Source organism: Manihot esculenta, chromosome 16, assembly GCF_001659605.2.
Source record: "Manihot esculenta cultivar AM560-2 chromosome 16, M.esculenta_v8, whole genome shotgun sequence".
NCBI classification, from domain to species: domain Eukaryota; kingdom Viridiplantae; phylum Streptophyta; class Magnoliopsida; order Malpighiales; family Euphorbiaceae; genus Manihot; species Manihot esculenta.
Genome location: NC_035176.2, coordinates 27,147,813 through 27,219,689, shown reverse-complemented (window position 1 = coordinate 27,219,689; position 71,877 = coordinate 27,147,813). Strand labels below are relative to the sequence as shown.

General features: G+C 40.9%; 4 protein-coding genes and 1 pseudogene across 4 annotated transcripts; 2 read left to right on the top strand and 3 right to left on the bottom strand.

Annotated features, from left to right (window-relative positions):
* The first annotated feature begins 21,705 nt into the window (after nucleotides 1–21,705).
* On the top strand, nucleotides 21,706–25,734 carry LOC110619457 (eukaryotic translation initiation factor 3 subunit L). Its single transcript, XM_021762915.2, has 8 exons — nucleotides 21,706–22,202; nucleotides 22,297–22,455; nucleotides 22,707–23,038; nucleotides 23,550–23,889; nucleotides 24,572–24,720; nucleotides 24,795–24,888; nucleotides 25,156–25,227; nucleotides 25,340–25,734. The coding sequence occupies exons 1-8, from the start codon at nucleotides 21,819–21,821 to the stop codon at nucleotides 25,382–25,384; spliced, it is 1,575 nt and encodes a 524-aa protein (XP_021618607.1). The 5' UTR covers nucleotides 21,706–21,818; the 3' UTR covers nucleotides 25,385–25,734.
* An 802-nt stretch (nucleotides 25,735–26,536) lies between these two features.
* Nucleotides 26,537–33,934, bottom strand: LOC110619425 (transcription factor MYB3R-1). Its single transcript, XM_021762864.2, has 12 exons — nucleotides 33,769–33,934; nucleotides 32,901–33,115; nucleotides 32,426–32,480; nucleotides 31,993–32,050; nucleotides 30,916–31,010; nucleotides 30,684–30,787; nucleotides 30,346–30,474; nucleotides 28,311–30,117; nucleotides 27,727–28,046; nucleotides 27,484–27,598; nucleotides 27,172–27,399; nucleotides 26,537–26,901 (listed from the first exon to the last, which is right to left on the bottom strand). Exons 2-12 carry the CDS (start codon nucleotides 32,975–32,977, stop codon nucleotides 26,776–26,778), a joined length of 3,114 nt encoding a protein of 1,037 aa, XP_021618556.1. The 5' UTR covers nucleotides 32,978–33,115; nucleotides 33,769–33,934; the 3' UTR covers nucleotides 26,537–26,775.
* A 1,703-nt stretch (nucleotides 33,935–35,637) lies between these two features.
* Nucleotides 35,638–39,197, bottom strand: LOC110619790 (annotated as a pseudogene).
* Nucleotides 39,198–41,278: 2,081 nt separating this feature from the next.
* LOC110618412 (ent-kaurene synthase, chloroplastic) lies at nucleotides 41,279–47,046 on the bottom strand. The gene is made up of 13 exons (XM_043951754.1): nucleotides 46,891–47,046; nucleotides 46,344–46,543; nucleotides 44,660–44,823; nucleotides 43,758–44,552; nucleotides 43,550–43,670; nucleotides 43,377–43,474; nucleotides 43,084–43,292; nucleotides 42,795–42,904; nucleotides 42,599–42,697; nucleotides 42,306–42,521; nucleotides 42,080–42,221; nucleotides 41,737–41,982; nucleotides 41,279–41,664 (listed from the first exon to the last, which is right to left on the bottom strand). The coding sequence occupies exons 1-13, from the start codon at nucleotides 47,044–47,046 to the stop codon at nucleotides 41,320–41,322; spliced, it is 2,901 nt and encodes a 966-aa protein (XP_043807689.1). The 3' UTR covers nucleotides 41,279–41,319.
* Nucleotides 47,047–48,209: 1,163 nt separating this feature from the next.
* Nucleotides 48,210–49,046, top strand: LOC110619046. Its single transcript, XM_021762304.1, has one exon. The coding sequence runs from the start codon at nucleotides 48,210–48,212 to the stop codon at nucleotides 49,044–49,046; it is 837 nt and encodes a 278-aa protein (XP_021617996.1).
* The last annotated feature ends 22,831 nt before the right edge of the window (nucleotides 49,047–71,877 follow it).

The window sequence follows — 71,877 nt, the reverse complement described above, 5'->3', positions numbered from 1 at the left end:
ACATTCCGTACCGTACATATCACATCGTCATATCATAGATCGAGGGCTATGGATCATCCAACATTCATCCACATCAACAATAAAATGTGCAATGCAACATATTCGTGAATTCTAATGCAAACAACCTAGTACATCTCATGGCATTCATGATGTGTGAATCATGCTAAAAAGTCCATCATTTGCTTTAAAACATAATGAGTTATTCCACTCACCTCTGGGTAGCTCTGACCAGATACTGGAGCAGCTGACTCACTGCTGGGGTCCTCGGTTCCTCGGGTCCGAACCTACACAGGTGGACTCAAATGAGGGACCAAACAAACATGAACATAACTCTAAACTACTCCCCAAAAACCCCCTAAAACATCATAAAATAATCATAGAAAAACATGCAAGAGAGGGCTGGACAGGGCACTTTCGGCGGCAGGTTCGGCGGCCGAAAGTCCCTCCAGAGCTGAAAGTCAGGCAGGTTCGGCGGCACCTTCGGCGGCCGAAACTCCCAGACAGAGGCGAAACTCATGCATGTTCGGCGGCACTTTCGGCGGCCGAAACTCCCAGACAGAGACGAAAGTCTCCTTTCGGGGGCAAGCTTCGGCAGCCGAAGGCTGCCTCCACAAGCATGTTCGGCGGCCGAAAGTTCCTTCGGCTGCCGAACCTGGTTTCTCCCTTAGTGGCAGAAACTCAGCTCTCCTATGCACATTGCCTCCAAAACTACCCAAATCATGCATAACTTATTCTACAACATTCCTAATCACACACAAACAAGCATACAAGTTCCTAGGGGCATCAAACCAACAAAAACCCCAACTACAACACAACAAGCAACTCACATTATTCATAATCACATATAAAACCCATAAACCTAACCATGAGCTAAACATGCATTCTACCCCATAGATCGACTTAAAACTTACTTAAAACATGAAATGAGCTTAAGATCGGCTCTTACCTCGTGGAGATCGAGAGAGACGACCTAAACTCGGAGGTGGGAGGGGTTGAGTTCCTTTGAACCTCAAAGCTCCAAAACTTTGCTCAAAGCTTGAAAATCTTCAAAACAACGTAAAAACTCATGAAAATCGAGTAGGATTGGAAGGAAAGAACTCAAGATCGGTGAGGGACGGCGGAGAGCTCACCTTGGCCGAAAATGGGGAAAAAGCTCGCCCGTTTTCGGCTAAGGGACCCTTTTATAGTGGCTGGCCAGGCCACGTTCGGAGGCCGAACGTGCCTCCGCATGCATGCCATGTTCGACGGTCGAACTTGAGGTTCGGCGGCCAAACCTGGACTTTCCTCACTTATGCTTTCGGGGGCCTAAAGGCGCTCCCGAAGGCACGCATGTTCGGCGGCCGAACTTGAGGTTCGGCGGCCGAACCTGAGTTTTCCTCCAAGGTTGTTTTTATGCAAAAACTCATTTCCATTTTACTTAAAACCATGAAATACCTTAAAACATTTTATGAAGACATGTTTCTACCCTACTAGAGGCATCCGACATCCGAGGTTCCACCGGATGGTAGGAATTCCGATACCGGAGTCTAGCCGGGTATTACAATCATCATCACAAGATACCTCCTTTCTAGGAGCAAAGGGATTAGATTCATCAAAAACAACATGCATTGACTCTTCAACTATCAAGGTTCTTTTATTGAATACTCTATAAGATTTACTAGATATAGAGTATCCTAAGAAGATGCCTTCATCGGTTTTGGAGTCAAATTTGCCTAGATTATCCTTATTGTTTAAAATGAAGCATTTACAGCCAAAAACTCTAAAATAACTAACTCTAGGTTTCCTTTCATTCCAAAGCTCATAAGGAGTCTTATTTAAGAGAGGTCTAATTAAAACTCTATTTGAAACATAACAAGCCGTATTTATGGCTTCTGCCCAAAAATAAGTAGGTAAATTATACTCTCTTAACATAGTCCTCCCCATATCTAAAAGAGTTCTATTTTTTCTTTCAACAACACCATTTTGTTGGGGAGTCCTAGGAGATGAAAAATTATGAGTGATCCCTAACTTATTACAAAAGACTTCAAATTTTTCATTTTTAAATTCTCTACCATGATCACTCCTTATTGAAGAAATTTGAAAACCCTTTTCATTTTGAACTTTCTTTTAAAACTTTTAAAAGCATCAAAACAATCATCCTTATGAGCAAGGAACACAACCCAAGTATACCTAGAGTAGTCATCAACTATAACAAACCCATAATGCATGCCACCAAGACTAGCTACTCTAGTTGGACCAAATAAATCCATATGCAAGAGTTGCAAAGGTCTAGAAGAGATTACCTTATTAATAGTTTTAAAAGAACTCTTAACTTGCTTACCCATTTGACATGCATCACATACTTTGTCCTTTTCATATTTGATCTTTGGAAGGCCATCAACTAGCTCATCTTTGCTCAAATTTTTTAGGAGATCCATGCTAGCATGAGAAAGCCTTCTATGCCAAATCCAAGAGTTATCACTAATAGACACAAAGCACTTCATATCTAGGTTAGTCATAGCTTGTAAATCAATAAGATAAATATTTTCAACTCTTTCACCAACAAACAATATTTTGTTATCCGACATTCTAGAAACAAAACATGATTTTGGTTCAAAGATAACTCTACAACCTTTATCACATAATTGACTTACACTTAATAAATTATGCTTCAAACCATCAACTAAGAGAACTTTATTAAGAATAGGAGAGTTTTCCTTACCGACTTTACCTATGCCAACAATTTTACCTTTTCCATTGTCTCCAAAAGTTACTTGTCCACTTCCGTCTTTCTTTTCAATAGAGATGAAGTGACTTGAATTTCCGGTCATGTGCCTTGAACATCCACTATCTAGATACCATTTGCTTTCAATTTTTGAGGATTTCAAGCACACCTAAAAAAAAGAATTCAAACACTTTTAGGTACCCAAATGTACTTGGGTCCTTGGGGGTTAGTCATTCCACTATCCAATTTCCATATGCTACCATATCCAAGATGCAATTTTCTAATAGTGCACTTATAATTGGTATGACCAAACTTGCCACAATAGTGACAATGACCATTGAACCTTCTTATTCTAGGTCCATAGGTGAGTAAGTGTGTTTGAGTTCTCATGTGGCCATTTCTCCTTTGTTTATTAAAAGCATGTGAGAAAGAGATATGATTAGAGTGGTAATTTTGTGAACTAGAAGTGTGTGTTCTATAATGATCATTTCTCTTATATGCAAATTGCCTAGGTGTGTGTAACGACCCGAAAATCGGACCGCCCGAAAATCGGACCGCTATCGGCGCTAGGATCCGGGTCGACTTAAGGCCGTCGGGACCCGTAGCAAGCCTGACATGCATCCTGAAAACCTGCTTAATCCCATACATGATCAACAACATACATAAAAATTAAAACTTTTCTTTCCATTCATACGCCAACTCAACCTGTGCATGCACTATAACATAATCATAACATTGATCCCTCGGTGGGATCTCATCAGTGCTCCCAATGGGTGACATATCATATGCTGAGTTGGTTTACAAAAACATCATAAAAAAAATCTCTAAGATCATGTAATTAACAAGGGATAACAACAGTCTATGGTCAAGCACACTCTAACATCCATAAACATCATCTCATTACATATCTATACTGATTGAGACATTACATTACGATTTGATCATGTCCATTGCTAGCTATTACATAAGCATGACTTCTTTACTCTATCCGGACTCCCGCACTATACTGTACCTGCAAGCCTGGGGGTAAAGGGAGAGGGGTGAGCTAAAAGCCCAGTGAGTAGAACTATAAAACATATTAATACTATGCTCCAATGAAATGCATCATAACACAGACAATTCACATAAGGGTTGGGTGAACTTGTCATCAATTAGTCCAAGCTAACTCTATGCCAGGCCGTAGCATAGGGTCCTGGTCTTCCTGTCATACATACATTACTTACCATTATCCCAGGGCCTCCTCTGGGCTCCTGGTCGTCGAGTCCCATTACCGTGCCAGGCCGTAGAATGGGGTCCTGGTATTTCCTTACTCTGTGCCAGGCCGTAGAATGGGGTCCTGGTCTTCCTGTCATGGACTAATTGGGTCATCCAACATTCACCCACATCAACAACAATCGATGCAATGCGGCATATTCGTGAAACTAATGCAATCATCCTATTGCATAATCATGATGCATGAAACATGATAAAACATTTAATTTAAAAGATTAAGTTTAGTTCCACTCATCTCTGGCTGACTCTGACAACACCGAAGCAGCTGAACTCACTGCTGGGGTCCTCGGTTCCTCGGGTCCGAACCTACACAGGTGGACTCAAATGAGGGACCAAACACACCTGAACATAACTATAAACTACTCCCCAAAAACCCCCTAAAACATCATGAAACAACCATACAAAATCATGCAAAGGAGGCCTGGACAGGGCACTTTCGGCGGCAGGTTCGGCGGCCGAAAGTCCCTCCAGAGCCGAAAGTCAGGCAGGTTCGGCGGCACCTTCGGCGGCCGAAACTCCCAGACAGAGACGAAACTCATGTATGTTCGGCGGCACTTTCGGCGGCCGAAACTGCCAGACAGAGACAAAAGTCTCCCTTCGGGGGCAAGCTTCGGCAGCCGAAAGGCTGCCTCCCCAGCCATGTTCGGCGGCCGAAAGTCCTTCGGCTGCCGAACCTGGTTTCTGCCAAAGGGCAGAAACTTGGCTCCCTATACACATTTCGCCTCCAAACCTTTCCAACATGCATCAAACCTATTCTACAACACACAAACACAAGCATACATGTTCCTAGGGGCCTCAAACCAACATAAACCCCATCTACAACACATCAAGAAACTCACATTGTTCATGAACATACATTTATACCCATCAATTCCAAAAACATAACCATAACCTAAACATGCATTCTATCCCATAGATCTACTTAAAACTTACTTAAAACGTGCAATGAGCTTAAGATCGGCTCTTACCTCTTGAAGATCGAGAGAGAGACGACCTAAACTCGAAGTTGGGAGAGATTGGGTTCTTGAACCTCCAAGCTCCAAAACTTTGCTCAAAAGCTCAAATCTTCTAAACAAAGTTAAAACCAATGAAAATCTTGAAAGATCTAGAGGAAAGACGCCAAAGATGGGTGAGGGGCGACGGAGACTCACCTTGGCCGAAAATGGGGAAAAAGCTTGCCCGTTTTCGGCTAAGGGACCCTTTTATAGTGGCTGGCCAGACCACGTTCGGGGGCCGAATGTGCCTTCGCATGCATGCCATGTTCGGCGGCCGAACTTGAGGTTCGGCAGCCGAACCTGGACTTCCCTCACTTTTGCTTTCGGGGGCCTAAAGCGCACCCGCAACGCATGCATGTTCGGCGGCCGAACTTGAGGTTCGGCGGCCGAACCTGAGTTTTCCTCCAATGCTATTTTCATGCAAAAACTCATTTTCTTTCATGCTTAAAACATAAAACACATTAAAACATTTTATAAAAACATGGTTTTACCCTACTAGAGGCTTTCGACATCCGAGATTCCACCGGACGGTAGGAATTCCGATACCGGAGTCTAGCCGGGTATTACATTCTCCCCTCCTTAAGAACATTCGTCCCCGAATGTTCCTCAACTAGCACATGCAAGGCATACAACATAAAACACATAGAGACTAACCTTAAAAGAGATGAGGATATTGCCGGAGCATGGACTCCCGTGTCTCCCAAGTGCATTCTTCCATATTGTGGTGGTTCCACAGGACTTTGACCATCGGGATTTCCTTATTTCTCAGTTTTCTGATCTGGGTGTCTATGATCCGCACTGGCTGCTCAACATAGGTGAGATCCTCTTGGATCTCCACATCAGGCTCACTAAGAACCTTGCCCGGATCTGACACGAACTTTCTCAATATAGAAACATGGAAAACCGGATGGATTCTCTCCATTGAAGCAGGTAAATCCAGCTTGTACGATACATTCCCAATCTTTTGCAAGACTTCAAAGGGTCCGATGTACCGCGGAGCCAGCTTACCCTTCTTCTCAAACCGAACCACTCCTTTCATTGGATACACCTTGAGCAATACCAGATCCCCCTCCTGGAACTCTACTTGCCTTCTGCGGATGTCTGCATAACTCTTCTGTCTGCTTGCAGCCATCTTGATTCTTTCTCTGATTAAGGGTACCACCCTGCTGGTGATCTCTACTAACTCAGGTCCTGCCAAGGCCTTTTCTCCAACTTCTTCCCAGCAAACAGGTGACCTGCACTTCCTTCCATATAAGGCTTCATATGGAGCCATCCCGATGCTAGCATGATGGCTGTTGTTGTAAGCAAACTCCACCAAAGGTAGATGCTGCCTCCAAGAACCGCCAAAGTCCAGCACACACATTCTAAGCATATCCTCGATAGTCTGGATGGTCCTTTCTGACTGTCCGTCAGTCTGTGGATGGAAGGCAGTACTGAAATCCAACCTGGTACCCATGGCATCCTGCAGACTCCGCCAAAACCTGGAGGTGAACTGGGGTCCTCTATCTGACACTATAGAAACAGGAACCCCATGCAGTCTGACGATCTCCTCAACGTACACCTGCGCCAACTTGTCCACAGAATAGCCACTCCTGACAGGGATGAAGTGAGCAGATTTGGTGAGTCTGTCCACAACCACCCATATGGAGTCCAATCTGTTGGACGCCGCCGGTAACCCCACTACGAAGTCCATAGCTATATTCTCCCATTTCCACTCTGGAATAGGTAGCGGGTTAAGCATTCCAGCCGGCTTCTGATGTTCCAGCTTCACCCTCTGACACACTTCGCAGGCTGACACAAACTGTGCCACTTCTCTCTTCATAGCTGGCCACCAATAAACTTTCTTCAGATCCTGATACATTTTGGTGGCTCTGGGGTGAATGCTGTATCTTGCATTATGAGCCTCTCTCATAATGTCTCCTTTTAGCCTTATGTCATCTGGTACACATAAACGACTCCCATAGCGGAGGATCCCCTTGTTGTCGAATCTGAACTCGCTGTCTTTGCCTGACTGAACAGTCCTGGCAATCTTCACTAACTCTGGGTCCTCATGCTGTTTCTGAGCCACTTGCTCCAAAAACACAGGTGTCACTTTCATCTGAGCAACTAAAGCACATGTACCAGACAACTCCAGCTGTAGACCTTCATCAATGAGCTTGTAAAACTCCTTCACCACTGGTCTCCTCTCTGCCGTGATGTGGGATAGATTGCCTAGTGACTTCCGGCTTAGGGCGTCTGCCACGACATTCGCCTTACCCGGATGATACTGAATCTTGCAATCATAGTCACTCAGCAGCTCTACCCATCTCCTCTGTCTCAAGTTCAAATCTCTTTGACTCAGGATGTACTGCAGGCTCTTATGATTTGTAAAGATCTCACATTTTACCCCATAGAGGTAGTGCCTCCACATCTTGAGTGCAAAGATTACTGCTGCCATCTCAAGGTCATGTGTGGGGTAATTCAACTCATGCTTCTTTAGCTGCCTCGAAGCATAAGCAATCACCCTCTCATTTTGCATCAGTACACAACCCAGTCCCACACGGGACGCATCACAAAAGACTGTAAAGTCCTCATCACTAGATGGCAGAGCTAAAACTGGTGCTGAAGTCAACCTCTTCTTAAGCTCTTCAAAACTCTCTTCGCACTGGTCAGTCCACAGAAACTTCTGATTCTTCCTGGTTAGCCTGGTCAGAGGAGCTGCTATTTTCGAGAAGTCCTGAACGAACCTCCTGTAGTAACCTGCCAAACCCAAGAAACTCCTGATCTCCGTCACTGAAGTGGGTCTAGGCCAGTTAGCCACAGTTTCTGTCTTCTTGGGGTCCACCTCTATCCCATTCTCTGACACTACATGCCCCAAGAACGAAATGCTCCTCAGCCAGAACTCACACTTAGAGAACTTGGCATACAAGCCATGTTCCCTCAAGGTCTGTAGAACCAACCTCAGATGATGGGCATGCTCCTCTGCATTCCTGGAATACACTAAGATATCATCTATGAAGACAATAACAAAGTGATCCAGGTATTGACTAAACACCCTATTCATGAGATCCATGAATGCTGCAGGGGCGTTGGTTAACCCGAACGGCATTACAAGGAACTCAAAATGCCCATATCTGGTCCTGAAAGCTGTCTTTGGCACGTCCTCTTCCCTGATCCTCAACTGATGATACCCGGACCTCAGATCTATTTTGGAGAAACAACCTGCTCCTGCTAGCTGGTCGAATAGATCGTCGATCCTTGGCAATGGGTACTTGTTCTTGGTAGTGACTTTGTTCAACTGCCTGTAGTCGATACAAAGCCTAAGGGATCCATCCTTCTTTCTCACAAACAAAACTGGAGCACCCTAGGGTGAGGTACTCGGTCGGATGAAGCCCTTGTCTACCAACTCCTGTAACTGCTCCTTCAACTCTTTCAATTCTGCTGGCGCCATCCTGTAGGGAGGGATAGAGATTGGTCGGGTTCCAGGCATCAGTTCTATCTCGAACTCTATCTCCCTAGCAGGTGGTAAACCTGGCAGCTCGTCTGAGAACACATCTAAGAACTCTCTAACCACTGGCACCGAGGCGGGCTCTCTAACCTGACTGCTAAGCTCTCTCACATGAGCCAAATACCCCTGACATCCCCTCCTGAGCAACCTACGAGCCTGAAGAGCTGATATCAGACCTCTAGGTGTACCCCTCTTGTCTCCTCTGAAGACAACCTCAGACCCATCCTGACCTCTGAACCTGACTACCTTGTCCCTGCAGTCCAAAGTAGCACCATGGGTAGATAACCAGTCCATCCCTAGAATGACGTCAAAATCTGTCAAATCTAGAACCACTAGGTCGGCGGACAAGCATCTTCCCTCAACAAACACAGGACTACACTGGCAGACTGACTCTGCCACTGATGGATCACACTTGGGTCCACTGACCCAGAGAGGACACTCTAACCCAGAAGTCATCAGACCTAACCTCCCCACGGCTCTCGGAGCAATAAAAGAATGAGATGCACCAGGGTCCATCAAGGCATACACATCTGAACAACCAATGATTAAGTTACCTGCCACCACGGTGTTAGATGCATCTGCCTCCTGCTGTGTCATTGTGAAGATCCGTGCTGGAGCTGATGGACCTTCACCTCTGAAACCCGCTGAAGAAGAGGCTGCCCCTCTCCCTCTGCCTCTGCCACTGGCCTGAGTCATGGCTGGAGCTGCTGGCTGCGCTACACTGCCTGAGGCTGTCTGCTGGGACTGAGCCATCGGGACTGTTCTTGGACATTCTCGAGCCATATGCCCCTCCTGACCACATCTGAAACAGGCGTTTGTCCCAAACCGACATACTCCCTTGTGTGGCCTACCACACCTTGCACAAACTGCATTATCCGCACCAGAGCTTGAGCCACTCCCAAATCCCAGACTGGGCTTGACTTTACTCCAGAACTTATTCTTCTTACCCTTGGGTTTACCCCATCTCTTACTGCCTGAAGCTGCTGCACTCAAGGTAGAGGGATCTAACCTTCCCCCACCCGGAGTTTTTGAACCAGAAGATGGTGCCACTGTCTGCTTAACTGTCCCCTGAATGATGGCACTGGCCTCCATTTTCCTGGCCATATCTACTATGGCATGGAAGCTCTCCCTGTCCACGGACTGAATCAAGGAGGAATACCTGGAATGAAGTTTCATGACATACCTCCTTGACCTCTTCGAATCTGTGTCCAGACTCTGCCCAGCAAAAGGCAACAGCTCCAAGAATTTGTCGATGTACTCCTCTACACTCATTTCATCCGTCTGCCTCAACTGCTCGAACTCTATCATCTTCAGCTCTCTTGAACTATCGGGAAAAACCCAACCTGCAAACTCATTTGCAAACTCTTCCCAAGACATGCTGTCCACTCTCGGGTTCACATAATTCTTGAACCACTCTCGTGCCTTCTTGCATTTAAGCGTGAACCCAGCCATCTGAATGGCTCTACTGTCATCAGCCCCAATCTCCTCTGTGATCACTTTAACCCTTTCAAGATACACAAATGGGTCATCCCCTTTTTCATACTGAGGAGCACCCAGTTTCATGTAATCTGTCATCCTGACCTTGCTCCCACTGGCTGAGCTAGGTCTCGAAGGTTGAGTAACGGGGGCTGCTGGTTCTGTAGGTGGTGGAGGTGGTGCAACATTTTCTGAGGTAGGGTTTGTTGGATTTGGATAGTAAGGTGGGGGTGGATACATTGGGTATTATGAATATGGTGGGTAGTATGGTGGGTATGACATCTGTGTGGGATAAGGAGTGAAGCTAGGGTAATCCGATGTGCCTCCCATCGAATACCCGGGGTTTTGTGAGAAGGGTGGGTAGTAAGGTGGCTGAACAAATCCCGAGGCCTGAGTGCCTCCTTGGGATTCTCCCATACCTTCCTCCAACATGTTAACTCCCAGACTGCCATCCCTCCTCTGCTCTACATCCATATCATCCCCCATGTCCTCTGACGCTCCTCCCTGAACTGTTCCTCTGACTGATCTGCTTCTACCCAGATCCAAAGACCTTCTAGGGTCTCTTGCTACTCTTTCTCTGCTAGACCTACTAGACATTGCCCTCAGCAATGCTGGAGGACGGGCGCTCGTGCCCTCATCCTCAGGTGGTACTCTAGTCAATCGTGCAGATTGACGAGTTCCTCTCATCCTGTTTTCTGAAAAACAGCACACATCACATAAACATTAGCATCATATGGTTCATGTGGGCACACATGAACCCGCATCACATACGTATCATATCATAGCATATCATTAATGCACATGCATATTATTATGGCATTTCACATCATCAAACAAGACAGGACTCCACATCCTATCCTAGTGGACATGATCTTTCCTATTGTGCTTGACCTTCTATAACATCTATGAACCCAACACTCTAGGTCCGACCATATGAACCTAGGGCTCTGATACCATTCTGTAACGACCCAAAAATCGGACCGCTACCGGCACTAGGATCCGGGTCGACTTAAGGCCGCCGGGACCCGTAGCAAGCCTGACATGCATCCTGAAAACCTGCTTAATCCCATACATGATCAACAACATACATAAAAATTAAAACTTTTCTTTCCATTCATACGCCAACTCAACCTGTGCATGCACTATAACATAATCATAACATTGATCCCTCGGTGGGATCTCATCAGTGCTCCCAATGGGTGATGTAATACCCGGCTAGACTCCGGTATCGGAATTCCTACCGTCCGGTGGAATCTCGGATGTCGGAAGCCCCTAGTAGGGTAGAAACCATTTTTTCATGAAATGTTTTAATGTTTTTGATGATTTTAAGTAAAGAGGAAAATGAGTTTTTGAATAAAAACACCCTTGGAGGAAACTCAGGTTCGGCCGCCGAAACTCAAAGTTCGGCAGCCGAACATGCATGCACTTCGGGAGTGCCTTAGGCCCCCGAAGGCATAAGTGAGGGAAGTCCAGGTTCGGCCGCCGAACCTCAAGTTCGGCCGCCGAACATGGCATGCATGCGGAGGCACTTTCGGCCCCCGAACGTGGCCTGGCCAGCCACTATAAAAGGGTCCCTTAGCCGAAAACGGGCGAGCTTTCTCCCCATTTTCGGCCAAGGTGAGTCCTTCCGCCATTCCTCACCATCTTTGAGTTATTTCCTTCAAATCTTACAAGTTTTTCACAAGCTTTTGCTTTGTTTTGAAGATTTTCGAGTTTAAAGCAAGTTTTGGAGCTTTGAGGTTCAAGAACTCAAAATCTCCCACCTTCGAGTTTAGGACGTCTCTCTCTCGATCTTCAAGAGGTAAGAGCCGATCTTAAGCTCATTTCATGTTTAAAGTAAGTTTTATGCTAGATCTATGGGGTAGAATGCATGTTTAGCTCACAGTTAGGTTTTTGAGTTAATGTTATGTTCATGAACAATGTGGCTTGTAATGTGTGTTTGATGTGTTGTAGTTGGGGTTTAAGGTAGTTTGAGACCCCTAGGAGCTTGTATGCATGTTTTGGTTGAGCTAAATGCATGATGGTTTGAGTTTGGAGGCGTTTGTGCATGTTTGAACCAAGTTTCTGCCCTTTGGGAGAAACCAGGTTCGGCAGCCGAAGGGACTTTCGGCCGTCGAACCCCCTTGTGGAGGCAGCCTTCGGCTGCCGAAGCTTGCCCCCGAAAGGAGACTTTCGTCTCTGTCTGGGAGTTTCGGCCGCCGAAAGTGCCGCCGAACATGCATGAGTTTCGTCTCTGTCTCGGAGTTTCGGCCGCCGAAGGTGCCGCCGAACCTGCCTGACTTTCGGCTCTGGAGGGACTTTCGGCCGCCGAATCTGCCGCCGAAAGTGCCCTGTCCAGCCTTTCTTTGCATGTTTTGCATGGATGTTTTGAGGTGTTTTAGGGGGTTTTTGGGGGATGTTTTCAGAGTCATGTTATAGTATGTTGGTCCCTCATTTGAGTCCACCTGTGTAGGTTTGGACCCGAGGAACCGAGGACCTCAGCAGTGAGTCAGCTGCTTCAGTCAGTGTCAGAGCTAGCCAGAGGTGAGTGGAATTACTCTTATGCTTTTAAATAAATAAATCAGTTTTGAGCATGTTCATGCATCACGGATGCCATGTGATATCTTAGGTTGCTTGCATTAGAAATCACGAATATGTTGCATTGCATAAAATGTTGTTGATGTGGATGAATGTTGAATGATCCATTAGCCCTCATATGTTATGACATGATGATATGATATGGAAGTCCAGATGTGGCCTGCACTACGCCCCTGGCACTATGTAAGAGAAAGACCGGAAGTGGCCTGGACTACGCCCCCGGCACCATGGAATATGTATGTTATGTTATGTTATGTATAAGAGAAAGACTAGGTGTGGCCTGCACTACGCCCCTGGCATGATTGGATTATGTAGAGGGCTAAATGGTGACAAGTTCATCCTTGATATGATTAGTTGTGATGTGATGCATTCCATGATAGCATGTGTTTTAAATGCTTTATGATTCTGCTCACTGGGCTCTAGTAGCTCACCCCTCTCCCAAATTCCCCAGGTTTGCAGTTACGGGTTAGACAGAGAAGTCAAGAAGAGTAATGAAGTCATATGTATGTGATAGTTAGAATGTGGACATGACAAATTGTATAATGATGTATAGATATGTAATGTAATGATATTGAGATTAGAAGTGTGCTTGACCATAGTATGATGTAATCCCTTTTGAATGATGATCTTAATGTTATTGATGTCTATGTTTAGCCAACTCAGCACATGTATATCGCCCATTGGGGGCATTAATGAGATCCCACAGAGGGGTTAGGTTTATGATTATGTATAAGTTCAGTGCATGCACAGGTTGAGTTTGGCATATGATAGAATGTATGAAAGAAAATTTTTAAATTTTTATGTATGGTTGTTGATCATGTATGGGATTAAACAGGTTTACAGGTTACATGTCAGGCTTGTTACGGGTCCCGGCGGCCTTAAGCCGATCTGGATCCTAGCGCCGGTAGCGGTCCGATTTTTGGGTCGTTACAGGTGACATATCATATGCTGAGTTGGTTTACAAAAACATCATAAAAAAAATCTCTAAGATCATGTAATTAACAAGGGATAACAACAGTCTATGGTCAAGCACACTCTAACATCCATAAACATCATCTCATTACATATCTATACTGATTGAGACATTACATTACGATTTGATCATGTCCATTGCTAGCTATTACATAAGCATGACTTCTTTACTCTATCCGGACTCCCGCACTATACTGTACCTGCAAGCCTGGGGGTAAAGGGAGAGGGGTGAGCTAAAAGCCCAGTGAGTAGAACTATAAAACATATTAATACTATGCTCCAATGAAATGCATCATAACACAGACAATTCACATAAGGGTTGGGTGAACTTGTCATCAATTAGTCCAAGCTAACTCTGTGCCAGGCCGTAGCATGGGGTCCTGGTCTTCCTGTCATACATACATTACTTACCATTATCCCAGGGCCTCCTCTGGGCTCCTGGTCTTCGAGTCCCATTACCGTGCCAGGCTGTAGAATGGGATCCTGGTCTTTCCTTACTCTGTGCCAGGCCGTAGAATGGGGTCCTGGTCTTCCTGTCATGGACTAATTGGGTCATCCAACATTCACCCACATCAACAACAATCGATGCAATGCGGCATATTCGTGAAACTAATGCAATCATCCTATTGCATAATCATGATGCATGAAACATGATAAAACATTTAATTTAAAAGATTAAGTTTAGTTCCACTCACCTCTGGCTGACTCTGACAACACCGAAGCAGCTGAACTCACTGCTGGGGTCCTCGGTTCCTCGGGTCCGAACCTACACAGGTGGACTCAAATGAGGGACCAAACACACCTGAACATAACTATAAACTACTCCTCAAAAACCCCCCTAAAACATCATGAAACAACCATACAAAATCATGCAAAGGAGGCCTGGACAGGGCACTTTCGGCGGCAGGTTCGGCGGCCGAAAGTCCCTCCAGAGCCGAAAGTCAGGCAGGTTCGGCGGCACCTTCGGCGGCCGAAACTCCCAGACAGAGACGAAACTCATGCATGTTCGGCGGTACTTTTGGCGGTCGAAACTGCCAGACAGAGACGAAAGTCTCCCTTCGGGGGCAAGCTTCGCCAGCCGAAAGGCTGCCTCCCCAGCCATGTTCGGCGGCCGAAAGTCCTTCGGCTGCCGAACCTGGTTTCTGCCAAAGGGCAGAAACTTGGCTCCCTATGCACATTTCACCTCCAAACCTTTACAACATGCATCAAACCTATTCTACAACACACAAACACAAGCATACATGTTCCTAGGGGCCTCAAACCAACATAAACCCCATCTACAACACATCAAGAAACTCACATTGTTCATGAACATACATTTATACCCATAAACTCCAAAAACATAACCATAACCTAAACATGCATTCTATCCCATAGATCTACTTAAAACTTACTTAAAACATGCAATGAGCTTAAGATCGGCTCTTACCTCTTGAAGATCGAGAGAGAGACGACCTAAACTCGAAGTTGGGAGAGATTGGGTTCTTGAACCTCTAAGCTCCAAAACTTTGCTCAAAAGCTCAAATCTTCTAAACAAAGTTAAAACCAATGAAAATCTTGAAAGATCTAGAGGAAAGACGCCAAAGATGGGTGAGGGGCGACGGAGACTCACCTTGGCCGAAAATGGGAAAAAAGCTCGCCCGTTTTCGGCTAAGGGACCCTTTTATAGTGGCTGGCCAGACCACGTTCGGGGGCCGAATGTGCCTCCGCATGCATGCCATGTTCGACGGCCGAACTTGAGGTTCGGCGGCCGAACCTGGACTTCCCTCACTTATGCTTTCGGGGGCCTAAAGCGCACCCGCAACGCATGCATGTTCGGCGGCCGAACTTGAGGTTCGGCGGCCGAACCTGAGTTTTCCTCCAATGCTATTTTCATGCAAAAACTCATTTTCTTTCATGCTTAAAACATAAAACACATTAAAACATTTTATAAAAACATGGTTTTACCCTACTAGAGGCTTCCGACATCCGAGATTCTACCGGACGGTAGGAATTCTGATACCGGAGTCTAGCCGGGTATTACAGTGTGTGTCTTATATGAGTGTTGTAACTAGTGGATTGGTGTACATGTGCATTTCTCATAGACATATTACTAGTAGAGGCTTTAGACACATTTCCATTTGAGCTAGAAACCTTAGGTTCATGTGAGTTAGTAGCTTTAACAAAAACGGTTTTAGAAAAGTTTGCTTGAGTTGATTTATCATAGCCAAGGCCATACTTGATGCTAGGAGACCTTTGAGAGTCTAAAATTTCATCAAGTTTGTCCTTGCCTTTTAAAAATTTTGAAAGAAAATTTTTCAACTCAAGGACTTCATTTTTCAACTTTTTATTTTCTAATGAGAGCTCATCTAAGGATTTTTGTAAAGGATCATTTAAGGGTAAAGGTTCCTTAGGTGAGTTCTCACTTTCCTTTTTCAAGCTAGCTAACTCACATTTCAAAAACTTGTTTTTCTTATGACTCTTTTCAAGCTCATCATTCATCAATTTTAAAGCACCTACAAGTTCATCATATGAAAACTCAACAACATCATCACATAAAGTAGAGTCATCAAGTATAGTTACCTCATCGGAGTTTTCCCCTAGAGCCATGAAGCATATGTTAGCAATTTTATCACCAACCTCCTCCTCTTCGGTATCACTCGACTCATCCCATGTTGCTTTGAAGGCCTTCTTCTTGAACTTTTTGATAGGCTTCTTCAACTTGGGACAATCCACTTTGTAGTGACCCGGCTTATTGCACTCATAGCAAATGACTACTTCCTTTTTGCTTGATTCACCCTTTTCCTTTCTAAAATTCTTCCTTGGGATGAACTTTTTATTTTGGAGAAGCAACTTCCTTATTCTCCTAGTTACCAAGGCCAATTCTTCCTCACTTATCTCTTCTTCTTCCTCACTAGTATCTTCGAAGGCTACCCTTAGAGCAATGTTCTTTTTCATCTTGCTAGGTTCCTCCACTTGTTCTCTCTTTAGAGTCATCTCATAGTCAATGAGATTCCCCAAGAGTTCATCCAATTGCACTTTGCTCAAGTCTTTGGCATCCTTTAAAAAAGTTACCTTTGGTAGCCATTCTTTAGGTAGACATCTAAGGATTTTCTTCACCAACTCTTCATTTGTGAATGTCTTCCCAAGAGATTTCATCCCTCCAATGATCTCAATGAACCTATCATACATTTGGCTAATAGTTTCATCGGATTTCATTTTGAACAACTTATATTGGTAAATGAGGGATTCCATCTTGTTTTCTTTGACTTGATTAGTTCCTTCATGAGTGACAACCAAAGCATCCCAAATTTCCTTTGCGGTAGACTTCATGCACACTTTGTTGTACTCACTTCTACTAAGAGCACAAAATAAGATGTGAATGGCTTTGTCATTTAGGGCTACCCTTCTCTTCTCTAGTTCACTCCATTCACTCTTAGGTTTTTGCTCTTGATTTCCATCTATCACTCTTGTGGGAAAGAAAGGACCATTTTCTACAATATCCCACAAATCAACTCCTTCCAATTTGAGGAAATAATACATTCTATTTTTCCAATATAGAAAGTCATTTCCATCAAAGAAAGGTGGTCTCACAACCGATTGACCTTCTTGAGAATTAAGGGCTGCCATTTGATCTTTACTCCAAGATAATTATATCTTCAAGATAGGGAGACTTAGCTCTGATACCACTTGTTGTCCCTTGAAGCAACCCAAGAGGGGGGGTGAATTGGGTTTATAAAAAATTTAAGGCAAAAGAACAAATTAGAAGGCAATAAGGAAGAAGATAATCAACACAAGAATTTATAGAGGTTCAGCTATCTCAAGTCTACGTCCTCTCCTCAAGGTCCACCTTGAGAGTTCAACTCCACTATCAAATCTTCTTTGGGTGAAAATTAAAACCCTTACAATCTTAGAGCAAGCCTTTGCTCTTTACAAATCTCTTTTTCACTCAAGAGCAATTCTTTGCTCAATGCCACACTCACAACAACAGAATCTCTCAACAACCTTTACTCACTCTGAAAACCCAACCAATTACAACTCAAAACAAACTTTCAAGAAATCAATGCTTTGGTTCAAGGTTTTGAGAGAGAGAGAATGAAAAATGCTGTAATCTCAATAAATATTTGCTTAGATAGTTGTTGTAACCTTTTCATATCAAAAACTCATTGTATTTATAGTTCAGTCATAAATATGGCCGTTGGGGGTGCATTAAATACAAATAGAGTCGTTTATGTTCAGAAATAACCGTTATATCTTTCTCAGAAAAATTCAGGTTCGGCGGCCTAAGCTAAAGTTCGGCGGCCGAACCAATTGAGGTGAAGAACATCACTCTTTAAAAAAGGACTTTCGGCGGCCTAAAGTCATAGTTCGGCGGCCGAACTTGTGGGACTTTCGTCTCTGTCCCTCTCTTTCGGAAGCCGAACATTAGGCTTCGGAGGCAGACTTAAAAGCACACTTTCGGCGGCCGAAGGTAATGTTCGGCGGCCGAACATAGGTGACTTTTGCCTCTGCCCTTCACTTTCGGAAGCCAAACATTTTGCTTAGGGAGCAAACCACCTTCGGCGGCCGAAAGCCAATGTTCGACGGCCGAACATACAGGACTTTCGTCTCTGTTCCTCACTTTCGGAGGCCGAAGGATGCACTTTAGGGGGCAGGCTGAAAACACACTTTCGGCGGCCGAAAGTCAATGTTCGGCGGCCGAACATGTTGGACTTTCGTCTCTATCCCTGACTTTCGGAAGCCGAAAGTTGGCTTTAGGGGGCAAAAAAATATTTCATTAAATTCTTTGAAAAATCATAACTTAGGCTATAAAAATCCATTTTTCAAACCGTTTGAATTTTTGCAACCTATATTTTTGAATCTATTATTTTGATAAAGAATAATTTCAAAATCACTTCTTTTGAAAAATTTCATTTTAGTCCCTGAAAGTCAATTACTTAAAGTTTGGCCATATCTAAAAGAACTTTTTAGAAATGAAAGAAACCTTGAGCCATCACAATTAATTAATTGAAATTCACAATGAATAAAATTTAACAAAGCATAAACCAAAATACTTTCTTATCCCTTTCTTGTGGTATGCTTCCAAAATAGGCATTTTTCTCTTTTGAGATTGAAGCAATTTCATTCTTGTTAGTAAGGGACCTACAAGCTCATCACAAACCCTTTGAAGATAATTAGTAGCACACCAATTGTTTATTAATCATCAAAACAAGGATTAGAACATTTAGGTTCAACAAGAATAATAATATTGTGTTTAAAGACTCAATTACTACCAATAAAGAAGTTTGGATGAAATCAAAAGTAGGCCAAATAACATGAGCAGAAAGGGGAAGGAAGTGGAGATTGCTAAGACACAAGTGCCTATTTCGATGACCTAGGCCCAGTATCTGACAAAAAAGAATTTAGCTGGTCATTCTAAACATGCTACTGCAGAAATGGACCACACTGTGGTAAGTGGTAGCCAAGAGAATCCAATGGGTAACAGATGGATTGTGTCAAGGATGGATGAGAATATGGATTCGGTGAGGATAGAAAGTGCGAATGGGATACTAGTACCATTGAATTTTAATATCTTGCATCCTCCTACTCATGGAATGTATATTGAAAAGAATGACTTGGATCCTAGACAAAAAAGTGAGGATGATGCTATCTTTTTTGTAGCAAAGACTTTGGTTGAAACGTATGGGAAATATGATGAGCAGGTGAGGAACCTGGAGGATGCTCCTATGGAGCATTGAGTGTCTTTCTAGCTGTAACATCCTCTAAGCCCACACCAGTGAATATTGTCACAAGATCGATCATGAAAAGGCTTACGATCGATTTAATTGGGTTTTTATTAAGTGGGTTTTAGTAACGGCTAGACTTTCTAGTAGATGGGTGGAGAATATTATGAAGTGTATTAGTACTGCTTTTATGTCTGTTTTGTTGATGGAGAAGTTTTGGAGGAATTTTTTCCAACTAGGGGAATTAGATAGGATGATTCGTTATCACCATATCTCTTTGTAATATGCATTGAACAACTTAGCCTATTCCGCTTTTAAGCTAAGGTCCTCACATTTAACACCTTATGTTTGTTGATGATATGGTGTTATTTTGTGAAGAGTCGCAAGACCAACATAAGGTGGTACTGACAATCTCAGACATGTTTTGTAGGGTATTTAGTCAAAAGGTGAATGTTTTGAAATCTTGTGTGTATGTATCACCGAATGTTGATAGAGAAGGTGCAGCAAGTTTGGCAAATCAATCTGAGATGCGTTTGGTGACTGATTTAAGCCGACACTTGGGAGTTCCTTCAATACATGCAAGAATTAATCAATCAACTTATGGCTATTTGCTTCACAATATGAAACAGAGACTTGAGGGATGGAAGGCAAAGACATTATTGATTACGGAAAGGATAACTCTTGTTCAGTTAGGATTGAGTACAATCCATATTTATTCGATGCAGACATCGATATCACTGGTTTTTTTATGCCAAGAGATGTAGCAAATCTGCAGAAATTTTATTTGGCATGGAGCTTCGGATGAGAGGAGAGTCCATTTAATTGTGTGGGAGAGAATTATTAAACCTAAAGAGTATAGGGGGCTGGGGATTAGAGATATAAAATTGATAAATAATGCCCTTGTTGGTAAGATGTTTTGGAGGTTACATAGCGAATCTGAATCCTTTTAGGCTCAATGTATCATTCAGAAATATATAGGGGGTACTGCACAATGGAACCTGCAATCAAAGGCTAGGTCTTCAGGTGTTTGGACCAGTGTTTGTAAAGGGGCAGGGGTGGTAAAGCTGGGTTTGGTTAAAGATGTCAAAGATGGAAGAGATACGTCTTTTTGGCTTGATGAGTGGACATCTTTTGGTTCGCTTTTGGAGCTTGCCATTGCTGATGTTGATTCGACAAATTTGCAGGCAACGGTTTGGAGCTTTTGGGAGGAAGGATCTGGATGGAAGCTGGATAAACTTCGTCATTTCTTATCTATATATATTGTTGAGATGAATAGCCTTTATGTCTAGTTGATAATATTGAAAATGAAAATGGTTTCAACTGGCAATTATCTAAATCAGGTTCGTATTTTGTCAAAACGGGATATGAAATTTTGTTGGGATTAGATGGCAATCAAGCTAGTAGTCCGTGGAAGAGAATTTGGAGCCTACCTACTACCCAATGCATTCAGTTATTTTTATGAAAAGTAGCCCATGGGAAGTTGATGTATAACGAAGAAAGAAAGAAGATGTATTTTACTACTGCTAATGCCTGCATATAAATACCAAGTTGAAATAGTGATTCATGTTTTAAGGGATTGCTCTATGATGAAGAAACTTTGGTAGGAACTTAGTGCAAATACAGTGATTGATAACTTCTTTGCCGCTTCTGAAATTGGAGATTGGTTAGAGGCTAATGTACAGGTGGATACACAACAAATGCAGAGGGTTACATAGGTTGCTTTTTTCGATTGCAAGCTGGTGGATTTGGCGGTATAAAAACGGTAAAATTTTTCGTAGTAATGAAATTTTGCCTTTATTAATAAGGAGTTTTTGGTATCACATACTATTCAAATTGATAAAGTTTTGAGGAATCAATTGGAGGTAATTAATAAATGTTCTCATTCTTTACAATTTATTTCATGGCAATCTCCATTAGAGAATTGGGTGGTTATCAATACTGATGGTGCTTCTAAGGGCAATCCGAGATAGGCATTTTATATAGGAGTTGCATAGAATACATGTGGCACTTAGTTGGTGGGCTTTTGGAGTAATATTGGCAGAATTGTGGGGTGTTGTCTATGCCCTTAAACTTGCTTGACGTAAGGGGTGGAAGCATGTGGTGATTCAATATGATTCTAAGGTGGTAGTTTCTCTATTGCAGAAAAAAACGGTAGGTACTTGCAAAGTTAAGAATCTTTTGGCAAATTGCAAAAGAATGATGAGTCGGAATGGAGAGTGCAGGTACACCATATTTATAGAGAATCAAATTCAATGGCAAATGGTTTAGCCAATTTGACATTTGGAAATGACTTAATTTTAAGTTGATAGTTTCTCCTCCGACAGCGGTGTGTCATTTGCTAGATGCATATAGAATTGAGATTGTCTGACCTTGAATGCTGTCTTAGGACTCTATCCCTCCATCGGAATTAAAAAAAAATTCAAACCCTTCTCACATTTAAATTTCAGTAGGAAATTGTAAGAAAAAAAAAAACTTAACGGGCCATGTTATCCCAGCAACCTTTATATGTTGAAGCCCAAACCTCGAAAAATCCAACAGATTTGCTGTGTCCTTCACTAAACCCTAACCTCTCTTCGCACACTCGTCTCGCTCAACTCACACTTCCCATCTGCCCTTTGCTCCTCTGTTCTACCATGGCAACCGGCTACGACTACGACGACGCCACTGCCGTCAATTACGATGACCAGGGGGGTCCTCAACGTCAAGACCTAGGCTACGACCCCAATTTCGTCCCAGATTCGGTGAAATCCTTCGTCGTGCATCTTTACCGCCACATTAGGGAGAAGAATGTGTACGAGATCCACCAGATGTATGAGACCTCGTTCCAGACCTTATCGGAGCGTCTCTTCAAGGAAACTCCATGGCCTTCTGTTGACGCCGTCGCGCACTACGTCGACAATGATCACGTTTTCTGCCTCCTCTACCGCGAGATGTGGTTCCGCCACTTATACGCTCGCCTCTCGCCTACTCTTAAGCAGAGGATCGATAGCTGGGATAACTATTGCAGCCTTTTCCAGGTATTATCCTTTTTTTTTTTTTTATCTCTTTGTATGTTTTCCATGTGTCTCACTCTCGTATGAGTAATATTTATGTGTCTGTTACTGGGAACAGGTAGTGTTGCACGGCGTAGTCAATATGCAGTTACCGAACCAGTGGCTGTGGGATATGGTGGATGAATTTGTTTACCAGTTTCAGAGCTTTTGTCAGTATAGAGCTAAGATGAAGAACAAGACTGAGCAAGAAATTGCGCTTTTAAGACAACATGATCAGGTATCTTTTTAGTAGATGTTTTCTTATAAGTTTAAGTATGTTGTTGATTTGATTGAATATGTTCTTTGGGAAGGAAAATAAACTGAATCCTTATCTTTAGTGAGGGTTGTTGTAGTATGATAAACAACCACACACACTATGGCATACATGGTATGCCTGTGTTCGCACCTACTTTCTCTCTTTTTGTGTATCATATCATTGTTTCATGTATTAAAGTTAGGTAATAGCAATACAGAATTGGTTTATGACAGGCTTGGAATGTATATGGAGTGCTCAACTTCTTGCAAGCACTTGTAGAGAAGTCGATGATCATTCAGATTTTGGAGCACGAAAAGCAAGGACTTGAACAGTTTACTGCCACAGATGGTTATGATTATAATGGTGGGAGTAATGTCTTGAAGGTGCTAGGGTATTTCAGCATGGTTGGTTTGCTGCGAGTTCATTGCCTTTTGGGTGACTATCATACTGGCCTGAAGTGCTTACTTCCCATTGACATTAGTCAACAAGGTGTTTACACCAGTGTTATTGGAAGCCACATAACTACCATATATCATTATGGATTTGCCAATCTTATGTTGCGCAGGTAGTTACTTACTATGATTTGTTTAGTGGAAGATATTTCCTTTTATCCTTTTCCTTTTAATAACTGTTTAACCTTTTAATAACTATTCAATGTGTTATTTAAGTGCATCTATATCATCTTAGAGTTTGCTTCATCATGCAAATAATTTGGTCATTTGAATTCTCTAGCGAAGTCATTGACTCATGAATTTTTATTGATGGTATAATTAAGGTGTCAGGTTCAATTGTGGTTGACCATTTATGGTTGACAACAATATTAAAGCCTATTCTTTCTGACTAAAAATCCCATCCATTGACAATAATTTTGAAGCCTATTCTCTCCGACTAAAAATCCCATTTCACCCCTACCACCGTCACCTTTTTCTCTCAGGAGGGCCAATCTTTATGTTATGCTCATTTTTTTCTTTGAGTGTTTCTTTTGCTTTAAATGTGGATATGGATTAATGCATGGATCTCAGTATATGATCTTTCACCCAGTCTAATGCTCCTGTCAAACCTTCTTAATTTTTCAGGTATGTGGATGCTATTCGCGAGTTCAATAAAATTCTGTTGTACATTTACAAGACCAAGCAGTATCATCAGAAATCTCCACAATATGAGCAGATACTTAAGAAGAATGAACAGATGTATGCCTTGCTGGCAATTTGTCTTTCGCTTTGCCCCCAAGTAAAGCTTGTTGAGGAAACAGTGAATTCTCAATTGCGGGAAAAGTATGGTGAAAAGATGATTAGGATGCAAAGATATGATGATGAGGCATTTGCTATTTATGATGAACTTTTCTCATATGCATGCCCTAAGTTCATTACGCCCTCAGCTCCAAGTTTTGAGGAGCCTCTTATAAATTACAACCAGGTATGCACCACCATCTGTGTGTACATGCTTAAGAACTGTTGAATTTAAGTGCTACCTTTGTACCCTTCACCCCTTTTGACACCCAACTTAACCTGAGTTAAATTTGATATTGCAATGAAGCAATGTTTGAGTTTCAATTGATCTACTAACAGCTGCTTTTGTTATTGGAAGACTTTGGTTATGGTGTCTCCATGTATTCAAATTCACAAGAAAAGAGAATTTAAGTATAGTTTATGCAAAGAACCTGTGTGAAAGGGGAAGAAAAGTATCATTGTCCCTATCAGTTGTAATTGAAAAGTTTGAAGGTTTTTTTATAATTTATATTTTTTTCCTGAGTCAAAGCAAAGGTATTGGTGCACTATGCACACCACTTTCATAGAAAAGTTGGTAGTTAACAAGACTTCTTTATGTCATCATGTGTTATGCATGTCACTTTCTAGCTAATGATCTTTCAGCTTCATTCAGGAAGTATAGTATTGCATTTGCTAGACTGTTTTCACTGCTGTGCTTGTCAAGGGAATGAAATTCCTCCATTCTTTTAACATTTCCTGATTTCCTCTTTTAAGATGCTGGCTTAACTAACTCACTCTGGCACAACCATATGATATTTTCCAATTCTCTCTTTTCATCCTTGTGTGCACGCATGAGTATATGATTTACTAATGCTATTTATTTTTCACAGGATGCATACAGATTGCAGTTGAAGCTATTTCTTTATGAAGTGAAGCAGCAACAGTTGTTATCAGGTGTTCGGACCTTTTTAAAGGTGTATTCAACCATATCCCTTGCAAAGCTTGCTAATTACATGGAAGTGGATGAACCCACACTAAGGTGAGAACTTTTACTTTTTCTCCTCAATAATTTGTCTATTGTATGATATTTTAACATGCTGCTTTGTGTTACAGGACTATCTTGATGACATATAAACACAAGACTCACGCTGTTGATTCCGAGGGAAAGATAATCTCTAATGCTGATGTTGATTTCTACATTGATGATGTATGATAGGTTATCAGTATTAGCTTTTATTTGGCAATTCATATAGTGACAAACATTTATGCATAGTTTAAGTTCTCTCCCTCCATCCTTTCTCTGAAAGTTAAAGATTATACTGTTCTTACTTTTCCTCAAGTTAGATTACTTTCTACAAAGTTTTTTGAAGGAACTTTGTGTTTGATAGTTTATATTCTTGCAAGATTTATTATTACCTTATTTAGTTCACCAACTTATTTGTATATAAATTTATTTATTTAATTTTTTTTTCAGGACATGATTCACGTAATTGAATCAAAACCACTGAAGCGGTATGGTGATTACTTTTTGCGTCAAATTGTCAAGGTATTCATTTTCTTTTTCAATTGACTCTTCTACTTTATTTCAATTGGAAAATATGAGGAATAGATGATAATTTGTGTTGTTTCCCTTCTTTTTACCCTGCTGCTTTGTACAGCTTGAAGGGGTGATAAATGATATGGATCGGATAAAGCTGGAGTGAGGCATTGAACTTACTAGAATTTGATCCCTGCGGCAACGATTTTGCTTTAAGATTATCATTTTCCTGCATATTCTTTTTGGAATTAGAGCAACATGGTTAGCTTTGGAATGCAATTTTCCCCATATTCTGCCATGTAGGATAATTAATTTATTCGGAATGCTGTACACTTGAAGGTTTGTGACTGAAAAGATAGCTCTTTTGAAAAAAAAAATGCCATCCAGATGTGTATTGTTAGCATGCATTTTTAATTGGATTGGTGGTGAGCGTGCCAAGTGAGTCTATGAAATATTAGTAACTAACAATTTAGTAATGAATTTAGCCTTAATTTGTGCTATTATTATTGGTTTTTATGAAGACAGCTCCTGGTTTTTGACTTTTTGATGGCGAAATTACCATTCTGATGATTTGCTACTCGACTAGTTTTGAAAGATAAAAGAGTGTGGATGATGCTCTTATAAGCTTTAGATTCTGCTGTTTACCTTCAGTAGCAAGCCTCAATGTTTAGCAGTAGCTGGAGGGGACGGTGATGCTGAGATGTTTCCTCTTATATCATATTTTCTTGAATGATTTTTTGCTTCAAAATGCATATTGAATTGGAAAATATTAGCTCGTTTTCTTTTTACTCATTCTATCGATCTACTAGGCTTTAAGATATAAAAAGTAATATTTTTTTGGAATACTTTACAATTTAGGAGACGAGTTAATCTTCGAAATTTTTATTCATAAGTCTTCTATTTTATTATTACAAACTAACTATAAATAAAAAAAGATTTAATCTTTGGAAATTTTTATTAATAAAACTCTTTCTATTATTATTTATTATAAATTAACTATAAATGCTTTTTAAATTAAATTACTACAAATTTCAAATGCTACAGGCATTAAATTATTAAAGAAAAGATGAATTAAATTGTTATAATTTTAATACAGTAGTACTACATTTTAATAAAAGTTATCATTTTATTAATAGAAAACATAAATTAGAGGTTAATTTATTTCCACTAAAAATAAAATAATTAAATTATCATTTCCAATAAACAAAAATTTAGTTTGATCGACTTGAAAGATCATAGATGTTTTAGTTCAAAGGAGATTTTGACAATTACTTGGAAGATGCTTAGGCATTTCACTTACAGGCATGTCGATACAGAATTCAAATACAACAAATTAATGATTAAGAACATTATGTCCAACAGAAATAGGAGGGAAAAAAATCATACACCAACAACAGACAGAGACAGTGTTCCATCAATTAATGGATTTGTGTTCCACACAGAATGAAAAATAGGGGTAAAAAAATTGAAAAAGGCAAAAAGTATACATACATATTTATATATATTTATATAAGCTACAAATTATGACAGCTGAACTCATTTAACTAGAACAAATTGCTACCTGCAACCCTTCAACAGATAGGAAGAGGGACTTGAGAAGGTCATGGCAGTTGAAGCTCTCCCCTTTTCTGTTCCCTTTCCAGGCGCCTCACATTCACTGAAGTCAAGGGTACGGCATTCTGTCTGCACGCATTCCAAATAATCTTTTTAGTTCAATTCTTAATAATGTTTACAAAATGGTGAGGCTATAGAGAGTAAGAGCTCATCGAGTTTCACTATTATTAGATTAAATATTTGCATGTAACTCATACATTCATATTTACACTTTAATCTAATGGTTCGTTCTCCTACGAGGTTGAGCTTATATGAGATATAAGTACAATGGAGGCCTTGATAAAAAAATGTCGATAAAAAAGAAAGTTGAGTCAGAAATTCTGCACAACAAAGTCATACCGAAATATTTGAAGCCAAACGAGAGTGATTCTCAAGCTGATTATTTAGTACATCATTGTTCTCTTGATTCTCATTGGAGCACCTTTTTTCCAATAGTGCTTCAGGAGTTTCATTTCCCAAAACTTCCAAAGCATCAGCATAAGCAGAGGCAGTGTGCTCGCTTAACTGCTTCATCAATGCGATAGCATCATAGCTTCTGTCCCCAGGACTCATAAAATACCCAATATCCTGAAAACAAGGTCCAAGGGGTTTAAAAATCTTCAAAAAAATCTATTAAACAACGGTGAAAAGTTAGATACCAGAGCTTCATACCTCAATAGATATGTCTGTGTCAACTCTTGGGCCAGGCAGAAATGAATTAATGAACCAAGGAGATTTCCATGCTGAAGGAGATTCAATACTCCTTTTAAAAGGAGTTCCACCAAATCTAAAAACGTTGAACAGGCAATTCATAAGAAAACAAATCACAAGGATGCATAAACAAGAAAGACCACTGAAGTAATGAGTAGTGAGAGAGATTTTGGAAAAAAAAAAAAAAATAGAAGTACAACTTACATGCTAAGATTTTCAGTACCAGCATCGTTCTCAGTATTATCAATTGTATTTTCTAAAGGTGCTGATGTGGATGCAGGTAAAAGATCATGGTTCTTCTTGCAAAAGGTTGGGGATCTAACAACTATACATGAATTTCCAGGTGAAGATTCCAAAGCAATACATTTTTCTGATAAAGTTCCAAGTATTTTGCGGTATAAATTCTTTGGAGTTCGAGAACTTGGGGCAAATGCTTTGTCTCCTTTAAAACCAACTTGGTCAGGAGAAAATAATAGTAGATCGTTCATGCTGTCTTCAACAAGCATTCCAGAAGGCTGTTCCACCTGCAATAAGAAAGAAGAGAGAAAGATGCATGATATATTATTAGGACATAAATCATCACAGATACTAGGAGGAAAAAAATTAGAATGTGAATCCATGCAACTCGAATAAAGCAAGAGTCATGCTATCGGAAAATTAAAATTGCATAACCTAGATTTAACAAATAGAGTTGGAGTTATGGATAGTATCTCCACGAACCCCCAATCGCATCCAAAGGAAATTGAAGACATGGATAAGGGGGAAAAAAGACACATTTTGGTACTCACATCAGCATGAACCTTATTCTTAGCATCGGCATCAGAAGTACCATGTTTTTTGTTGTCTTGGGAATCACTTTTATCACAATCTTTCTCCGAAACTTTCTTGTCCACAAATGCACAGCAATCTCTCCCATTTTCCTGTCTACCCTCAAGAGCAGGATCCAAATTTTCTTTATCTTCATAGGTGGATCCACTGTTCCTTTTCTGATCAGATGGAGACAGCAAAGATGCTCTGTGTGTTTCACTCTCATCAAACATAACATCCAACCTTGAAAACTCCTTGGTCAAACTGGATGTCATGTCAATCTCAAGTTTTTTGTCAACTCTTCTATCAGACAAAGGTGACAACAAGTCACGATTTCGTTTCTTCAAAATGGACGGCGTACCGGTGAATGTCCTAGCAGCACTCTTCAGCACAGCATCAGGACTATCATCTCGAGATGGTGAATCCCATAATCTAAACGGAGTGATGCAATTCATGGATGACATCATTAGTTGGCGGATACCAAGAGGGCTGTACTCTTGCTGCATATCACTACCAGATTGTATAAGATCACAGCTCAGAAAAGGAACATCCAAGCTTGGGAAACGAGGAGGTTCATAACATAGAGCTCCTGCATCCTGCTGTTCTGTTTGAACGTTTGGCATTTCATCCACAGGACATGACTGCATGGTAACATAACCTGAAGCAAAAGTATTAACAGGCACTAATTTAGAAGGTTCCTTCAGATAATGTTGCTCTTGCAGGCATGTGCTATCTGTACGATCACCACATGGAGAGCTATCAATGCCATTGGTATATATAAAGTCATCATCATGCTCACATCTAATTAACTCCTGTTCGGGGGCTGCAAAAGAGTGATTAGTTAACTGATTTGACTCCTTTCCACATACTGGGTTACTATCATCAGATGAAAGCAGTGAAGGACCAGATGGAAATGGTTGACTGCATGAAGTGGTCAATACACCAGATTTTGAAGGACTAAATGATTGTGTAGTTCTATCAGTTTCAGATATCTGGTAGTTTGATGATTGACCACTTATGGAATCTATACAAGCAACTGAGTTTGGGCCCTTTGTAAAATTTCCAGAGGAGAAAATACCATCATTCATTGCGTCTGAAAATAAGAATCGACAACATTCATCATCTGATATCAAGATGTGATCTGGTTTAGCAGAACTTGCAGTGATATTTCCCATGGAAGTTTGAAATGAAACATTAACCAGTTCATGACTTTCATTAGCAGCTATACAATGAGTTGATAACCCTGATGAATCCTGCCCTAGTTCCAGAGAAGACATGTTAGGCAACTCCTGTAAATTAAATTGGTAATCACTGCTTGCACAAGTTAAGGGGTTCTGTGAGAAGTTTTGCTGGAGAAAGCTGGAAGGGCAACCCACTTCACAAGGTATTTCTGGGATGGAAAAAGTGACATCTCCTACTGACGTGAAGTATTGTTCTGAACAAGATGCTGGACTAGAGCTTCCTTCCTTACCTAAACAGGCCTCTTCAGTAAGCTGAAATTCTTCCCTTGTATGTAAAACTGCATTACCTAAGCCACTTGCAGTCTGAGAGCAGCCAGCAACAACTGACTCTTGACTGCATTCTGATACTTCCTCTGTTTCTGTTCCACATTTTGGACCAGTATCATCTCCACAGCTTTGCACCCTTGAAGATGATGATTGCATAGGCTGATTTTGGTGTACAACAAGAGGAACACCTTGGAACTGTTCTAATAAACCAGATGCCAAGTAAGAGTCCAATTTCTTTTTCACAGAACTGTTCCAGTGATTTTTTATAGCATTGTCTGTCCTGTAGACCAAACAAGCATGATGGTCACACATAGTGCTGATTGATGTAAATTAGATGGATTACAAAGCATATGAAAATCACATGCATAAAAAAATGAAAGCATATGAAAATTGAGAAGATAAGTTGCAAGAATTTGAAATTTAAGCAAATAAGAACCAATTTTTAGAACACATCTAGCTTAATATAAAATGAATTGGCACCCCTTCTTCGAATAATAAATAGACAAACCTTCCAGGCAAGAACTTTGTCAGTTCTGCCCATCTGTTTCCATAAATCTGATGAGCACGAATCAAGGCCAACTCCTCTTGCTGGGTCCATGCCTCTTTGTTTATTGAAGGATTAAGATGATTATGCCACCTGAAATATCATGTGCATGTCAGTGCATATGCAACAATCCAGTATCTAACAAATGACGAAAAGAAAATTTGAAACAAATATGGCATAACATGAAATAATGGATCAATATCATTTAAATAACTGCAACAGGTTCCAAGAAGAATAAAAATACACCTTCTGACAATCCCTTCAAACTAATGGGAATAAAGGATCAAATTTAGGGAACATACCGTTCCCTGCATTGCTTTCCAATTCGCCCAGGTAAATGCTGTGCAATTGTAGACCACTTTTTTGGCCCATATTTGTTCACCAGCTCTATTATTATTTCATCCTCCTGTTTAAAGGAACAAACACATATTAGTTATCATGAAAAGTCCACGTAATCCAAGTCAATTTGAAAGTCAGCAAAAGATGAAGCAGGGTAGGATTTTCATGGATAAGAAACAACTATATGAATGGTACCTCCTTTGACCATGGACCTTTAACAAGCTCTGGATTTAAGACTTTCTGCCACCTATGTAGGCATTGTACATCCGTCCGGTCCTTGAAACACTCAGCTACAGACAGAAATATTATGATTAGGTGACTGAATGTAATGTATCACAAGAATATTGGGGAATAAGAAGTAGTGCAACAAGAGTAGCAAAAGGAAACTAGCTCAAATAATATAAGATATGCCATAGATGATAGACCATAGTTCAAATACAACATTAAGAGTCAAAATACAGTGTTGCTGTGCAGAAATCATATGAGTCATCATACATATAGAGGTGAGGAAAGGATGTGAATTGTGAGTGGGAGTGTGGCTGTGGACTGGGGACTGTGGGAGACTGGGAATGGGAAGAGAAGATATTAGAGATGAGAAGTAGAAAATGAGAGAAAGGGCAAAGAGGAGGTAATAGGGATTTTCATTTATGGTTTGTTAGGTAGTTAGTCATCACAAACTGACAGCTTCCTTCAATATAAACAATTTAAGTTTCTGCATGATTTTGCAACTGGAACAACTAAAAAGAGGAGAGAGCTCTTAAAAAAGGGTCGAGAAGTCAAGGGGGCTTAGGGAGCGTAGAGAGGCGCAGCCCAAGTTCGAGTGGGGATATAGATAAGGGATGTTAGTTAGGAGCAGCATACTTCCATCTCTAAAAACAGCAAGACGCATATAAAGGTATAATATTTCAATTCAATTCTTTTTAATGAGTTAAATCAAACTGGAAAACCAATTTCTGATCACAATATTCTGCTTAGGCCTACCTAATACCAAACTAAAACATGGCACAGTCATTAGCCATCATCAACTTCTTATTTGGAGGTCATATCAGCTATAACCAACTAAAGTTTAGTAATATCATTAAAAAACTATGGATTATCTATAAAGCTATACAAATGAAAGTTCATTGCCCATAAAAAACTCACTAATTGCAAAGAAAGCCAAGAGTTTAAATAACTTGTTAAAAGAAAAAATAATGAAATGAGAAAAGATAAAGAAGCAATCCTCGTTTTTGCATGATGCCTGGACATAAACATACAAGTTCACAAACATACCAATCTTTTTCCAGTTTTTCCCTTTGAAACGCTGAACAGCCTTGCGCAAAATCTCATCCTGAACATGTATTCAACCCATTCACTAATACATAAATAACAAACAAACATGGATGCTTATATATGACTAGATATAAATATAAATCAATATATTGATGGAGTATCAGTTTCACGGATAAAGATAAAACAGATCTTAGTAAAAACTATATGATTCTTACCTAAATCTTAAAATATAATCCTAAACAAGATTTTTGGATTTGAGATGTCAATTAGGATGAAGAGAAGTATGAAGTTTTCCAAAAACATGTCAAACAAATTACTGACTAAATATTTTCATCACATATAATTAATGTTTTGAACTTGCATCTTAAAAAACTATCTAATTTAAAGCACACAAGAGCCAATGAGCCACATACAGAAGAGTTGCTAAAAGTACCTCTTCAGCAGTCCATTGCCCCTTTGTGGAACGCCTTGCTGGGCCACTGGTACGCCTGGAAAAGGAAATACAAATAATTAAGTATGATATCCAAATAAAGTAGTGATGACAGCGTCACTGTCTCAATCAAAGGAAACACTAATCATAGCAGCAGGATAAGTAAAGCAACATAAAATAAAGACTTCTTAAAATCCTTAGTATCAAATTACAGGAAATAAAAAGTCAAAACTTGCCTTCTCAAAGAGAAGAACAGAATACATCTTGTAGTTATAGTTATAAAAAGAAAGCTATGGAAACAATTGTAAAGAAGCAAAGCTGCAAGAATGCATTTTAACTCCACTAGCACAGCAAGAACATGGCAGAGAACAAACAGCATGCTCCATGCTTAAAAAACTTAAGATGTTCCAAAGAGGCAAGTACACTGAAATGCATGAGATGGCATACAAAAAGCTATCTGGATACAATTCAAAATTACCCATGCAGAGGCTGAATTCTCTGAACGCGCTCATTGTGCCCATCTGAGGGAGCAGAAATTGACTTGTCACTTTCCATTGTTCTTTGATAGACAAATAAAGCATCATATCCCAATTCCCACTTTACAGCAATTCTTTCCAGAATATGTCCTCCAAGTCATTAGAAATCTCCCTAATAAGCAGTTTGAACTTTCCTCTTGCCAGACAAAATAACAACCTAATACATGAACAAACAATCTCAAATTAACATAGAGTACATCACATAAAGAGAAACTCAGCGTGATGGAGAAAGAATAGAAAGTAACATTCCCAGAGATAACATCCAAGTGTGACTTAAGCTCAGTGCTTTTCACCATCACATCAGTATGAGCAAATTTTCGATTTTCTTTTAAGTAACTTGCACAACCAGGAAGCATTATTTTTGTCACAAATAGGAATGAACTCTCAATAGTTTAGAATTAAATCAGTCAACTTCCATGCTAATATAATACAACAAAATAATGCAAGAAAACATTTTCCACCCATGAATTATACCAGGGTTATTTAACGGTAAAAAATTTGAAATCAGGGCTTAATTCAGTTACAATAGGATTATCCAAAATTAAAGAAGACAATATTCAATAGTTTGAATCCACACAAAAATTATGAAGAAAATTTATTAAATTCAAACCCTAGACTATGATCAAAGTCACAAATTTCAAAGTATGCTAAAATAATCCACTTCACCGATTATTTGGATCATTCAATTTCGACAAATTCAAAAACTCCCGAAACGGGACTCGATAACACAAATTTTAGAGGAAAATGATTTTAAAAAAATTCAAAATCAAGAAGACAAATTTCAGACTATGAAACAGAAAAAGCACTTACTGGATTGAGCTCTAGAAAGAGAAATGCAATCGGAAGTAGAATTGATACGGCGAGCATTTGCAGATCCTAGAAGAGTTAGAGAGAGATCTGCAAAATGCACTGAGAAAGTACAGAGAAAGAGAGAGAGAGAGAGAGAAATTGAAACGGTCCAGAGAGCTATTCAAACATAAAGGGGCGGACTAAAGATTCAAACCCTATGGCTTAAAGCTCGAGCATGTTTGATTGCTTTAAGCGGTCCAGATCTTGCCACGATGGAATCACAGCCGTCCTTTTCTTTGCCTACAATTTTAAATTACAACGGCCCAATTTATTTTCTTTTTCTCTTCGAGTATTCTTTATTTCCGTTAAAAGTGCAACGTTTGTTAATAATACAAATTATTTAAATTTTTAGATTTCAGCTTTTCTACAGATAATTAATTATTATTTTTTATTTTTTTAAAAGATTATTAATTATTAATTAATTATGATGGTATAATATATCATAATTATTATTAAAGACTATCAGAAAGATCATCATATAAGATATATTTTAATTATTGATCATAATCACAAGTAAACAGTGAAATTTTATCTGTTATGCTTAACATTAATTTATTTTTTAAAATACCATTGATATAATAATTAAACGATACAATATCAAATTTATTTATATGTTGATTTTATATATAATTTACTAAATTTGTGAATTTTTGTAAATAAAATAATCACTTAATTTCCTGAGTATATGTTGCAGGTATCTATATATTGATAAGAAATTTACTCTTTTTTTTTTTTTTCATTTGAACACATTATTATTATTTTGGGTTTTAATTTAAAAATGATAAATAATTAAATATCGATAGAATTTATTATTTGTGGTATTCTAAAATTCAGAGAAAATAGATTTCTGAATGTGTATAAACTTAATCTGGGAGGTCATATTTTCTCTTTTATTTTTTTTTTTATATTCTACGAATACATAATCACTATTTTATTACAATATCACCTGTCTCTATCACGCAGAACTGTAAGTACACATGTATCTATATGTCCATTCTCGCCAGCGACCATTTAATTTTTTTTTCGGCATGCGTACTGATAAAATTGTGGCGTAGCTGGACCTCCAACTCTTTATTACATCAAACGAGCTAGACTCTTTTCGAGCAGGTCTGAATTTTCGATCAGCTCGATTTACTTTAGTCGCAGGTTGAATAGTGCGTTGATGGATCAATCTATTTGATGGACTCGAGTGGACTTTAAACTTATCTTCGTCAGGATTTGACTTTATCCGAATATTAGAGACGTAGTAATTATAAGCTTTAACTTACCAATAAGTCAATATTATATTTTTATCCATCAATAAAAGTGCAATATTACAATTATTATAAAAATCATTCTTTTATAAATAGTACAAATTTTCAATTTACTAAAAAAAGACAATATTAAACGGAAAATAGAAACGATTTTTCGAATTTAGTAGAAAAGAAATTATTAATTTACCAATAAGTCAATATTATATTTTTATCCATAATATAAAAGTGCAATATTGCAATTATTATAAAAATCATTCTTTTATAATAGTACAATTTTTCAATTTACTAAAAAAGACAATATTAAACGGAAAATAGAAACGATTTTTCGAATTTAGTAGAAAAGAAATTATTAATATTTTAAGTTAAAAAGAAAGTTTGAAATCATTTAGTTTTCAAATTTTATATCTTTGTTTGCATGATTTCTTTTATAAAAAGAAATATTCATATGAATTTTATTATGCATAAATTCTTTTTTTTTTAAATAGAAATTTTGTTAGTTAAAAAATTAACCTTCTATTTTAAATAAAAAAATTAATAAAAAAAAATTAAATTCAAATAAAACAATTCTAACTCGTTCTAATTTAAGTGGATAAGTTCCAAATCGATTCTGGTCTGAATTCAAAGAGAAAAGAATTGAAATGGCCACTGATAGACAGTTTGGATACAATTGAACATTCTAGTCTGATTCACACTTCGAATTGAACCATAATGATTTCATCAACTATATCAAACTTAATTAAGTTGGAGCTGTATCTCATTATTGCATCCGAGGCTCGAATATAACTTATGTATAGCAGACATCACTGAGAACAAGCAGCAGTGCAAATGTTATCACATAATAATCAATAAGCTCTGAAAGTGTCGTCCAAAATTGACCTCAAAACTGACCACTTGGTTATAATTTGTCTCTCATGATGCTCCAACTTTCTGAGCTTTATTCGGTCGACCAGTTGAATAATTATCTCTGGATCCGCGGTGTTTGCCACCACCCCTATGGTGTTTTCCTCTCCTGTAGTGGTGTAAACAACAATTTAGATTCAATAACAGAGATCCCAGGTGAGTTCTTGAATTATAGAGCAAATGACCACATTTTAATAGCAGCATCTGCAGATGGTTTTCAATCAAAATTAGACTATGCTGATTCTGACCTTGCTCGGTTGCCTCTATTTTCCCAATGCTTTTCTTGATTGCCACGCAGTAGGTCCCAGTACTCCTCCTCCGCCTCGCCTATGAGCACAAGTGAAGAAAGAAAACCGACTTTCTATCAGTTCACATCCCATAATGCCGCCACATGTAGAACAATGGCCATAAAGGGGCCATCAATTGGAATACAATTTTATCACAAGGTGGTATTACAGTTACACAGAAGGAATATGGAAAAAATATATTAAAATCAGTAGCAATATACGAACTCAATCAAACACTTTTACGTCAACTAAAACTGAGACTGTAATCTACCAGTCACAGGTTCTAAAATTGCGACGAAATTCTTCACAATCAAGCCACCTTCTTTAGCTAGTACTGCAGCTGCACGAGCTTTCTGAGCTGCTTCAGGTTGTTCGAATCTAACATATCCCGAATCCTCTCCAATCTTGAAATCAATGAACTTGACCAAGGAGAAAAAAATATGATATAAGGAGTCAATAGAATGCACAAAGCACAAAAGCCCAGACCAACTTCTAGGTAAAAGTTGCAAGAATGTGTTCTATCCACTCTAACCAAATGATTGAAATAGAAAGAATAGGACCAATATGATGGAGATGGAAGATTCATCTACAGCACTCATCTTCTTAATGGTTTTATCCTTTGATTTGAACAACATAATAATTGTGCAAGAAGGAAAATTATGGCCTAATAAAAGAAGAAGAATCTTAATACCTTGACAGTGCCAAATTTTCCCAAGACAGCTTTCAAATCTTCACGCATTACAACATTTATGTCATCCCTGTAGACATCAGCTTTGCGTCTTCCCTCTTTTTCTTTGGCCTTTCCCATGGGTTCTTCAGCTGACTTCTTCCCATCTTCCACTTGTATTTCTTTAGTTTCAGAGATAATTTCCTCATCAGCCTTGTCTTCCTTTCCCTCAATGTCCATCTGATTATTTTCTTTATCAGGAGAGACATTCTCTGACTCATGTTCATTTTCTTGAGCATCATTCTCTGAGGAATTTAGTTCTCCATCAGCTTTACAGATCTTTGAATCAATGTTGGTAGTCTCTTGAGCACCATTGCCTTCCCCAGAATGTAAATGCAACAATCAAGCCTTTGGGATAGCTGTTATCGTCACAAGGAATGATGAGTTAAATAACAACCATCAAAGAAAAATTACACCAGAAAACAAAAGATTGTTCGTTACTAAAATTGCTTCTGCATTCGGATTGTTCTTATTATTTGAAACCATCAAGGTACAGGAATTTTTGAATTCCTCTTCTTGTTTTGCTCTTCCTGCATCAAATTTTTTCCTGATTTGGACAGAGCATATATTAGAAGGAAAAAAAAAAATCTCTTGGGGGCAAATAAAAACGTTGTATGATTCATATTTATACGCACAAGTCCCTTATTTAAATTCAAAAGAGAATGAGCCTGCTTGATTAGTATGAAGAAAAACAATCTCAATCATTGCATGCTTCAGTTTCAATTCTAGTCGTAGAACTCTGAAAATCAAACTTTGCTTCAAAACATTTTCAGTATCTTCCTCCATAGAGAACTCGATCAACGCAGTGCCACAAAATACCCTTTTGTCAGCCACATGACGAGGCATCCTCACACTAACCACCTACAATGAGTAGAAAGATTCTCATGTTTTAAGAACCACAAACCTCGGAGACAGCTATAATTCATGATGACATCAGTGACAATCCAAAAACCAGTCATAGCAACAAGTGGAACCATCGATTACCTTTGCATGTTTTCCAAAAAAAGATTCCACGTCTTCCCGCTTCACATCATACTCTAGGGGCGATGCAGCAATTGTTCTTATGTCTAATTGCTCTACTGCCTCTTCTGGCTTTAAGAGTGGAACAATCCTACCAACTTTCTTCCCTGAGATGCAGGGCACAGTAAACCATTTCGTAAGAATAATAACAATTTTTCGTGAATACCAGGCAACCAAAAAAAGATAACCGACTAGGTTATTGAACTGTAGCTCAGATTAGTTGGAGCCAAATCAACGGCCAATTCAGACATTCAACCAGGAAAATTATCAGATTCTTTTAGAAACCAAATCCCACTTAGACAAACCAACAAGGAAAACAAGTCAGAAAGCTTGAATTGATGAAGGGTACTTTTATCAATCTCTAAAAGTAGTAGAAAGATCAAACATTTACTGCAGCCTTACGAAATCAAAATCCAATAGCACAAAGGACAAAATAAAATGAAATAACACCCTTCCAAGACATGAATTTAAACCGAAGCTCCACAGGGCAAGATTTTAGAACACTCACTTAACCTAAATTAAGTAAGCTGATTTGATTTTCTAATCATGCACTCACTCATTATCAAGACAAAGCATAAAAAGATTAGGGAGATAAAAAAAAAAAGGAGGAAAAGGAGGGTGAAATAACAGAAAAGTTACCATCTTCAGAAACTTTAAGATTATTAGATTTCCTAAGAGTTTCAGCAACTGCCTTGACAGTATCTTCCGGCACCTCTTCAGGCTTGATATCCTTCTATTTCAGATAACCCTTCATCTTCTTAAATGAGCATATCAAAGCAAGACTTACCACTGTTTTCCAGAGTCAAGCCCAACAATTTCTTCGAGAGAAAAAAAAAAAGCCCAACAATTTCTTCGAGAAAAAAAAAGCCCAACAATTTCCAAGTAAACAACAAAGAATTTAATCTGAACGAAAGCAAAACTCAACCATGTACAAAACAACAATGATATTGAAGTGCAAGTATACTTCCATCTTCATTGGCATTGATAGTATTCTTCATAAAAGTGTCTCTAGGGAGGTTGCTATCACTGAAGTAAAACTCTACCTGAGATACACAGGACACCAGCCAAATACACGAAATTTAAACATTTAACAAGCCACTGAACATGAAATCGTACTCCAGATTATAAGCAACTGACCTGCCTAAGGACTTCTTTCGCTGTCCCTTCGTCCAAAGAAGGCGTCGGCATTGTTGTTTCTCTTATCGTTCTTTCAAGATATTCTTTCTGTCGTAACTCTTGGTAGGAGTACTATTTTTTCTTTCTTCTATCCTAACTTGGAATTAGTAGAGTAATTGAATGGCGTTTACTTATAGTCATAGATTGTATTTTTTCAACTTTTGAAGAAGTTTTGCCTCTGCAAAAATCATAACTGAGTAGCCAATTCTTCAAAAGTTCTAGACTTGATGCCTTGAAAAATATAAAGCAACTCCCAATGCATGCCTTGTACACACATATCCAAAGATGACATTTCCCCGAGAAGTGATCTTTGCAGTTAAGATTTAAATTTCTCTATCTATGTATGTAAACGATTACAGGTTCTTTTGCCTGTTGACAGATGTTTGTGAGCTCAATCGTGCTAACAACAGGACATGTATTATAAAATTGATTGAGAAATTCCCGTTTAAGTTGTTCCCAACAGCCAATAAAGGCATTTTCTTTCAAGATCTCCTTCAATGCCAGCATTAATGCAAGTTTCCACAAAATGGGCCATATGTTGTCTTGAAATTTTGGGTACTGATAGTTTGCAATCTTTATGAGATCAATCCTTTAAGTGTAAGACTTAGCATTGTGCAAGAAGGCTGGGTGATACTTTGAACTTGATTCTTGATTGTGTCCTTGATGATATCCTGAGTTGGTTTGAAGGAAACTCTCCATGCTTTCTTGTTGACTTTGAGTTTGAGTCTGAGGTTACTTAATAGCTATTGGCCTTTCTCAATCAACCTATCCACCTTGGTTTTTAAATAAGCAATCTGATTATTTTTCTCTTTAATCAGTCAATCAGCGTCTCTAAAATTTTATCCATTTTGGCAATTTACCCTTCTAAAAAGGTTGTATTAGTCATCATGATGATCATGATATTCGATTTTTTAGATTTATCAGAAATCTAATGATTGCAAATCACTTCTCACTTGAATTTTGTATAGCATCATGAAAGTTGATTCTTAATTTTTCATAAAGGAAAAAAATAGAAAGGTAGAGAGGTCCCATTGCGTATGCAAATTCGTACACACAAATTTAGCATATAAAATTAAAAATAAAGAAAATGTGAATAAATATCAATTTAATTAAAAAAAAGGATTTAATATGTAACAATAAATTTTTTAAGACAAAAAAAACTTGATCCTTTCCTTTGACTTGTGTGATTTAAAGGCTTGAAAAATTGTTCTTGAAATGATAGAGAAAATTTTTTCGATTTGGTGAAAGAGGACTTATAAATTTGATAATCTTAAAATTTGAATGGAAGTTCTGTAGAGTTAGTAGAATCTCTTTTTGATATTTGTGATTCAAGATTTGAAAAACTTGTTATTGAATCTGTAAAATATACCCGTTCAATTTGGAAAAGAAGGACGTAAATTTAATAGTTTTGGGACTTGAATGGAACTAATAGCTTATAGTTTTTAGAGAACTTACATAGGTTGAGAGATATACTTTTCTCTTTTTTGAGGAGAAGCTCATCTCCATTTATAACGGATTTGTGATGATAATTTCAAATGGCTATTAACTAAGTGTTACTATTTTATTGGTTGACTTGTTCTTCAATGACATGATAATTTTTAATTGGTCTGACACAAATATTTAAATGAGCTTATTTTATAAAATTAATTTAATTAAAAATTATTAAATAAAATTTACATGCCCCAAGAATATATGATATTTTATAATTGAAATTAATTTTTTTTTTATTCCTAGACTTAGCCATAAACTACTCCAAAATTAATTATTGGAAGATACTATCGAATTTTCAATAGGTAACACTGTAAATAGAATAGTAAATATTTTACACTTGAAATAAATAGAAACCGCTTTTGATTAATTGAAAGATGGCCTAAAACCAATAAAATAAAATTATACGAAATTCTTTATGGGATTTTACTGGCATTATTTATTAGTTTAGTACAGCTATTCTAAATTATTATTTTATATATTTAAATTATAATTATAAATTTAAATTTATTTATTTTTATTGCTATAATATAAAATAGCGATTTATTCCACTCATAAGTTTAGTCTGATAATAAATACATATAAGTGAATCTGATATGTATCGGACTGAATTCATATAAATAATACGATATCATAAATTTAATCAGAGAATTCTATAAATTCAATTTAGATAAAAATAGCGCTTTAATTTTAACTTTGAGTATGGGGGTAGAGGGATTGGGTCATTGATGATTGCGTTGACAGCACTAACCATCTTGTGTGGACTTGAATAGCCATCACCACACATGTAGAAGAGATGCAACACCTTGCTCATCTTCCAAAACAATTCTTTGCAATTTTTAGGAACCACGCTTCCTTCCGTTTGCTGCACCATTCTCAGTAACTCTCTCCTATGGCTCTCTACGATTCTTGCAACCTCCTCTTGAGCCTCCTTCTCAGTTATAGCTCCACGACCATGTATTACATATAATGACACACTATTTAATTTTCCTTGTTCACTTTCTCTCTGCAAAGTAATTTACATTCATGAGAGAAAAGTTGATGAATAGAAATCGATGCATGAAGAGATTATGCGTACCTTAACAGTTTGACGATCATTTATAAGTCGGCCAATCATGCTGATATGCAAGAAGAGATTATTGTACTCTTGGCTTTGGACAACTTCCTCGGAGAGTTTAGAACCCATGAAATAAAGTGGTATGAGAACAACAGGTCCTAAGGCAAATGATACATATCCATTTGTCATGTACTCATACATGGTTGGCACTGAGTTTTCTCTCGCCCACTCAACTTCTTTTAACATGGTATCTAGCAGAGTGATCCACTGCATATACCATACATAAAATAATTATTAGATGATTATGATCATTAAGCATAAATATTTAGAAAATTAATCAACTAAAATGAATAGTTATTCCTACAAGATCAATCAAGTGATTTCTGATACATCGCCCTTGTTGTTTGATGGCCTTCTCAGCAAGCTCATTAGTTGTACCATAAACTGCATAGAAGAGTATCTTCACATCTTTGGACTTGAATCCAACAGTTGAGTGATCATCCCATCTGAGTTCCATCATTTTTTTTCTTTAAAAAAAAAAAAATTCTTTATCTAAATCATGAAATGGGTAATTAAAATTGTTTATATACCTGCGAATCAATTCCATAAAGTTCTGTATTTCCTCCATAGAACCACCAAAGTCAAAGAAATCATCAACAACAGTTGTTAGAACACTGTTTTTAGCCCAAGCGATGCGAGCATCAGATAGATCAGGGTGGGGAAGGACTGCAGCAACAGCAAAATACGCATACGCTATCTTTTGCCTTGCGAACTCTAATTTTTCAAAATTATATTCTTTTACCCATCTGCTAATTTTATTACAAAATAGGAATTAATTAACCGTACTGATTGAAAAATTAAAAATAAATAATTAATTAATTACCTTTCCAGATATTCTAATTCTTTGCGGTACATGGCTTGACACTGATTGAAATCTTGGAGTGACAACGTCAAGAGATCACTTTTATCAATATTGAAAAACCTATAAATAAAAAAAAGCGTGAAAGATATTATTATAATTATTATTATGATTATTATTATTCAAGAAAATAATAAGCTAAAGATTCCATCCACCTTACCTGTAAGATGTTTTAAGAAGTTCAATGTCATCCATGTTGTAATTCTCAATATAACGACGGCTTTCAATTCTTTCCAAGTAGGAAAGTGGATGGTTAATAGCATAATCCACCTGCAGATTTAATATTCTTTAATTACTTTTAATATTAAAATAAAAAATAATAATAACCGAGAATGGGTGTATACGACTAGCTGTATGTGGAAGAGTTTTTCAATGGTGTTTAATAAAACTCTGATCTTGCAGACTCTTGTGTTGATAAGATTATTATTACTGATAAGTTTGTGTTGTACCTCATCATGCAGGCTCTTGTCTTGGATCCCCCCAGTACTTGCTAACTCTTCTCCAAGATAAGTGCTTGTCCAAGCGTAAATTCTTTCAAGAACAGGTTCACTTTGAAATATTGTAATTTGTGAAGCCTTGTATAACTCCAAAGCAGACTTTATATTATTGCTAGATGAACTTAAGGTATCTTCTTGTTTGTCAAAATTCACCAATGCATCTGCACAATGGCATATCAGTTGTAAGCTAATTACTAATTACTAAAAGCTGAAACACTGCAAATTAATGGATAGAAAAATTTTACCTGAAGAGACTACGTAGCCATTCATCCTTAGAAGCCTAAATACCAAAGCACAACATTCAGGGTCTAAAAATATTTCTTCACTGCCTTGCGTCCAGGATCTGTTCACCAACCAGTTAATCATTTCGCTTCTTATTAAAAAGTAAATGGTTCAGTCATTAGTGGTAAATCATCACCTGTATATGTCATCTAGTGTGGCTGCGATTTCTTCCGTGACATGTCTGTCAATTCCCAGTTTTGCCAAATTGTCTATCATATAGAGACGGGAATAGATGTCCAGAGGATATGTGGTAGGAACTGGAGAACAGGAGAATTTTAACTCAATATGTATATTGAAAATGCCATAACTTATATTAAAAAAAAAAACTATAGTTATATGATCACCTCCTTTGTGGAATTTTTTCACCAGTGAGTGCAGGTAAGCTAAACATTTTTCATCATGAAGATGGATGAGAGCAGCTGCAGTTGAAGATGGTGAATTAAAGAGTGAGCCGTTGCTTCTTTGATATTTCATTAGCTTTTGCCAATCATTTAATTGGGTCAGCCCCTCTGCATATTTTGCAAGATTGTTTAGCTCGCCTTGGAAGCTGCAGCAGAATGAACTCAGCATCAATACGTACGTAAAAGTTGAATTAAAAGGAAAAAGGAAATCACAGGTATATATGTTATGCCTTTTAATTTCCAAATCTCGCTTTTGAAGCATTCCCTCTATTAAAGAGTTGTTGAAAGGAAGATTCAAGGCTGTGTCCCTGGCATGCTCAATCATGCCTGGAAATATTATGTCGAACCCAAGAGGAGAAAGTTGATGCTTGTCAGTGGCAGCCCAAATGTTAGAGGCCATGAAGTCTAGACCTTTATTCACAAGCTGGTCGCCCACATTCCATTTGTGGAGAGCTAGGAGACAGGCAAGTGTGGAGGAGAGGCAGTCTTTAATAAGGAGGGGATGGGCAGGATCAAGAGCCCATGAACCATCAGGCTGCTGATTCTCCATAATCCAGTCAAGGCATTCTGGGAAAAGGGGCTGCTTGGAACCATTCTGTGAGGGTACCATCGCAACCCAAGCAGTGTCATATGAGGAAACTGGTAGCTTATTCTCATCTTTCTTCAAGAAATCTCTGATTTTTCCAAGTGGATCTTCTACATTCTGCAGCTTTTTGTTGAACGGTAGTCGTGATGGATCTGCTCACAAGCTCATCATAAGAGGAAATTAAAGACTTGCTCATTAATATTTATAATTAAGAAACGTATAGCAAATTTAAAAGTAGCCAGAGATCTTTTTGTCTTACCTGCTGAGTGAGGCTTTGGTGTTATGCTTTGTGTTAGCACAGTCTTGAGATTGGCCGTGCAAGAGAGTGCCATCGTTCTCTCAACTGTGTGGTGTTTGAAGAAGAATAATGCTGCCTCGACACATTTATAGGACGGAGTGGTCAACGAGTCATTTGTGTCCAATCTTGCTTATTTGTCAATTATTAGGAAATTATTGGGGGAAATGAGTCGTTGTAGCTATTTTTTACATAAATTTTATCTGAATAATTTAAATCCCCTTAAAATATTATTTAGATTGAGGTTTAGATCATTAAATTATAAGATATTACTTCATGGGCAATTCATTTATTTATATTTAAATTTAACTTTTTCTTTTTTATAATTATTGATATCATCATGTTTATAGCCGGGGTAAAAGCATTTGGCAGGATTGGTTCAAAATCGCACCAAACTAAATAAATTCAAAACTGAAATTTTAGTATTTATATAAATTAAATCAAATTGATTTTGGTCAAAAACTAAATTAAATTGATCTAATTCGATTCGATTCAGTTTGATTTGATCGGTTTGAATTTTTAATAATTTTTTTATTTTTTATATTTTAATTTTAATATTTTAAAATTTAATTAAAATATTTTAATTTTAATATGATCTAATTTCTCTATATTATTGAAAATAATATATTATTATCACCAATCAGTTCGGTTTGATTTTTTTAATTTTTTCTGATCAAATCAAATCGAATTGAAATAACTAAAATTTTTAAAATTAAAAACTAATCGAATCGAAATGAATAAAAAATCTAACTAAAATTTTAAATTAATTCAATTTGATCGATTTTTTCAATTTAAACCAAATATTGCTCGCTCATGTTTATATTTGTAAATTTCAATAAAAAGTAAAATAGTTTTTTGAGTAATCGTTCAACACTTTTTATTTTATAAATAAAAAAATAAATTAAAAATAGAATTTTTCATTTTAATATTTATAAATTAGTTTGATTTTATTTTTTTTCTTTTTTTATTTTTTTTATTTTACATATTATTATATTAGTAAATTATTATATACAAATAGTTGGACTTTAAAATCGCTCAACGAACATCTTTATAATGTTTAAAGATGATCATCCGATCGATTTGATTTAAAATCGAATTGAACTGAATAAATTAAAAATTAAAAATTTAATATTTATAAAAATCAAATTGAATTGATTTTAATTAGAAATTAAATTAAACTGAATTGATCTAATTCAATTCGATTCGATTCGATTTGATTGGTTTGAATTTTTAATAAATTTTTTTATACTTTATTTTTAGTATTTTAAAATTTAATTAAAATATTTAACTTTAATATAATTTAATCTCTTTTAAATTATTGAAAATAATATACTATTATTACTAATCGGTTCATTTTGATTTTTTCATTTTTTTCTGATCAAAACCGAACTAAATTAAAATAATCAAAATTTTTAAAATTAAAAATCGAACGGAACCGAAATAAATAAAAAACCAAACTGAATTTTCAAATTAATTCGGTTCAGTCAATTTTTTTCAGTTTGAACCGAATACCGCTCACTCCTAACAATATCTTCATGATTTTATGTAGGATTAATCTAATAACATAAAAAGTATTTAAAAATTCTTAATGTTTATGTTATTTTTTAATATTAAACATTTAAATTTTAAATAAATTAATTTTGATAACCGCTTAGTTTCACCACTCCGATTACGAGGCCGGGCCCATGATGACGGCTCTAGTCCAAGGTTCATGAAGCCTCTTAAATAGGCCGGCCTAGACCATTCGGTCTCGAAATCAGGCCTTCCTTGGGTCTCAGTCTCTTCACCCCCAGCTCGGTCATGAGACCTAGCAAAAGAAGGGATAACCGGCCCACTCACCCAATATATCTGTTTACACGTGTGCCAGGGGGAGAATTAAATGGCCGTTCAGCATGGAGCAGACGTCTGACGCTTTTGTACGTACGTATCCGTATGACAGAGACAGGTGGCGCAGTAGCAGCAAGACCGTTGGACGTCACTAACAGATGAAAAAAAAGAATAAAAGGGGAGGAGCACCCTCCTCTCAGACAAAGTTTACTCAACCATTGTAAATTCTATTTTCTCTGGATCTCAAATCATCAATTGGCGCCGTCTGTGGGAAACGAAGGAGATCTTTCCGTCACCGGAGTTCCACTCTAACAAAACCCACTAAGATCCACAATGGCCAACCATAACGAAAACAACATTCCCAATACCCTCAATGACCTAAGCTCTGCCCAAGAGGGGCAACAGTTCTCTTTCTCCAGTCCTATAACTCCCAATAACCTACCACCAACCCCTTTTAATCCCTTGCCAAGCTCGGCAGGGAATGTACCCGGAGCCACATTATCTAACCAAGACCTCCAGGCCATGGCCCTCCAATTATAAAACACCGCCCATTGGCTGGGGCAAATGATGCAACAAAGGGGCCTTGGCACCCCATCGAATGTATTGCCTATGATAGAAGCAATCCAAACCAACGAGCCCTAGCCTACCTTCAATCACCCCTAACAAAACAGCAGAGAAATCAGAGAAAGAGGCAGAAGGGCTGGTGAAGAAGAAGAGCCGGAGGCCAGAGTCCATGGAAGAAAGGTAAGGGAGCTGATAGAAAATGACGAGGCAGACATTTACTCTGCCAAAACAACCAGAAGAACAGAGAGCGAAGAATGGAAGGAGGAGTATCACATGGAGAAGAGGCCTAGACAAGAAGAAGAAAATGTAGATCAAAAGCTGCAGAAAATGAGAGAACAGCTCTTGGCCGAGTTGGGGGTAAAGGATCACAATCAGACCCTTTTACCCGCATCCTCGCCTTTCTCAAGATGGGTGCAGCAGGAGACCATCCCTAAAAAGTTCATGATGCCGCCTATGGCAGCATACGATGGAATGAAAAATCCCAGGGAGCACGTCCTTAACTATAAAACTTTCATGGAGCTGCAGACCTTATCGGATGCCTTGATGTGCAAGGTATTCCCCAGGACGCTCACAGGGCCAGCACGGGCATGGTTCAATAGCCTGGAAGCTGGGGAGTATCAGAAGTTTCGGAGATCTTGCCAATATTTTCATCAGCCGGTTCATAGCAGGAGTGTCGGCTGACAGAAAAACTAATTACCTAGAGACGGTTAGGCAGAGGAGGAATGAATCCTTGAGGGAATATGTAGCTCATTTCAATACGGAGGCCCTACAGATCCCTGAACTAGATGAGGGTAGGGCGGTGGAAGCCATGCAGAAAGGGACCACCTCTCCTGAGTTCTTCGGCTTGTTGACTAGGAAGCCCCCTACTTCGCTGGCAGAACTGATGAAGAGGGCAGAAAAATACATAAAGCAGGATGATGCCTTGATGACGAGCAGATTTGCCAAGGAGGTAGCAGACAGAGGAAAAGCCTCGGAGGAAAGGAGGCCGGAAAGGCACGAAAAGAGACAAAATAAAAAGCCTGAGGCGTACAGACAACCCTGGGACAGGAAGGACCAAAGACCATTTCCTCCATGAGTTCCTGAGACCCTGACCCTTCTCAATGCCTCCCGAGCCGAAGTGCTCATGGCATTCCAAAATAAGGAGTTTCTTCAGTGGCCCAAGCCCATGAAGGCTGAAGCAAGCCAAAGAGATCCTGACAAATACTGTCAGTACCATCGCATGCACAGCCACGACACCAATAACTGTTACCAGTTGATCAGCGAGATTGAAAGGCTGATTAAAAGAGGACACCTGCGAAACTTTGTGAAAAAAGCGGAAGGAGAAAGGCCCCAGCAAAATCCTACTACAGAAAGACCTCAGAGGCCGAGAACAGGAACAGTGAATGACGGTTCCAGTGGAACCATCAATATGATTGTCAGGAGAACTGGAGGTCGGATGAGCAGGAGAGGAAGAAAAAGGGGCCGAGATGGGGAAGGCAGCAGTACTGAAGTCATGCAAGTGGCAGAACATTCTCCAACGGTCATCTCTTTCTCCCTAGAAGATGCCCACGGCATTCAGATGCCTCACAACGATGCTCTCGTTATTGAAGCCGTCATTCATAACTATCGAGTCAGGAAGATTCTAGTTGACGACGGAAGCAAGGTGAACTTATTGTCGTACAGAATTTTCCAGCAAATGAGAATTCTCGAGGAGCAGTTAGTTCGGGATCAGGCCCCGATGAAGGGGATCGGAGGAGTCCCGGTACCTGTGGAAGGAAAGGTGAAATTGGCTCTGACCCTCGGAGAAGCACCCTTGGCTCGAACTCACTATGCAGTATTCTTGGTGGTAAAGCTTCCTCTGAACTACAACGCCATACTGGGAAGGCCGGTGCTGTATGATTTTGAGGTAGTGATCAGCATCAGATACCTGGCTATGAAGTTACCAACCGAAGCAGGAGTGGGAGTAGTCAAAGGGTGTTAGGAAGAGGTGAGAGCAGTATACCTGGCCACAGTGTCGGAACTGAGCTCGGCAGGGGAAAAATTTAACTCGAAAGTCCTGAAGGTCCAAGATGAGAAGAAAGAGGCCAGAACGGAACCAGTTGGAGAACTTGAAACCTTCCCCTTATCAGAAACAGAAGCAGACAAGGTTTTCAGCCTTAATACTGGCTTGACTAAAGAGCAGAAAGCTGAAGTAATGGCCCTGATCCGAGGTCACGCCCCAAGCTTCGCCTGAAAGCCATCAGACATGCCTGGGATAGACCCTGAGGTGATGACCCACAAGTTGAACGTCCTCCCCGAAGCTAAGCCAATAAAACAGAAGAAGAGGGTAGTAAGAAGAGAGAAGCAACAGGCCACCAGGGAGGAAGTACAAAAGCTGGAGGAAGCAGGGTTTATTAGGGAAGTCATATACCCACAATGGCTAGTAAATCCTATATTAGTGAAAAAAGCCAATGGCAAGTATAGGATATGTATAGACTTTACTGACCTGTACTAGGCATGCCCCAAAGATTGTTACCCCCTCTCTGATATTAATAAAATGGTCAATTCTACGGCCGATTTTGATTATATGTCGTCTCTAGATGTAATGTCTGGTTGCCACCAAATCCCTATGGACAGGTCAGATGAGGAAAATACTTCGTTCATAACAGAAGATAGGACTTACTGTTACAAGGCCATGCCTTTTGGGCTGAAGAATGCTGGGGCAACATACTAGAGATTGATGAACAAGATTTTCAAAGATCAGATTGGTAGGAATGTGAAAGTATACGTGGACGATATGGTGGTAAAAAGTCTAACTTTTCAGCAATACTTGATAGACTTGAGGGAAGTATTTGAGGTACTGGAGCGATACAGAATGAGGCTGAATCCAGCAAAATGCACTTTCTTCATCAGGGGTGGGAAGTTCCTGGGTTACATGGTGAGTGGAAAGGGTATTAAGCCCAATCCTGAGAAGGTGGAAGCCATATTGAAAATGCCTGAGCTGACCTGTGTGAGGGACGTTCAAAGACTTACTGGAAGGGTAGTAGCACTCAATCGTTTCATGTCAAGGTCGGCAGAAAGGTGCCTGCCATTCTTTAAGAAGTTGAGAAAAGTTTCGAATTTCGAATGGACCGAGGACTGTCAAGAAGCTTTCAAAGAGCTCAAGTGCTATCTTAGTTCGCCACATATACTTAGTAGTCCACTGGAAGGGGAAGAGCTCTTGATCTACTTATCAGCTTCGAAACAAGCTGTCAGTGCCGTACTGGTGAGAGTGGAAGGAGGAGAGCAGAAGCCAATATTCTATGTCAGTAAAGTGCTCAAAGATGCTGAGACAAGATATTTGAACATCGAGAAAATAGCATATGCTCTATTGCTAGCAGTCAGAAAATTCAGGGTTTACCTAGAAAGCCACCAAGGAGTAGTGATGACAGACCAGCCGTTGAAGAAAATTCTCCACAGACTAGAAACTTCAGGTCAGATGCTTGCTTAGTCTTTTGAGATTAGCCCCTACTGCTTAGAGTACCGACCTCGCACAACCATAAAATCTCAAGCTCTCGCCGACTTCATAGCAGAGTGCTCCTTCAATGAAAAACAAACATAACCTGGTGAGACATCCCTTAGAAGGAGAGAGAGAAAGGCAGTCCCCTGGAGAATTCAGCTGGAAGTTGTATGTGGACGAGGCATCCAGCGCTGGGGGTAGCGGCGCGGGAATAATGCTGAAAGATTCTGAAGGGTTCAAAGTTTGCTATTGTAATACCTGGCTAGAGTCCGGCATCAGAATTCTACTTTCCGGTGGAATCCCGGATGTCGAGATTCTCTAGAAGGGTAAGACTTGTGTTTTCTAAAGTACGTGAGTATGTTTTCATGGTTTTAAGTGTAAAGGAAATGAGTTTTTGAAAGAAAAGCACCAAGGAAGGAAAGCCAGGTTCGGCTGCCGAAGGTGAAGTTCGGCTGCCGAACATGCATGGCTTTTGGTTTCACGTTTGGCCGCCGAAGGTTGTAATACCCGGCTAGAGTCCGGCTTCGGAATTCTACTTTTCGGTGGAGTTCAAGATGTCGGAAGTCTCTAGAAGGGTTAGATTTATGTTTTTCTTAAATGTTTTGCTATGTTCATGAAGGTTTAAACATAAGGAACTGAGTGTTTGAGTGAAATGAACCAAGGCAGAAAAGCTAGGTTCGGCGGCCGAAGTTGAGGTTCGGCCGCCGAACATGCATGGCTTTCGGTTTCACGATAGGCCGCCGAAGGTGGTCTGGCCAGCCACCTATAAATGGCCCTCAGTCGGTTGAAGCGGTAAGAACACCGTTTCTTTTGTCTTCTGAGGTGAGATCCTGCCCTTTGTGAGTCTTCTTTCATGTTTTCATGAAATCATGCAAAGATTTGATTAGTTTTTATGATCTTTTGAAGGTTTTAAGCTAAAAACTCAAAGTTTGTGAAGTTTGGAGAGTTTGAAGGAAAGTTGCTCCAAAACTCCACGTGAGGATCATTCATCTACTTGTTTTCACAAGGTAAGTGAAGATCCTAAGCTTGTTTTTATGTTTTCTGAAGGTTTTATGGGGTTTGTAGAGAGAGTTGCATGAATAGGGTAAAAAGAGAGGTTTTGATGATTTTGTGCATAAAGCTTATTTCTGTGTTGTTTTTGTTGTGTGTTTGGGGTTTTAAGGTAGTTTCTGACCCCTTTGAGCATATACATGAGTGTATGCAAGTTGAGGAAGTGTGGTGTGAAGTTGGAAAGGAGTTTGCTGTATGTGAAAAACCAGGCTTAACAGGTATGAGTTAACCCATCTAGAGCAAGCTCTAGTCAGGGGTACAGAGTACAAAGTACAGAGTACAGAGTACAGAGTACAGAGATAGTGCATGCACAGGTTAAGCCTTGGTTCAGAGAAAAGAGTTTTTATTTTCACAGAAAATGTATGATCATGTATGAGGTTTACAGGTACACAGAGAGTATAGCAGGCTTGCTACGGGTTCTGGCGGCCTTAAGCCGACCTGAATCCTAGCGCCGGTGACGGTCCATTTTGGGGTCGTTACAAAGGTGGTTTGGCCAGCCACCTATAAAAGGCCCTAGGTCGGTGAAATGGATAAGTTTTCTTCTATTTTCACAGACAGAGGTGAGACCATGCTCTTTCTTGGGTGATCTTCATGTTTTCTTCAAATCTTTTCAAGTTTTGATGAGTTTTTATGCTTGTTTGAAGGTTTTGAGCTAAAAACCCAAAGTTTAGAAGTTTGGAGTCTTTGAGGGAGAGTTTCTCCATATCTCCACGTTGGGATCGTTTATCTTCTTATTTGTAAGAGGTAAGTGAAGATCCTAAACTTCTACACATGTTTTATGAAGGTTTTATGGAGTTTATGGGTAGAGATGCAGGTTTAGGGTAAGTTAAGGTTTTGGTTGATTTGTGGTCAAAGCATGCTTATGTGTTTAGTTGTGTGTTTTGTTGGGGTTTTAAGTTAGTTTTGGACCCCTTTGTGCCTATACTTGAGTATATGCAGGTTATGGAATTGTGGGTTGCATGTTTGAGGAAGTTGGGAGGTTGGTTTGCATGAAGCAGAACAAGTTTCTGCCTTACTGGAGAATCCAGTTTCGGCCGCCGAAAGAAGGTTCGACCGCCGAACATGCTAAGGAGGTGGTTTCGGCTGCCTAAGCTTGCCTAAGCTTGCCCCCGAAAGTTTGGACTTTCGGCTCTGGAGGGGAGTTTCGGCCGCCGAAGGTGCCGCCGAAGGTTAGAGACTTTCGTCTCTGGAGAGGACTTTCGGCAGCCGAAGTGCCGCCGAAAGTGCTTGAGTTTCGTCTCTGGAAGGGACTTTCGGCCGCTGAATCTGCCGCCGAAAGTGCCCTGTCCAGCCTTCTTTTGCATGTTTTATGTGATTGGTTTAGGATGTTTTAGGGGGGTTTTGGGGAGTTTTGTAGAGTTGTCTTTGAGTTAGTTTGGTCCCTCATTTGAGTCCACCTGTTTAGGAACGGACCAGAGGAACCGAAGAGAGCAGCAGTGAGCACTACTTTAGAGTATTCAGAGTCAGTTCAGAGGCAGCCAGAGGTGAGTGGAACTAAACTAAACTTAATCTTGTAATATGAGAACTTAAATGCTTTTAGCATGATTCCATGCATCATGATATGTAGGTTGAGTGCACTAGAATACACTAATGTGACGCATTGCATTATTCTATGCTTGTACGGATCGGACATAGTTTTGGATTCACTAGCCCTCCGAGTAAAGTCCTGAGGAGCCCTGAGAGGGCCGGGCACAGAGCACCATAGGGTGCGTAGAAAAGTCCTGAGTAGCTCCTTCGCGGGCCGGGCACAAAACAGAGGGAATTTTGAATCTGTCCGTCTGAGATGGGTGATTTACTTGTGATGTAATGCATTCCATGTGAGCATGTTTTATCTATTCTACTCACTGGGCTATAGTAGCTCATCCCTCTCCTTTAACCCCAGTTTTGCAGGATCAGAGTCAGAGGGAAGTCAGCAGGGTACAGGAAGCATAAAGGATTTTGTAATAGTATAGTGTGGACATGTACTATTGTAAAGAGATGTCTTAGTATGGTGCTTGACCTAGATGTATTGTAAATTCCTTTTGTATACATGGTCTGTTTATGTAAATATGTGATTGAAATATTTTATGAGTATGATCACCAGGCTTAACATTGTATGAGTTTTGTTTTAACCCGTCTAGAGCAAGCTCTAGTAAGGGGGGTAAGTAGTACAGAGTTAGTGCATGCACAGGTTGAGCCTTGGTACAGAGAAAAGTTCTATGTTTTCATAGAAAATGTTGATCATGTATGGGATTTTACAGGTACACAAAGAGTATAGCAGGCTTGCTACGGGTCCCGGCGACCTTAAGTAGACCCGGATCCTAGCGCCGGTAGCGGTCCGATTTTCGGGTCGTTATAGCTATGCTCTGCGCCTGGAGTTCAATGCCTCCAACAATGTAGCAGAATGTGAAGCCCTAATAAACGGGATGCTGATCGCAATGGAAGTAGGGGCAATCGACCTCGAGATAAATAGCGACTCCCAGTTGGTGATCAGCCAAATAATGGGGGCATATCAGGCAAGAGACCCGACCATGCAAAACTACTTGGCGAGGGTAAAGGCCATAGCGGTCGAGCTAAGAGGCCAAGGGATCATGGTAAGATACCAAAGAATACCTCGGAAAGAAAACAAAGAGGTAGACCTACTCAGTCGACTGTCTAAGGAAGAGCTGGAACAGCTTCCAGATGAGGTATACATACAATACATCAGCACCCCTACCTTTGACAAAGCAAACACTATAATGGAGATCGAGGAAAAACGGAACTGGATGACCCCATTTCTCGAATATTTGGAGAAGGGAAAGCTGTAATACCCGGCTAGACTCTGGTATCAGAATTCCTACCGTCTGGTGGAATCTCGGATGTCGGAAGCCTCTAGTAGGGTAGAAACATGTTTTCATAAAATGTTTTAAAGCATTTCATGGTTTTAAGTATGAAAATTAAATGAGTTTTTGCATGAAGAGTCTTTGGAGGAAAACCCAGGTTCGGCCGCCGAAAGTCAAGTTCGGCCGCCGAACATGCATGCGTTTTGGAGGCACGTTAGGCCCCCGAAAGCATGAGTGAGGGAAGTTCAGGTTCGGCCGCCGAAAGTCAAGTTCAGCCGCCGAACATGGCATGCGTGCGGAGGCACTTTCGGCCCCCGAACGTGGTCTGGCCAGCCACTATAAAAGGGGTACTTAGCCGAAATGGGCGAGCTTTCTCCCATTTTCGGCCACAGCTAGCTTCCGACCTCCCTCTTCCCCATCTAGTGTTCTTCCTTCAAATCCCCACCATTTTTCTTGAGTTTTAAGCTTGCATTGAAGGTTTTGAACTTTTGAAACAAGTTTTGGAGCTTTGGGAACCCAGGAGCTCATTTTCGTGGATCTCCAAGTTTAGGTCGTCTCCCTCTCGATCTTCAAGAGGTAAGAGCCGATCTTAAGCTCCTTATATGTTTTAAGTAAGTTTTAAGTTGTTTTATGGGTAGAGATGCATGTTTAGGCTTGTTGATGAGTTTATGGGTTTTGATGTTTTGATGAACGATGTATGTTGTTTGTGTGTGTTGAAGTGTTGTAGTTGGGGTACTTGATAGTTTGAGACCCCTAGGTGTGATGTATGGTGTTTATGCATGTTTTAGAACAAGTTTATGCATGATTGGTGAGTTTGAAGGCAAATGCATAAGGGAGCCAAGTTTCTGCCCTTTGGCAGAAACCAGGTTCGGCAGCCGAAGGGAGTTTCGGCCGCCGAACATGGCTTGAGAGGCAGCTTTAGGCTGCCGAAGCTTGCCCCCGAAAGTTGGAGTTTCGGCTCTGTCCGAGACTTTCGGCCGCCGAAGGTGCCGCCGAACATGCATGAGTTTCGTCTCTGTCTGGGAGTTTCGGCCGCCGAAGGTGCCGCCGAACCTGCCTGACTTTCGGCTCTGGAGGGACTTCCGGCCGCCGAAGGTGCCGCCGAAAGTGCCCTTCCCAGCCTTTTCTTGCATGTTTTCTAGGGATATTTTGAGGTGTTTTTAGGAGGTTTTTTGGGGGTATGTTTAGAGTTATGTTCTTGTTGTTTGGTGCCTCATTTGAGTCCACCTGTGTAGGTTCGGACCCGAGGAACCGAGACCCCCGGTTGTGAGATAGTCGTTCAGAGTCCGTTGTTAAAGCTTCAGTCACCAGGTGAGTGGGATAACTCCCTAAGTTTCTAAGTAAAGTAATTGAATAAATGAACAAATGAATGAATCTGAAAGCATACTCATGCATCATTAATGCCATGAAATATTCCAGGATGTTTGCATTAGAAATTCACGAATATGTTGCATTGCATAATTTGATGTTGATGTGGATGGTTGTTGGGTGATCCATAGTCCTTTGATGTTATGTTATGATGATATGTTATGGAAGACCAGCGAGGCCCATTCTACGCCCCTGGCACTATGTAAGAGAAAGACCAGCGAGGCCCATTCTACGCCCCTGGCACTTTAGGATGTTATGTTATGTTATGTTATGTAAGAGAAAGACCAGCGAGGCCCATTCTACGCCCCTGACATTTGGAGATGTTGAGGACAAATGGTGACAATACCATCCTTTATGTGATTAGCTGTGATGTGTTGCATTTCATGAAAGCACGAATAAAAAAAAAAAAAAGAAAGAAAAAGTTAAATAATATGATGAAATAAAATAATAATAATAATAATAATAAAATGAATAATAATATACCTAAAAATGGAGGAACTAAAGCAAATGTTTTTAATTTCTGCTCACTGGGCTTTATAGCTCACCCCCTCTCCCCTAACCCCAGTCTTGCAGGTACAGAGTAGATAGAGAAGTCAGCAGAGTAAGAGAAGTTTATGTAATAGCTTAGCTGTGGACATGGTTTGTTTGTAATGTAAAAGTATGAGATGTAATGTAATGTAAGTTTAATAATGTGCTTGACTAGAGTCTGTTGTATTCCCTGTACACATGGTCTTGTATGAGATATAATGTTTTTATAATGTTTATGTTATCCAAGCCTATGTTATGTTATGTTACCCCATTGGAGTATTTGATGAGAACTCCAATGAGAGGTTTATGTTATGTTTGTGCATGCACAGGCTAGGCTTGGCAAAGAAATGTTTGAATGAAAGAAAAGTTTTAAATTTTTATGTATGTTGTTGACCGTGTATGGGATTAAACAGGTTCACAGGATGTATGTTTGGCTTGCTACGGGTTCTGGCGGCCTTAAGCCGACCTGAATCCTAGCGCCGGTAGAGGTCCGGTTTCCGGGTCGTTACAAAAGCTCCCCGAGGATAAAGCTGAGGCAAAGAAAATTGCGGCTTAGGCTGTCAACTACCAAGCGGTGAAGGGAACCCTATACCGAAGAGGGAAGTCCAGCCCATGGCTCCGGTATGTGAGCCTAGAAGAAGTTGTAAGGGTGATGGAAGAAATACATCAAGGAATCTGTGGAGCCCATGAAGGAGCAGGGACATTAGCAAACAAAATATTCAGACAGGGATACTACTGGCCCACCGTCAAAAGGGAGGCCGAGGAGTTCGTCCGAAGATGTGATGTATGCCAAAGGTTTGCCAACGCCATCAACATTCCAGCCACACCTCAATCTAGCATATCCAGCCCATGGCCATTCTCACAGTAGGGCATAGACATCCTAGGGCCTTTTTTCAAGACCACAGGGCAGAAGAAGTTTGTAATAGTGGTTGCGGAGTACTTTTCAAAATGGTCAGAGGCAGAGGCAGTCCCCACAATTACAGCAAGAAAAATGATAGATTTCGTCTGGGGCAACATTATCTGCAGGTTCGGTATATCGAGGGTGCTCATATTAGACAATGGTAGGCAATTTGATTGCAATGTTTTCAAGGAATTCATGAAAAATATGGGCATATGGCATAAATTCTCCTCAGTGGCCCATCCCCAAACCAACGGCCAAACAAAGGTCACCAACAGAGCTATCCTCCAGGGACTGAAGAAGCGATTGGATGGGGAAAAGAGAAATTGGGTGGATGAGCTCAACAGTATCCTGTGGGCATTCAGAACTGCGCCTAAAATTCCAACCAAAGAGACACCTTTTGCACTTGCGTTTGGCACTGAAGTTGTAGTTCCAATCGAGCTGCAAGTTCCTACACATCGAGTCCAGTTCAATAGCGAGAACACCAATGACGATAAACTGAGAAATAACCTAGATGCCCTAGAGGAAGTCAGAGAAGAAGCTCAGATTCGTACCGCTGCGTATCAATAGAAGGCGGCTCGCTACTACAACCAAAGAGTCAGGGAAAGGAGTCTGAGGGTAGGAGACCTAGCATTGAGAAACTTGGAAGCAAACTGGAAAAAAAGCTACAGTGGGAAAACTGGCACCGACCTGGGAGGGCCCTTTCAAAATAATCAAAGTGATCAAACCAGGCATGTATTGAATTGCGAACATGCAAGGGAACCCTGAGCCTCATGCTTGGAATATCCAGCATTTGAAGAGGTATTTTCCTTAAAATCCTACTAAATGTAAAGCGAACAACTATACTTTAAAATGTGCAAATAAAATAAATATTATTGTCAAATTATGTTGTTTGCCATGACTTGTTTGCCTTCTTTAAAAAGGAAAAGAAAATAGACACAAATAAAGTGCCTGAATCTTGTTCAAGGCCTCAGTGAGGTGGGTGATTGGGCTCAAAAATGACCCCGGCACCACAAAATTGACTGAGATGATGAAGCGACAGTAAGGCCAAAGTGCCTGAATCTCGTTCAAGGCCTCAGTGAGGTGGGTGACCGGGTTCAAAAATAACCCTGACACCACAAAACCGACTGAGATGATGAAGCGACAGTAAGGCCAAAGTGTCTGAATCTCATTCAAGGCCTCAGTGAGGTGGGTGACCGAGTTTAAAAATGACCCCGGCACCATAAAACTGGTTGAGATGATGAAGCGACAGTAAGGCCAAAGTGCCTGAATCTTGTTCAAGGCCTCAGTGAGGTAGGTGACCGGGCTCAAAAATGATCCCGGAACCATAAAACCGGCTGAGATGATGAAGCGACGGTAAGGCCAAAGTGCCTGAATCTCATTCAAAAGGCCTCAGTGAGGTGGGTGACCGGGTTCAAAAATGACCCCAGCACCATAAAACTGGCTGAGATGATGAAGCGACAGTAAGGCCAAAGTGCCTGAATCTTATTCAAGGTCTCAGTGAGGTGGGTGACCAGGCTCAAAAATGACCTCGGCACCACAAAACCGGCTGAGATGATGAAGCGACAGTAAAGCTAAAGCACCTGAATCTTGTTAAAGGGCTCAGTGAGGTGGGTGACCGGGCTCAAAAATGATCCCGGCACCATAAAACCGGCTGAGATGATGAAGACGGGCTCCAAAATGATCCCGGCACCCCAAAACCAACGAAAAGCCTGAATCTGAACAAGGCCAAAGAGCCTCGAAATGGTGACCAGGCGAAAAAGGCTAAAAACTTCAAGCAAGTCTAAAAATCGGAAAGGAACAAAGCAGGCCAGAAAAGGCTGAACCCCGAGCTGAGATACATAGATCTGAGCTCGAAAGAACTAAGCGAGGAAAGAGCCAAACTCGAGAAAGCCAAATGGCAAAATAGAAGTTACAAATTCCCTCTAACCCAAAGAACAAGAAGAAATCGAAGGCATGAGCAGACGAGCAAAGCCATAACCCCAACTCCACTCAACACAGGACAAAAAACAAAACCAAGAAGACAAGCTCATTGTACTAAGAAGGTACATGATCTAACCTACTTTGATTATATGAAAATTATACGCCCGAGCTTGCATTACTGATGAATCAGCGAAATAAAAAACAGGAACGCCTTTGCAAAATTAGAAAAACTCACAAGTTAGAAGTTTAGTCAATGTAACGACCCGAAAATCGGACCGCTACCGGCGCTAGGATCCAGGTCGGCTTAAGGCCGCCGGGACCCGTAGCAAGCCTGACATGCAACCTGTAAACCTATTTAATCCCATACATGATCAACAACATACATTAAAATTAAAACTTTCTTTCATACATTCTATCATACACCAAACTCAACCTGTGCATGCACTGAACATAATCATAACTTGACCCCTCTGTGGGATCTCATCAATGCCCCAATGGGCGATACATCAACCGTTGAGTTAGTTTGCATAGACAACATAAAACATCTAAGATCATGTATTAAAAGGGATACCTCATACATATAGTCAAGCACAATCTCTAATCCTCAATATCATTACATGACTAAAACTGTACTTTTACATAACATTAATACATTTATCATGTCCACACTATCTATTACATACACATGACTTCATTACTCTTGCGGACCTCTTGGTCTACCCTGTACCTGCAATCCTAGGGAAAAATGGGAGAGGGGTGAGCTACTAGAGCCCAATGAGCAGAATAATAAAACATTTAAAACATATGATAACATGGAATACATCACATCACAGCTAATCACATCAAGGATGAACTTGTCACCAATAGCCCTCTACATAGTCCAACTGTGCCAGAACGTAGAATGGGTCTTTCTCTTATATAGCATAACATAACACAGTCCAACTGTGCTAGAACGTAGAATGGGTGCTGGTCTTTCTCTTACATAGTGCCAGCGAACGTAGAATGGGTCCCACTGGTCTTACATTCCGTACCGTACATATCACATCGTCACATCATAGATCGAGGGCTATGGATCATCCAACATTCATCCACATCAACATTAACATGTGCAATGCAACATATTCGTGGATTCTAATGCAAACAACCTAAAACATCACATGGCATTCATGATGCATGAATATGCTCAAAACTGCACAATTGATTTACTAAAAAAAAACATAAAGGTTTATTCCACTCACCTCTAGATAGCTCTAACCAGACACTGGAGCAGCTGACTCACTGCTGGGGTCCTCGGTTCCTCGGGTCTGAACCTACACAGTGGACTCGAATGAGGGACCAAACAACTAGAACATAACTCTAAACTACTCCCCAAAAACCCCCTAAAATATCATGAAACAATCATAGAAAAACATGCAAAAGAGGGCTGGACAGGGCACTTTCGGCGGCAGGTTCGGCGGCCGAAAGTCCCTCCAAGCCGAAAGTCAGGCAGGTTCGGCGGCAACTTCGGCGGCCGAAACTCCCAGACAGAGGCGAAACTCATGCATGTTCGGCGGCACTTTCGGCGGCCGAAACTCCCAGACAGAGAAGAAAGTCTCCTTTCGGGGGCAAGCTTCGGCAGCCAAAGGCTGCCTCCACAAGCATGTTCGGAGGCCGAAAGTTCCTTCGGCTGCCGAACCTGGTTTCTCCCCTAGTGGCAGAAACTCAGCTCTTCTATGCACATTTGCCTCCAAAACTATCCAATCATGCATAAACCTATTCTACAACATTCCCAATCATACACAACAAGCACACAAGCTCCTAGGGGCTTCAAACCATCAAAAACCCCAACTACAACACAACAAGCAACTCACATTGTTCATAAACGCATATAAAACCCATAAACCTAACCATGAGCTAAACATGCATTCTATCCCATAGATCTACTTAAAACTCACTCAAAATATGCAATGAACTTAAGATCGGCTCTTACCTCGTGGAGATCGAGAGAGATGACCTAAACTCGGAGATGGGAGGGGTTGAGTTTCCTTGAACCTCAAAGCTCCAAAACTTGCTCAAAACTTGAAAATCTTCAAAACAAACAAAAACTCATGAAAATCTTGAAAGATCTAAAGGAGAAACTCAAAGATTAGTGAGGGACGGCGGAGAGCTCACCTTGGCCGACAATGGGGAGAAAAACTCGCCCGTTTTCGGCTAAGGGACTCTTTTATAGTGGCTGGCCAGGCCACGTTCGGGGGCCGAACATGCCTCCGCATGCATGCCATGTTCGGCGGCCGAACTTGAGGTTCGGCGGCCGAACTTGGACTTCCCTCACTTATGCCTTCGGGGGCCTAAGGCACACCCGAAATGCATGCATGTTCGGCAGTCGAACTTGAGGTTCGGCAGCCGAACCTAGGTTTTCCTCCAAGGTTGTTTTCATGCAAAAACTCATTTCCTTTTTACTTAAAACATGAAATACATTAAACATTTTATGAAAACATGTTTCTACCCTACTAGAGGCTTCCGACATCCGAGATTCCACCGGACGGTAGGAATTCCGATACCGGAGTCTAGCCGGGTATTACATTCTCCCCCCCTTAAGAACATTCGTCCCCGAATGTTCCTCAACTAGCACATGCAAAGCATACAACATAACATACATACATAGCACATAAACACATAGAGATCTAACCTTAAAAGAGATGAGGGTACTGCTGGAGCATAGACTCCCGTGTCTCCCAAGTGCATTCTTCCAAATTGTGGTGGTTCCACAGGACTTTCACCATCGGGATTTCCTTGTTTCTTAGCTTTCTGATCTGGGTGTCTAAGATCCGTACTGGCTGTTCAACATAGGTGAGATCCTCTTGGACCTCCACATCATGCTCACTAAGAACCTTGCTCGGATCTGACACGAACTTCCTCAACATTGAAACATGGAAAACCGGATGGATTCTTTCCATTGAAGCAGGTAAATCCAGCTTGTACGACACATTCCCAATCTTTTGCAAGATTTCAAAGGGTCCGATGTATCGTGGGGCTAGTTTACCTTTCTTCCCGAAGCGAACCACTCCCTTCATAGGAGACACCTTGAGCAACACCAGATCCCCCTCCTGAAACTCTACCTGTCTTCTGCGGATGTCTGCATAACTCTTCTGTCTGCTTGCAGCAGTCTTGATCCTTTCTCTGATTATGGGTACTACCCTGCTGGTAATCTCTACTAGCTCAGGCCCTGCCAAGGCCTTTTCTCCAACTTCTTCCCAGCAAACAGGTGATCTGCACTTCCTCCCATACAAAGCTTCATCCCGATGCTAGCATGATGGCTGTTATTGTAGGCAAACTCCACCAAAGGTAGATGCTGCCTCCAAGAATCGCCAAAGTCCAGCACACACATTCTGAGCATATCCTCTATGGTCTGGATGGTCCTTTCTGATTGTCCGTCCATCTGTGGATGGAAAGCAGTGCTAAAATCCAACCGGGTACCCATGGCGTTCTGCAGACTCCGCCAAAATCTGGAGGTGAACTGGGGCCCTCTATCTGACACTATCGAAACAGGAACCCCATGCAGTCTGACGATCTCATCGACATACACCTGCGCCAACTTGTCCACAGAATAGCCACTCCTGACAGGGATGAAGTGAGCAGATTTGGTGAGTCTGTCCACAATCACCCATATGGAGTCCAATCTGTTGGACGTCGCCGGTAACCCCACTACGAAGTCCATAGCTATATTCTCCCATTTTCACTCTGGAATAGGTAGCGGGTTAAGCATTCCAGCCGGCTTCTGATGTTCTAGCTTCACCCTCTGACACACTTCGCAGGCTGACACAAACTGTGCCACTTCTTTCTTCATCGCTGGCCACCAATAAACTTTCCTCAGATCTTGATACATCTTGGTGGCTCTGGGGTGAACGCTGTATCTTGCATTATGAGCCTCCCTCATAATGTCTCCTTTTAGCCCTATGTCATCTGGTACACACAATCGACTCCCATAGCGGAGGATCCCTTTGCTGTCGAATCTAAACTCACTATCTTTGCCTGACTGAACAGTCCTGGCAACCTTCATTAACTCTGGGTCCTCATGCTGTTTCTGAGCCACTTGTTCCAAAAACACGGGTGCCACTCTCATCTGAGCTACCAAAGCACCTGTACCAGACAACTCCATCTGTAGACCTTCCTCAATGAGCTTGTAAAACTCCTTCACCACTGGCCTCCTCTCTGCCGATATGTGGGATAAACTGCCGAGTGATTTCCGGCTTAAGGCGTCTGCCACAACATTCACCTTACCCGGATGGTACTGAATCTTGCAATCATAGTCACTCAGTAGCTCCACCCATCTTCTCTATCTGAAGTTCAAATCTCTTTGACTCAGGATGTACTGCAGGCTCTTATGATCTGTGAAGATCTCACATTTAACCCCATAGAGGTAGTGCCTCCACATCTTGAGTGCAAAGATTACTGCTGCCATCTCCAGGTCATGTGTGGGGTAATTCAACTCATGCTTCTTCAGCTGTCTAGAAGCATAAGCAATCACCCTTTCATTTTGCATTAACACACAACCTAGTCCCACACGGGACGCATCACAGAAAATTGTGAAATCCTCATTGCTAGCTGGCAAAGCTAACACTGGTGCTGACGTTAACCTCTCCTTGAGCTCTTCAAAACTCTCTTCGCACTGGTCAGTCCACACAAACCTCTGGTTCTTCCTGGTTAATCTGGTCAGAGGAGCTGCAATCTTTGAGAAGTCCTGAACGAACCTCCTGTAGTAACCTGCCAATCCCAAGAAACTTCTAATCTCTGTCACTGAAGTGGGTCTAGGCCAGTTAGTCACAGCTTCTATCTTCTTGGGGTCCACCTCTATCCCATTTCCTGACACAACATGCCCCAAGAATGAAATGCTCCTTAGCCAGAACTCACACTTAGAGAACTTGACATACAAGCTATGTTCCCTCAAGGTCTGCAGAACTAACCTTAGATGATGGGCATGCTCCTCTGCATTCCTGGAATACACTAAGATATCATCTATGAAGACAATAACAAAGCGGTTCAGGTATTGGCTAAACACTCTGTTCATGAGATCCATGAATGCTGCAGGGGCGTTGGTTAACCCGAACGGAATTATAAGGAACTCAAAATGCCCATATCTGGTCCTGAAAGCTGTCTTCAGCACATCTTCTTCCCTTATCCTTAGCTGATGGTACCCAGATCTCAGATCTATTTTGGAGAAACAACCCGCTCCGGCTAGCTGGTCGAATAGATCGTCGATCCTTGGCAGAGGGTACCTATTCTTGGTAGTGACTTTGTTCAACTGCCTGTAGTTGATACAAAGTCTAAGGGATCCATCCTTCTTCCTCACAAACAAGACCGGAGCACTCCAAGGTGAGGTACTCTGTCGGATGAAGCCCTTTTCTACCAGCTCTTGCAATTGCTCTTTCAACTCCTTCAACTCGGCTGGGGCCATCCTGTAGGGAGGGATAGAGATCGGTCTAGTTTCAGGCATCAACTCTATCTCGAACTCTATCTCCCTAGCAGGTGGTAAACCTGGAAGCTCGTCTGGAAAAGCATCCTGAAACTCTCTGACAACTGGCACCGAGGCGGGCTCCCTGACCTGACTATCTAGCTCTCTCATATGAGCCAAATACCCCTGACATCCCTTCTTAAGCAACCTACGAGCCTGAAGAGCTGATATCAGACCTCTAGGTGTACCCCTCTTGTCTCCTCTGAAGATGACCTTTGACCCGTTCTGATCTTTGAACCTGACTACCTTGTCTCTGCAGTCCAAGGTAGCACCATGGGTAGATAGCCAATCCATCCCTAGAATGACGTCAAAGTCTGTCAAATCTAGAACCACAAGGTCGGCGGAGAGGCATCTTCCCTAACAAAAACTGGACTGTACTGGCAGACTGACTCTGCCACTGACGGGTCACACTTGGGTCCACTGACCCATAGGGGACACTCTAACCCAGAGACTATCAGACCCAACCTCTCGACGGCTCTCGGAGCAATAAATGAATGAGATGCACCCGGGTCCATTAATGCATACACATCAGAACACCCAATGATGAGATTATCTGACACCACGGTGTTGGATGTGTTAGCCTCCTGCTGCGTCATGGTGAAGATCCTGGCTGGAGCTGATGGACCTTCACCTCGGGAACTAGAAGAAGAGGCTGCCCCTCTCCCTCTACCTCTGCCACTGCCCTGAGTTGTGGCTGGAGCTGCTGGCTGTGCCACACTACCAGAAGCTGTCTGCTGGGGCTGGCCCATAAACGGTGCTCTAGGACACTCCCGAGCCATGTGTCCCTCCTATCCACATCTGAAACATGTATTATTCCCAGCTCGACACACTCCCTTGTGCGGCCTCCCACACCTTTGGCATTCTGTACCATCTGAGCCTGAGCTCGAGCCACCGCCAAATCCCAGATCGGATTTCAACTTATTCCAAAACTTATTCTTCTTCGGCTTCTTGGTGGTGTTATCCCACCTCTTCTTACCTGAGCTCTGAGAAGAGAGACCTGACCCTCCTCTGCCTGGGGTCTTAACCCCTGAAAACTGGGTCACTGACTGCTTCACTGACCCCTCAACTATAGCACTCGCCTCCATCCTTCGAGCCATATCCACCACAGTGTGGAAACTTTCCCTCTCAACTGACTGAATCAACGAGGAGTACCTAGAATGCAGCTTCATAACATATCTCTTGGCTTTCTTCGTATCTATATCTAGAGCTTGCCCTGAAAAAGGCAATAGCTCCAAGAATTTATCTGTGAACTCCTCTACACTCATGTGTTCTGTCTGCCTCAGTTGTTCAAACTCAATCATCTTCAGTTCTCTGGAACTGTCTGGAAAAGCCCATCCCGCGAACTCATTCGCAAATTCCTCTGTCATGCCGTCTAGTCTCGGGTCCACATAACACTTGAACCATTCCCATGCCTTTTTGCACTTTAAAGTGAACCCTGCCATCTGAATGGCCCTGCTGTCATCTGCCCCTAGCTCATCAGTTATTGTCTTCACTACTCTCAGGTACTCAAAGGGGTCATCCCCTGACTTGTATTTGGGAGCATCCAGCTTAAGGTAATCTGTCATCTTTACTTTGCTCCCACCGGCTGAGCTAGGTCTAGGAAGTTGAGTAACTGGGGCTGCTGGTTCTGTAGGTGGTGGAGGTGGGGGTGCAGCATTCCCCGAGGTGGGGTTTGCCGGGTTAGGATAGAAGGGTGAGGGTGGATAAGCTGGGTACTGTGTGTAAGGTGGATAGAAAGGTGGATAAGGCATGTAGGTAGGGTAGGGGTTAAAGCTGGAGTAATCCGATGTACCTCCCATCGGATACCCTGAACCCTGTGGGAAGGGTGGATAATGGGGTGGAAAACCATACCCCAAGGCCTGAGCGCCTCCTTGTGACTCCCCTGTCCTTTCTTCCGCCATGCTGACATCCAGATTCCCATCCCTCCTCTGATCCTCTTCCATAACCTCTCTCACATCTGACGAACTTCCTCCTCTATCAGTCCCCCTTCTGCTAGCATCAAAAGACCTTCTAGGGTCCCTTGACACTCTTTCTCTGTTTGCTCTATATGACATTGCCCTAGGCAATGTAGGAGGACGGGCGCTCGTGCCCTCATCCTCTGGTAGTACTCCAGTCAATCTTGCAGATCGACGGGTTCCTCTCATCCTGTTTTCTGAAAAACAGTACACATCACACAAACATTTGCATCATATGGTTCATGTGGAAACACATGAACCCGCATCACATATACATCATTCATATCATATCATCAATGCGCATGCATATAATCATGGCATTTCACATCATCATACAAGACAGGACTCAACATCCTATCCTAGTGGACATGATCTTCCTATTGTGCTTGACCTTCTAGAACATCTATGAGCCCGACACTCTAGGTCTGATCCTATGAACCTAGGGCTCTGATACCATTCTGTAACGACCCGAAAATTGGACCGCTACCGGCGCTAGGATCCAGGTCGGCTTAAGGCCGCCGGGACCCATAGCAAGCCTGACATGCAACCTGTAAACCTGTTTAATCCCATACATGATCAACAACATACATAAAAATTAAAACTTTTCTTTCATACATTCTATCATACACCAAACTCAACCTGTGCATGCACTGAACATAATCATAACTTGACCCCTCTGTGGGATCTCATCAATGCCCCAATGGACGATACATCAACCGTTGAGTTGGTTTGCATAGACATCATAAAACATCTAAGATCATGTATTAAAAGGGATACCTCATACATATAGTCAAGCACAATCTCTAATCCTCAATATCATTACATGACTAAAACTGTACTTTTACATAACATTAATACATTTATCATGTCCACACTATCTATTACATACACATGACTTCATTACTCTTGCGGACCTCCTGGTCTACCCTGTACCTGCAATCCTAGGGAAAAATGGGAGAGGGGTGAGCTACTAGAGCCCAGTGAGCAGAATAATAAAACATTTAAAACATATGATAACATGGAATGCATCACATCACAGCTAATCACATCAAGGATGAACTTGTCACCAATAGCCCTCTACATAGTCCAACTGTGCCAGAACGTAGAATGGGTCCTGGTCTTTCTCTTACATAGCATAACATAACACAGTCCAACTGTGCCAGAACGTAGAATGGGTCCTAGTCTTTCTCTTACATAGTGCCAGCGAACGTAGAATGGGTCCCACTGGTCTTACATTCCGTACCGTACATATCACATCGTCACATCATAGATCGAGGGCTATGGATCATCCAACATTCATCCACATCAACATTAACATGTGCAATGCAACATATTCGTGGATTCTAATGCAAACAACCTAAAACATCACATGGCATTCATGATGCATGAACATGCTCAAAACTGTACAATTGATTTACTAAAAAAAACATAAAGGTTTATTCCACTCACCTCTGGATAGCTCTGACCAGACACTGGAGCAGCTGACTCACTGCTGGGGTCCTCGGTTCCTCGGGTCCGAACCTACACAGGTGCACTCGAATGAGGGACCAAACAACTAGAACATAACTCTAAACTACTCCCCAAAAACCCCCTAAAACATCATGAAACAATCATAAAAAAACATGCAAAAGAGGGCTGGACAGGGCATTTTCGGCGGCAGGTTCGGCGGCCGAAAGTCCCTCCAGAGCCGAAAGTTAGGCAGGTTCGGCGGCCTAAACTCCCAGACAGAGGCGAAACTCATGCATGTTCGGCGGCACTTTCGGCTGCCGAAACTCCCAGACAGAGACGAAAGTCTCCTTTCGGGGGCAAGCTTCGGCAGCCGAAGGCTGCCTCCACTAGCATGTTCGGCGGCCGAAAGTTCCTTTGGCTGCCGAACCTGGTTTCTCCCCTAGTGGCAGAAACTCAGCTCTTCTATGCACATTTGTCTCCAAAACTATCCAATCATGCATAAACCTATTCTACAACATTCCCAATCATACACAACAAGCACACAAGCTCCTAGGGGCTTCAAACCATCAAAAACCCCAACTACAACACAACAAGCAACTCACATTGTTCATAAACGCATATAAAACCCATAAACCTAACCATGAGCTAAACATGCATTCTATCCCATAGATCTACTTAAAACTCACTTAAAACATGCAATGAGCTTAAGATCAGCTCTTACCTCGTGGAGATCGAGAGAGAGACGACCTAAACTCGGAGATGGTAGGGGTTGAGTTTCCTTGAACCTCAAAGCTCCAAAACTTGCTCAAAACTTGAAAATCTTCAAAACAAACCAAAACTCATGAAAATCTTGAAAGATCTGAAGGAAAAACTCAAAGATTGGTGAGGGACGGCGGAGAGCTCACCTTGGCCGACAATGGGGAGAAAAACTCGCCCGTTTTCGGCTAAGGGACCCTTTTATAGTGGCTGGCCAGGCCACGTTCGGGGGCCGAACGTGCCTCCGCATGCATGCCATGTTCGGCGGCCGAACTTGAGGTTCGGCGGCCGAACCTGGACTTCCCTCACTTATGCCTTCGGGGGCCTAAGACACACCCGAAATGCATGCATGTTCGGCGGCCGAACTTGAGGTTCGGCGGCCGAACCTGGGTTTTCCTCCAAGGTTGTTTTCATGCAAAAACTCATTTCCTTTTTACTTAAAACATGAAATACATTAAACATTTTATGAAAACATGTTTCTACCCTACTAGAGGCTTCCGACATCCGAGATTCCACCGGACGGTAGGAATTCCGATACCGGAGTCTAGCCGGGTATTACAGTCAACCACTAAAATTCCAACCCTGATTAACTCAAGGGAGGAAAGATTAGTAACAGGGCTAGTCAGCCTAGTATAACTGAATTCTTTGAAAAATTACTAAGTGAACATATGGTCTAAGAGCTTCTATCCTTAAGGTAAATGTAATACCCGGCTAGACTCCGGTATCGGAATTCCTACCGTCCGGTGGAATTTCGGATGTCGGGAACCTCTAGAAGGGTAAAAACATGTTTTATAAAATGTTTTCATGAATTTTAATATTTTAAGTATGAAATTAAATGAGTTTTTGCATGAAAAGTCCTTGGAGGAAAACCCAGGTTCGGTCGCTGAAAGTCAAGTTCGGCCGCCGAACATGCATGCGTTTTGGAGGCACGTTAGGCCCCCGAAAGCATGAGTGAGGGAAGTCCAGGTTCGGCCGCCGAAACTCAAGTTCGACCGCCGAACATGGCATGCATGCGGAAGCACTTTCGGCCCCCGAACGTGGCCTGGCCAACCACCTATAAAAGGGTCACTTAGCCGAAATGGGCGAGCTTTCTCCCATTTTCGGCCACAGCTAGCTTCCGACCTCCCTCTTCCAAATCTAGTGTTCTTCCTTCAAATCCCCACCATTTTTCTTGAGTTTTAAGCTTGCATTGAAGGTTTTGAACTTTTGAAACAAGTTTTGGAGCTTTGGGAACTCAGGAGCTCATTTTCGTGGATTTCCAAGTTTAGGTCGTCTCCCTCTCGATCTTCAAGAGGTAAGAGCCGATCTTAAGCTCCTTATGTGTTTTAAGTAAGATTTTATGAGTTCTTTGAGTAGAAATGCATGTTAGGATGTATGTTGAGTTATGGGTTAATATTGATGTTTTGAACAATGTGTGTTGATTGTGGGTGTTTGAAGTGTTGTAGTTGGGGTATATGACTGTTTGAGACCCCTAGGAACTTGTATGCATGTCCTAGTTGAGCTTTATGCATGATTTGAGGTTTTGGGAGGCAAGAGGCTCATGTGAGCCAAGTTTCTGCCCTTTGGGAAGAAACCAGGTTCGGCAGCCAAAGGGACTTTCGGCCGCCGAACCCTCCTGTGGAGGCAGCATTCGGCTGCCGAAGCTTGCCCCCGAAAGAGGACTTTCGTCTCTGTCTGGGAGATTCGGCCGCCGAAGGTGCCGCCGAACCTGCCTGACTTTCGGCTCTGGAGGGACTTTCGGCCGTCGAACCTGCCGCCGAAAGTGCCCTGTTCAGCCATTTCTTGCATGATTTTATGTGATGTTTTCTTGATGTTTTAGGGGGTTTTTGGGGAGTATTTTAGAGTTATGTTCAAGTATGTTTGGTCCCTCATTTGAGTCCACCTGTGTAGGTTCGGACCCGAGGAACCGAGGACCCCAGCAGTGAGTCCAGCTACTTCGATGTTGTCAGAGTCTGCCAGATGTGAGTGGAACTAAACTTAATCTTTTAAATTAAATGTTTTATCATGTTCATGCATCATGATTATGCAATAGGATGATTGCATTAGTATTCACGAATATGCCGCATTGCATCGATTGTTGTTGATGTGGGTGAATGTTGGATGACCCAATTTGTAACGACCCGGAAATCCGACCCGTTACCGGCGCTAGGATCCAGATCGGCTTAAGGCCGCCGGGACCCGTAGCAAGCCAAACATACCTCCTGTAACCTGTAATATCCCATACATGATCAACAACATACATAAAACTGTAAACTTTTTTCTTTCCTTTTCCAAGCTTAACCTGAACATGTGCACATCTAATAACATAACCACCACTGGAGTCCTCATCAAATGCTCCAATGGGGTATTTCATCATTTGATAAGCTTGGACTATCAAATACATCATAAAAACATTTCTATAGATCATGTGTCAAGGGGATAACCATAAACATAGGGTCAAGCACATACTAATCCTCAATCATCATCATCATTACATAACTATACATTACTCTTTCATTACATTAACATAGTCATAAATACTCATTACATCATATTCATGTCCACTACTATCTATTACATCATACATGACTTTACTTCACTCTAGCCGACTTCCCGATCTATCCTGTACCTGCAACTCTGGGGATAAAGGGAGTGGGGTGAGCTACTAGAGCCCAGTGAGCAGAATAATAAAACATCAATTTAAATCATGCTTTCATGTATGCGCCATAACACAAACATTTCACATCAAGGATGAACTTGTCACCATTTAGCCCCTAACTTTCTTACTTATACATGCCGGGGGCGTAGAGCCGTAGCAGGCACACCCGGACTACCATAATCAATCATAGTGCCAGGGGCGTAGAGCCGTAGCAGGCACACCTGGACTCACATAGGTTATCATGACATAAAAGGGCTAATGGATCATTCAACATTCATCCACATCAACAACAAAGTATGCAATGCAACATATCCGTGAATTCTAATGCAATCAACCTGATATATCTCATGGCATTCATGATGCGTGAATCATGCTAAAACATTTCATTAATTTGCTTTAAAACTTAAAGTTTATTCCACTCACCTCTGGCTAGCTCTGAAGAGACTCTGAAGCAGCTGGCTCACTGCTGGGGGTCTC

Coding starts and splice junctions, on each gene's coding strand:
- LOC110619457 (XM_021762915.2), top strand. CDS start 21,819: ATGGCAACCGGCTACGACTACGACGACGCCACTGCCGTCAATTACGAT. Junction 23,039..23,549: donor GCCAATCTTATGTTGCGCAG/GTAGTTACTTAC, acceptor TTAATTTTTCAG/GTATGTGGATGCTATTCGCG. Junction 24,721..24,794: donor GTGGATGAACCCACACTAAG/GTGAGAACTTTT, acceptor TTTGTGTTACAG/GACTATCTTGATGACATATA.
- LOC110619425 (XM_021762864.2), bottom strand. CDS start 32,977: ATGGAAAGTGACAAGTCAATTTCTGCTCCCTCAGATGGGCACAATGAG. Junction 32,051..32,425: donor GGCAATGGACTGCTGAAGAG/GTACTTTTAGCA, acceptor ATACATGTTCAG/GATGAGATTTTGCGCAAGGC. Junction 27,400..27,483: donor ACACAGACATATCTATTGAG/GTATGAAGCTCT, acceptor CCTTGTTTTCAG/GATATTGGGTATTTTATGAG.
- LOC110618412 (XM_043951754.1), bottom strand. CDS start 47,046: ATGGCCTGGAGGTCTTGGTTAGATAATGTGGCTCCGGGTACATTCCCT. Junction 44,824..46,343: donor CGGAGTGGTGAAACTAAGCG/GTTATCAAAATT, acceptor CAAATAAGCAAG/ATTGGACACAAATGACTCGT. Junction 42,698..42,794: donor CTTCTTAAAACATCTTACAG/GTAAGGTGGATG, acceptor TTTTATTTATAG/GTTTTTCAATATTGATAAAA.
- LOC110619046 (XM_021762304.1), top strand. CDS start 48,210: ATGGCATTCCAAAATAAGGAGTTTCTTCAGTGGCCCAAGCCCATGAAG.